We start from the raw sequence: 71,007 nt of genomic DNA, 5'->3' as shown, positions 1-71,007 counted from the left end.
TCGGTGACAAGATTGAAACTCTGTTAAAAAAAAAAAAAAAAAACTTGAGACTGAGTAGTTTTTAAAGGAAAGAGGTTTAATTGACTCACAGTTCAGGGAACTTACAATTATGGCAGAAGGCGAAGGGGAAGCGACACCTTCTTCACAAGGCAGCAGGAGGGAGTGAGTGGAGAACGAGGAAGTGCCACACTTTGAAACCATCAGCTCTCCTGAGGACTCCCTCACTCTCAGGGGAGCAGCATGGGGGAAACTGTCCCCCGATCCAATCCCCTCCCACCAGGTTCCTCCCTTGACACAGGAGGGATGAGTTTTGGGTGGGGACACAGATCCAAACCTGTCAGGGTCTCAGCCTGTCTTGCAGCTCCCTGGGGCTGAGGCTGAGTACAGATCTGCTGGGCCTGCTCTACAGCACCGGGGGCTCTGCCTGTGCACCCCCATCTGCTGCTTCCTGGGGTGGTGGCTGCTTCCTCAAGAAGAGGTTGGATCTGCTCTCCTACCCACCCCTCTCCAGGGCCTTGTGGTGCCCTGGCCACATCCTCCCAGGGTAAGGGCAGGAAACTGGGCTCCTTGCCCTTCTTGTTGCTTGGGTGACAATCCTGGGGTCATTCGTAGGCCCCATCACTGCTCCTCCTTCTAAATGGAGAGTATTTTGGCAAATCTTCCTGGTAGAGGCCGGGGGCTCATCCCTGTTATTTGTTCTAGCTTGGTAAAGCCAGGTGAAGACATCTGGGCAAGCAGAAAGTAGAGTGGCCCCCAGAAAGGGTAGGTGGAGGGTGCTGGCCTTTGGGCTTGCCTGGACCAGCGTGTGAGGGGGCAAGATTATCAGCAAGTAGGGTTGTCAGGGCTAACATCAGGAGGCAGTAACAATGCTGGTGGGGGGACGGCGGTGTGGCTGGCTTGGTGTGGGGCATGAGAGCCAAGATTTGTCAGCTCGCAGAGAGGCGCCTGACCCATGGACTGTGGAACCCAGTGGTTGCCCTTAGTTCCTGGATCCTGGGAGACTTCTGGAACCTAGTTCTGGGGCAGCCTAGGGGTGGAGGTGGTGGCTGATGGGGTAGGGGTCTCTGCTTCTCTCTTTCAGTAAGAGGGAGAACCAAGAAAGGCACTGAAGCATGGTCTGCAGAGAAGGCACTTGTGCAATCACCAGGAAAATGAGGGGCCTGAGTTGTCTTCATTTCTCCTAAAAACACACATTCCCTCCCAGGACACACTGGTGAGGGCATGAAGCACAGGGTATGTGTGTGCATGTGTGTGTGTGTGTGTGCGTGTGTGTGTGCATGTGTGTGTGTGCCTGTGTGTGTGTGTGTGCATGTGTGTGTGCATGTGTGTGTGTTGCAGGGCTTTACAGTGGAGAGGATGTGGGAAGGCAGCTGCAGTTCCAAGCTGCACGTCTTTCTGATAGAATGGTTAAGAGTCCCTGGACCACAGAAAGACTGTTTCATTTGCACCCATTTTTATTAGCATTTAAATCTGCATTATTTGTAGCAGGTAAACCTTATGTTGCTTAACTATTTTCAGAAACATTTACACCAGCGGTCCCCAAACTTTTTGGCACCAGAGACCAGGTTTCTTGAAGACAACTCTTCCATGGACCCGGGAGAAGGGGAAGCGATGATGCGGAGATGATTCAAGCCCATTACATTTATTGTGTGCTTTATTTCTATTATTATTTCACATATATTTCTATTATTATTTCATTCCGTCTCTCCACTATCTGTGGGCTAACAGGCTGTGTTAGTTTCCTAGGGCTGTTTTATAGGACCACAGACTGGGCACCCTCAACAACAGAATGTTACTGTCTCCCAATCCTGGAGGCCATGAGTCCACCATCAAGGTGTCAGCAGGGTGGGTCCCTCTGAGGCGGTGCAGGAAGGCTCTGTTCCAGGCCTGTCTCTTGCTGTGTGGGTGGCCGTCTTCTCCCTGTGACTCTTGGTTAAGGGTGACTCTGGTGAGGGCTCAGAAGAGGAGAGCCGGACAGAATGTCGGTAGCCTATGGAGGGGTTTGGGCCTGGTGTCTCATGCCTGGAATCTTAGCACTTTGGGAGGCCAAGACAGGAGGACCACTTGAGGATGAGACTTCACGACCAACCTGGCCAACGTAGGAAGACTCAGACTCTTAAAAAAATAAAAATATGGATGGGAAAAATCATTCAGATGAAGTCTCAGATGGCAATGAAGAACATGTTATTGGAAACTGGAGGAAAGGTGATGCTTGTCATAAAGTGACAAAGAACTTGGCTGCATTGTGCTCCTAGTGTTTTCTGGAAGGCTGAGCTTGAGAGTGATGAACCTGAAATTTGGCAGAAGAAATATCTAAGCAAGGTATTGAAGGAGCAGCTTCAATCTCTTGAATGTTTCTAGGAAAATGAAAGAAAAGAAGAATGATTTAGAGACAGAACTTATAATCAAAAGGGAAGCAGAACTTAAAAATTTGGGAAGGTTCTAGCCTTCTCAGCCTGTCCATATTCAACAGATAAGAAAGTGTATTTGGGAGAGAACACGAGGGTGTGGGTCAGGAGGCCTGCATGGATCAGGGCTGTGATCTTCACCAGGACAATGGAAGAGAGACCCTGAAGGCAGTTTGTAGATCGCTCAGGCTGCACTCTCATCACAGGCCCATGGTGCCAGGGCACTGACAGCAGTACGGTTTCCAAGGAAGGCCCTGAGGCACCCTGAGGACCTTGGGACTTGCTGCCGAGCACTCCCTGACGTCACTGGTCCCCACGTTCTGGTGTGGCACTCCTTGACTGCTCAAAGTGTTGCTTAATGGGCTCCTGTCCATGGGGAAGTGATGTCCCCCCTCCAGGGGACACAGGCAGAAAACCCTTCGGCAGCTTCCATGTGGTGCTAATTCTGCAGGTGTACAGATTTTGCTTTTCCCTTATAGAAATGGTGGAGTCAATGAAGAAAGTAGCAGGGATGGATGTGGAGCTGACAGCTGAAGAAAGAAACCTCCTCTCTGTTACATGTAAGAATGTGATTGGAGCTAGAAGAGCCTCCTGGAGAAGAATCAGCAGCCTTGAACAGAAAGAAGCAAACAAAGGAGGAGAAGACAAGCTAAAAATGATTCGGAAATACTGGCAAATGGTGAGACTGTTGTACAATAGTCCCCCCTTATCCGCAGTTTTAGTTACCAGTGATACAGTACAATAAGATATTTTGAGAGAAAAAGAGATTACGTTCATACAACTTCTATTAGTGTATGTTACAGTTGTTCTGGTATTAATCTTTTACTGTGCCTGGTTTATAAATTAAACTTTACCATGAGTAGGTATGTATAGAACAAAACAGTATATATCAGGTTTGGTATTATCCATGGTTTCAGCGTATCCACTCGGGGGTCTCAGAATGGATCCCTCTCAGATAAAAGGGAACTATTGTATTTTCAAGAAAAATGATGAGTGGTTTGGGTTAACTTTGTTCCATTCTTCTTTTTATTGAAAGACTCAGGTTTATTTTTAAATCCAATGTCGTAGTTTTTAATCCTTGGGTTTTATACAACAGAAATTATCTGGGGGAAGGAGGATGTTGTTACCTGAATATGTCCTCATTTTTGCCTTTTATTTTTATGGTTTTAGAAAATGTCTCTGAAAAGGGAGGCTTGTTTGTTTCGAGTGTCTGGCTTAGCTCTCAGGCTTACGTCTCTCAGTAATTTGGCCATAAGGATTGGCGTTTGAGGTCACCAGCCTAGTGCTCAGATGACTGTATATATAGTACACATTTTATATCTTGGCAGATTTTTGTCTTTTGCTCACATGGATTAGGCTACAGAATATTTCAGGGCAAAGGCGAATATCTTTTTCTCCTGGAAGCTGCAGTAGTGGGCAAAACAGTGAGATCCTGGCCGGGCGCGGTGGCTCAAGCCTGTAATCCCAGCACTTTGGGAGGCCGAGACGGGTGGATCACGAGGCCAGGAGATTGAGACCATCCTGGCTAACAGTGAAACCCCGTCTCTACTAAAAAAATACAAAAAACTAGCAGGGCGAGGTGGCGGGCGCCTGTAGTCCCAGCTACTCGGGAGGCTGAGGCAGGAGAATGACGTAAACCTGGGAGGCCAAGCTTGCAGTGAGCTGAGATCCGGCCACTGTACTCCAGCCCGGGCGACAGAGTGAGACTCTGTCTCAAAAAAAAAAAAAAAAAAAAAGTGAGATCCTGTCCCTAAAAATAAAGTTGTAAGCTGGTATTGATGTTACCACTACCATGAAATATGTTGGGTCAAATAATTTTGAGGACCAATAGACAAGTTTTGTGCCCCAGAGGAATGAGGAAGTGAGAAAGCTGAAAGAGGTGAAGAAAGAAGTCCATGAGCTACACTGTGGGACTTGGGCTAGCTACGAAAGGGAGCAGGAAGCAAAGAGGGCAACTGATACATTTGGAGAAGATGTGAAAAGTTCCAGTCTGGATGTCTTAGATGAGATACATGCAAAAGAAAGAAAGAAGGAAGGAAGGAAGGAAGGAAAGAAGGAAGGAAGGAAGGAAGGAAGGAAGGAAGGAAGGAAGGACAGAAAGAAGGAAGAAAGAAGGAGGGAAGGAAAGGAAGGAAGGAAGGAAGGGAAGGAAGGAAAGGAAGGAAGGAAGGATGGAAGGAAGGAAGGAAGGAAGGAAGGAAGGAAGGAATAGAAAGCAAGAGAGAAAGAGTGTAGATGTCTTGATGAGTCCCTAAATAGATATAAGAAGAGAAAAGTAACTAAAAGACGAAGCCTTGGGCCAAGAGTGGAGCATTACAATGTAGACTTCTAGTATGGAGCAGCACAGTTAGGGATATGGACAAGTGCAAGTCTTGGAGTAGAAAGCAAAGAACTCTGTTGACTGGAACGTGGCCACACCACACCTTGGTGTGATCTCAGGTATTGGATAGGTTGGCTGAATGAGGGAGAGGGGCCTAGAGATCTACTGATGACAGAAACTGAGAAATAGAATGTAGAATATCAGCTTGTAAGTAGGAAGGGTTTCGAGTAACAGGAGAGGAGTCACTGAGTATGTGAAGAGTTAGGAGAACATGGAAACCTTTTGTCTCCTACAGCAGTCTCTATTTGAAAAGCCATCAGGGAGATAGTTGATTCAGAAAATAGTTTTGCTTAGCTAAGATAAGGATGCAATTATGGAAGAAAGGGTGAGCAAATGTTTTACAGTGGAAAGGACGTTCCAGGAGCATGAGAGGAACCTAGAAAGGTCCAACAGTAGTGCCATGAGTTCATAGAAAATAGGAAGCAAGCGGCTGGGCACAGTGACTCACAGCTATAATCCCACCACTTTGGGAGGCCGAAGCTGGTGGATCACGGGGACAGGAGATTGAGACCATCCTGGCTAACATGGTGAAACCCTGTCTCTACTAAAAATAGAAAAAAAAAAATTAGCCAGGCATGGTGGTGGGTGCCTGTAGTCCCAGCTACTCAGGAGGCTGAGGCAGGAGAATGGCATGAACCCGGGAGGCAGAGCTTGCAGTGAGCTGAGTTCATACCACTGCACTCCAGCCTGAGGGACAAAGTGAGACTCAGTCTCAAAAAAAAAAAAAAAAAAGGGAAAAAAAAATACGAAGCTAGCTGGCTATATGCGTTTAGAGGTGCTGTACATTTTCAGCATTATAAATGAATAGAGATGAGTGGCAATAGTTTTTTTGGTCCATAGATTTTTGGTAGACTAGTTTTGGATCTCTTCCACTAAAGGGATTGCCTGTTGAACGTTGTTAGGAATGTAAGTACTGAAGGCAAACTGCCTGGGTTTGAATTTTATTCTGTCCCTTGCACCCTGCCTGAGTTCAAATCCTAGCTCTGCTTATTAAGTTCTTTTAAGGGGATGATCTTTGAGCAAATGTTGAGCTCCTGTTTTCCCAAGTCAATGGACACAATAGCTGCTACCTTGTGAAGGATTCATGTAATTGACCAGCATTTACCAAGTAGCATCAGTGTTTAGTTTTAGTCATTGGTGATTCTGCAGTTGGATTGTGAGGCGGTGCTGGGGTGGGAGGTGGTGTGTGCCTGTAGCACTTAATTGCAGGCAGAAAAGAAAAGATACTTTTGATAACCCAGAGGCAGCTTTTCTCTGCTTTTGTGTCAAAAGAGAAGAAGGGAGTTTGGAGAGGGATAGGAATTCTCTTGAATACTAAGCTCTCTTCCACAAAACCAGAGGTACATAGAATATGTAATAATTCACAGAATTTCTAGACTGAAACACTCTGATTTTTTACGATTTATTTTTATTTTTTCAGGTTGAGACAGCTAAAGTTAATCTGTGGTGACGTTTTGGATGCACTGGCCAAACACCTCATTCCAGCAGCAAGGTTTTCTATTGTGAAATGTAGGTTCTATAGTAGAAAGGAAAATGTAAGATTAAAAGTTGGCCTTTTTAGAATCATGACTTTCTTCTATGTAGGTTTCCAACTTTTATTTAAAAATAATTGTTTAATGTTAGAAGGATAGTTGATGTTGGAATAAAAAGATGGTCAGGCTATTATAAAACTGCATTAGCTTTTGCTTTACTTATATTCTTTTGCTTTCATGGGACCTATCTCATTCCCCTCCCCCAAACGGCCACACATTGCACAGTGCTGGCTGAATGTTTCATGTAGAAATTTTATTTTATGATTAATACTCTTGTGCCATTTCTTGGAACTACCTGCTTGTTTAATTATAGTCTATCAAGTGATAATTTTGTTGATATTTAGAGGCTCCCCACTTAATTTCGGTGCGATTTTTGGTTATATTTAAGAAGGAAAATATATGAAATGTCTCCGAAAAAAAAAGAAACAAAGTCAATTATTCCTGAGACTTTTTAAAATTATTGAAGTACACTTGTTAATTGTTAGTGTAGAACCTACATTTCATAATAGAAAACCTTGGACTTGCCAGTGGTAGCTGCTAGAATGAGGTGTCTGTTCAGTACATCCAGAACGTCGCCTCAGATTAACTTTACCTCAGTCTCAACCTGAAAAAATTAAAAATAAAATTTAAAAAATCAGATTGGTGAACTCTAGAAATTCTGTAAATTATTACACATTCTATATGCCTCTGATTTTGAGGAAGGGAGCTTAGTATTGAACAGAATTCCTTTCCCTCTCCCAACTCCCTTCTTCCCTTTTGACATAAAAACAGAGAAAAGCTGCCTCTCGGTTACCAAAAGTATTTTTCCTTTCCGCATGCAATTGTGTGCTAAACACACACACACACACCACCCCCCACCCCAACACCCCCTCACAGTCCAAATACAGAATCACCAATGACTAAAACTGAACACTGATGCTACTTGGTAAACGCTGGTCAATTACATGAATCCTTCCCAAGGTAGCAACTATTGTGTCCATTTACTTGGGAAAACAGGAGCTAAGACATTTGCTCAAAGATCATCACCTTAAAAGAACTTAATAAATAGAGCTAGGATTTGAAGCCAGGCAGGGTACAAGGGACAGAACAAAAGTCAAACCCAGGCAGTTTGCTTTCAGTGCTTACATTCCTAACAACGTTCAACAGGCAATCTCTTCAGTGGAAGAGATCCAAAACTAGTTAAGATACCACAAATCTATGGACCAAAGAAACTCTTGCCCTTCATCTCTATTCATTTATAATGCTGAAAACGTACACCACCTCTAACGGCACATACCCAGTTTGCTTCTTTTTTGTTTTTTTTTTTTTTGAGATGGAGTCTCACTCTGTTGCCCAGGCTGGAGTACAGTAGCAAGACCTCGGCTCACTACAACCTCCATCTCCCAGGTTCACACCATTCTCCTGCCTCAGCCTCCGGAGTAGCTGGGACTACAGGCACCTGCCTCCACGGCCGGCTAATTTTTTTTCTATTTTTAGTAGAGACGGGGTTTCACCGTGTTAGCCAGTATGGTCTCAATCTCCTGACCTCGTGAGCTGCCCATCTCGCCCTCCAAAAGTGTTGGGATTACAGGCATGAGCCACCGCGTCCTGCCTTTTTTTTTTTTTGGTATTTTTGGTTGATTGGTTGTTTTTGAGACGGAGTCTTGCTATTCTCCTGCCTTAGCCTCTCTAGTAGCTGGGACTACAGGCTCCCATCACTACGCCCGGCTAATTTTTTTTTTTTTTTTTTTATTTTTAGTGCAGACAGGGTTTCAATGTGTTAGCCAGATGGGTCTCAATCTCCTGACCTCGTGATCAGCCTCCATCGACTTCCCAAAGTGCTAGGATTGTAGGCGTGAGCCACCATGGTCGACCTACTCATTGTTTTTAAACAGAACAGAACCTATCAGAGTGGGACATGTGAGGGGAAGAATGATTTAATGAAGTTTTTCACATACCGTGTGTGTATATACATATAGAAAAGGGTTCTTATTGTAGATCTTGCTCCAAAAACTTTGGTAGCCATCATTCTAGTGCAGCGGTTCTCAATTAGAGGTGATTTTGTCCTTCAGAGGACATTTCACAATGTTGAGAGTTACTTTTGACTGTCACAGCTTGGAGGGTGCTACTGACATCGAGTGGGGTGGAGACTAGGACGCTGTGACCATTCTACTACGCACAGGACAGTCCCCACAACGAAGGATGATTCTGCCCAAACTGTCAATAGCGCTGCTGTTGAGAAGCTGATTCTAGTGGAAGAGCCAGGCATGTTATACGGAAAGAGAACACGGAAGGGAATTACAGGGCAGGTGGAAAGGGAGCTTGGTAGGGAGAGGGCAAGGTGGGGGAACCACAGTTACTGACCCACCAGCTCTACTGGGCACTGTCCTGAGTGGGAAACTATTTGTATTATGTGTATTTGTGTAAGGTATTATGTGAAATCTTTAAAATGGCACTGGAAGGGGTAGGTATTATCCCAACCTATGAATGCAGAAACCAGGGTTCTGAGTGTTTAAGTAACATACCTGAGGTCACATAGAAAGTTATGAGTTGGGGCCAGGCATGGTAGCTTATGGCTGTTATCCCAGCACTTAGGGAGATGGAGGCAGGAGATGCGTTGAGCCCAGTAGTGGGTAAAAATGTGAGACCCTATCTCTAGAAATAAAGTTGTAAGCTGGGATTGATGTTACCATTGGATGTTACCACCCAATCTGAAATAGGTTGGGTGAAAGAATTTTGATGACCAATAGATAAGTTTTGTGTCCCAGAGAATGAGGAAGTGAGAAAGTTGAAAGAGGTGAAGAAAGAAGTCCATGAGTTACACTGTGGGACTTGGGCTAGCCAGGAAAGGGAAGTAGGAAGCAAAGAGAGCAAATGATACACTGGGAGAAGATGTGAAAAGTTCAAGTCTGGATATTGTCCTGAGGATGAAATGGGAGAATGAGGAGACTCTTCTGCATTCCCCTGGCTTCCACTGGGTGGAGGCCAGAGAAGCTGCTAAACATCCTGCCAGGTGCAGGACAGCCCCCGTCACAAAGAACTGTCTGGCCTCTGATGTCAGTAATGCAGTGTTGAGGAGCCCTGGCATGGGGGAAAGAGAATAAACTCAGAAGCTTGGCAGATCTCAATTCAAACCCTGGTTGTACCATCTCCAGCAGGCCTTGCTTGGTCAGGGAATAGTATCTAGCTAAAATTCATTGACTTCATTTTGTTTTCATTGAATTTATGATTTGTTGGCTCTCCATTTGTGAGAGTGATAAAAGTTTCCTTTAAACACGAAATTGTAAATATAAACAGGTAGGCCATTCACAGAAATATATAAAATATGTCATAGGAAAGGTGGCACTCTCACATGGCAATAAATATGACAGAGGCCAGCAAATGACCTGAGTGACCCCAAGTGACCTGAGCACTGACTCCCAAACGCTGTCCGTAGGATGTCCTGCATCCCCCAGACCCTTTCCTGGGTCCTCCTGCACCCTAAAACCCCCTAGACCATCAGACCTCAGGCCACCCACCTCTCCGTTGCCAGAGCAGTCTCCATTCCTGAACATGCTGGTCACCACCAACAGCAGCTGCTCCTACTCCAGGCAGCTCAGCTTATACTTGTCCACGCAGAGAACCTGGATGGCGCTGAGGTGGACACAAGCCCTCAGCTCCCAGTAGACACTCTGGGCTTCCTCCCACACCTCCCCCCACCAGGGATCCTGTGCTCATCTGTCTCTCCCAGTGCCCAGCACAGGCGTGGCACAGCGGAAGTGAATGGACCGACTTGAACACATCATTCTCGATTCTCCTTCCCCGCTCAAACCCTGCAGCTAACCCGTCGGCGAGTCCTGGAGGCTCTGCCTCCAAAACACTGCCTATCCCATGTCCAAACGCCTCTCACCACGTCCACTGCTACTTGCAATTGTGTGTGTGTGGAAATATTTCCACAAAATTGGAATGAGCAGGTCTCAGCGGCGCCTGGAGGGAATGGCTGGGGAAATGTGCCCTCACCTTGTTATTCTATCCAGGCCCACCCAGCTGAGGATGGGGGACCTGCCACCACTCTCCTGGCAGTTCCGGACTCCTGGGAGCCAGCAGGTGAGGACCCAAGAGTGTTTTCAGCGACTCCCATCAGTCACTCCCACCTTGGCCTAGGCCTCTACGTGGCACATATCACACCTCATTCCGACCTGGCATTACACTGGCCTGTGCCCTGTCCTCAGGGTCACATTCGTCCCCCAGAAGCCGTGCAACCCTGGAAAACCCATGAACCTAACAGTCAGGTTCCTCCTCTGTGCATTAACAATGACATTGACGCCAGCTTTGCAGGGCGCTGGGAGGGTAGAGGGAGGTGTATGCTGGAGAGTTCCCCAAGGGCAAGGCCTGGCTCTGCGTCACTCACTCTCAGATCCTGAGAACCTGGGGCTGGCCCAGCACGTGGCCACCATTCCCTAAGAGTTGGATTTGATCCATCAGTGCTGAAGGCAGGGGATAGAGCTTAGACAGGGCCCCTGTGTCCTGTCTTCTTTATCTTCAGCTTACTCATCCTCTCCCCTTTCACATGCACCCTGCAGAGCAGGTGTTCACTGAGCTTCCACAAAATTCAACTAGAGCAGCTGATGGATACTGAGGCCTGGATTCACTGTCAAAGTGTTTCTCTAAGGGCGCTTTCCAGAACACCATGGAAAACTCATTTGCTGTATAAGTTTGAAAACCCCTGCCCACAGGTCTTCCCTTGTGTACGAGCAATCAGCTCTACCATTCAGCCCAGGTGTGTGTTTGCTGGACCATCTGCAGGAAGCTGAGGAGACATGAGCTGAAGCCAGAGGGTGAGTCCGAGGTGGGATCTTGGGACAGGTACGAGAAGTTGGGCAAAAATGGGATAATTCCAGCCTTAATAACCTTAGATAATAGTTTGCATTATTATTTAGTTTATTGGATCGTACCTACGTTAAATTTCTTAAGTTTTTTAAGAGAGAAAGCCTCACTCTGTCACCTAGGCTGGAGTGCAGTGGTGCAGTCATGGCTCACTGCTTCCTGGAACTCATGGGCTCCAGCAATCCTCATGCCTCAGCCTCCTGACTAGGTGGGACTATAGGCACACGCCACCATGCCTGGTTAATTTCTTCGACTTTTCACTAGAGACAGGGTCCACCTATGTTTCCGAGGCTGGTCTCAGACTTCTAGATGCAAGTGAAGTCTAGACCAGCCTGGGCTAAGTCGGCCTGTGCCATGCAAACGGAGTCTCATGTCCTGAGACAGGGCGTCCAGATGCCCCAGTGCAGGGCCCTCTTGATTGACACCTGCTCCCCTGTACTCATCAGCAACCTCACCCACCCTACTCTCAAGGCACACTTGGCCCTCGTATCCGGGAGCTCTGCATCTGTGGATTAAGCAACAGCAGATGGAAAATATTCAGAAAATAAATTGGATGGTTATGTCTCTACTGAACATGTGCAGACTTTGTTCTTGTCATCATTCCCTAAACAATATAGTTATCACAACGATTTATATAGCGTCTGCATTGTATTACATATCATGAATAATCTAGAGATGGTTTAATGTCTACGGGAGGATGTGCATAGCTTGTATGTAAATGCTAGGCCATGTTATGTCAGAGACTTGAGCATCCATGGATTTTGGCCTCCCCGGGACCCTAGAACTAATCCTCCATGGATACCAAGGGACGATTGTATAAACTCACTCAGGAAGGCTGCTCAGTGGAGGAAGGGCCCAGTTCAGGACACACAGGGATATCCTCCCTGGACTACTGTCCATCCATCCATTGATCCATTGTCCTCTACTCCCACGCCCATCTATGCTTGTCCCAATGACAGTCCTAGCAAGAGGAGACCAGAAAAAAAACCAGTTCACATTGTCCAGTTTTGAGGTCTTGGAAGAAGTTGTACCAGCATGAGAATAGGGGGTCAGTTTCCTCCGGGATCCAGAAAGCATATCAGGCCCCCTCGGGGTGAGGAAATGAGCATGGGCTCTCCAGTAGCCACACAGGCCTGCAGTAGGATGGGGCTGGGGCTGGCCACGTGGATCACTTGGGCCTCATGAGGGGACCAGAAAGACCAGGGAGCAGAGGAGCATGGGGGCAGCTGGTTACCTAAGGAGAAGGCACCTCAGGGAATGGGTCTGTATTGGTTTGTTTTCACACTGCTATAAAGAAAGACCTGAGATAGGGTAATTTATAAAGGAAACAGGCTTAATTGACTCGCAGTTCAGGGAACTTACAATCATGGCGGAAGGCGAAGGGGAAGCAGGCACCTTCATCACAAGGCGGCAGGAGGGAGTGAGTGGAGAACGAGGAAGTGCCACACTTTGAAACCATCAGCTCTCCTGAGGACTCCCTCACTCTCAGGGGAGCAGCACAGGGAAAACGGTCCCCAGATCCAATCCCCTCCCACCAGGTTCCTCCCTTGACACAGGAGGATTACAATTCTACATCAGTTTTGGGGTGGGGACTCAAAAGCCAAACCTGTAAGGGTCTCAGTCTATTTTGCGACTCCCCAGGGCTAAGGCTGAGTACAGACCTGCTGGCCATGCACTGCAGCACGCGAGGGCTCTGCCAGTGCACCCCCATCTGCTGCTTCCTGGGGATCGTGGCTACTTCTTCCAGAGAAGGGTGGATTTGCCCCCCTGCTGCCCCTGTAGGGCCTTGTGAAGCCCCGGCCAAGTCCTCCAAGGGTAAGAGCAGTAAACTGGGCTCCTTGCCCTTCTTGCTGCTTGAGTGACAACCCTGGGGTCATCCCTAGGCCCCGTCACTGCCCGTTTCTAAATGGAGAACATTTTGGCAAATCTTCCTGGCAGAGGCTGGGGGCTCATCCCTGTCATCTGTTCTAGCTTGGGAAAGCCAGGTGAAGACATCTGGGCAAGCAGACAGTAGAGTGGCCCCCAGGAAGGGTGGGTGGAGGGCGCTGGCCTTTGGACTTGCCTGGACCGGGGTGGGAAGGGGGAAGTTTACAAGGAAGTAGAGCTCTCAGGGCTGTGGTTAGGAGGAGATGGTAGTGCTGGTGGGGTGACGGGGCTGTGGCTGGTTTGGGGTGGAGGATAAGTGACAGCCAAGGTTTGTCAGCCTGCAGAGGGGTGACTGACATGGACTCGGGGCTGAGGAGTCCAGTGGTTGCCCTTAGTTCTTGGATCCTCGGAGACTTCTGGAGCCTGGATCTGGGCAGCCTAGGGGTGGAGGTGGTGAGAGGCAGGGGTAGGGGTGGGAGGGGAGGCCTTGCATGACAAGGTGCAGGGCAGGAAGCCAGCCAGGGACTGGTTTGCAGTGGCTGCTCCCATCCCCATTCCCACGCCAAAACCCACCCCTACCCCCACCCTGGTGCAGGGTCTGTCCTGGGCAGGTGTCCTCTGGCCTCAGCAGATCCCAAGCTGGAAGCTGGCAGCCACACAGGGATGTCACTTGTGCCAGCTTTGTCCTGCACTTTGCTTCCTGAAGGGTGAGGCGCCTGCCCAGGAGAGCACGGGCACACCCCACACCTCTCATTTTGAGGGTGCTGGGAGGTGGGGGACCAAGGTCGTACAGCCCTGTGCTTGTGCCGTGAAAATTAGCCTAGGAGTCCCATGTCCACCCATCCACGTGGATTCCCAGGAGCATGAACAGTGGCATGCAGCGAGATGAGGACGCAGAGAGAAGTGGAAAAGAAGGAGAGAGAAAGAAAGATAGGGAGAAGGGAGTGAGAGAGAGGAGGAGAGATGGCGAGAGAGACAGAGGAGGCTGAGAGGATAAGGAGCGAGAGAGATGGGGAGAGAGACACAAAATGCAAAGAGACAGAGAGAAACGTGCATGAGCAGGAGGTCGAGTTACTCTTGATGCCAGTTCCCAGTGAAAACTGTAGGTCACCGTCACCTAACCACACATGCAATAAATCTTCTGCCTGCTGCTTAGAGCCCTGAGAACCCCTTCTCGTGAAGCATAAAACCTTTGACTGCAGCCCTTCCTCACTGCAATTTTATTGTGTCTTCCGGTGAACCCTGATGTCTTGTCTATTGCCTTCCTGGGCTCAAGGATCCACCAAAAACTGATGCCTCTTTTGGGAGGAATTGCAGTGCCTTCAACTCACTAGGTTCCCCAGGATGCTTGCGCACTTGGCTTGGGCCCTAAGCAGCTGGGGACATGCTGGGGCTCTGCTTCTCTCTTTCAGTAAGGCGAACTAAGAAAGAGACTGAAGCATGGTCTGTGGAGAAGGCACTTGTGCAAACACCAGGCGAACGAGAGGCCTGAGTTGTCTTCCTTTCTCCTAAAAGCATGCATTCCTGGCTAGGAGCGGTGGCTCAGGCCTGTAATCCCAGCACTTTAGAAGGCCAAGTTGGGCAGATCACCTGAGATCGGGAGCTCAAGACCAGCCTGACCAACATGGAGAAACCCCATGTCTACTAAAAATAGAAAATTAGCTGGGTATGGTGGCGCATGCCTGTAATCCCAGCTACTTAGGTGGCTGAGGCAGGAGAATTGCTTGAACCCAGGAGGCGGAGGTTGCAGAGCTGAGATTGCGCCATTGAACTCCAGCCTGGGCGAGGAGTGGAACTCCATCTCAAAAAAAAACAAAAAAAAAACATGCATTCCCTCCCAGGCCACCCTAGTGAGGGCATGAAGCACAGCATGTGTGTGTGACTGTGTGTGCGTGCATGTGTGTGTGCAGGTATATGCACATCTATGTATGTGCATGTGTGCGCGTGTGTGTTTGTGTGTTGCAGGGGTTTACAGTGGACAGGATGTCAGAGGGCAGCTGCAGCTCCAAGCTGCAAGTCTCTGACAGAATGCTTAACATTCCTCGGACCACAACAAGACAGTGTTTTCATTTGCACCCAGTTTTATTATCATTTAAATCTGTATTTTTTTGTAGCATGTAAAACTTAAGTTGCTTAACTATTCCTTGAAGCATTTACACCAGTGGTTCCCAACCTCTTTGCTACCTGAGACTAGTTTTCTTGAAGACAACTATTCCACGGACCTGCAAGAAGGGGAAAGGATGATGCGGAGATGATTCAAGCCCATTACATTTATTGTGTGCTTCATTTCTATTATTATTTCACTGTAATATATAATGAAATAATTACACAATTCACCATAATACAGAATCAGTGGGAGCCCTGAGCTTGTTTTCCTGTAACTGCATGGTCCCATCTGGGGGTGATGGGAGACAGTCACAGATCATCAGGCATTAGGTTCTCATAAGGAGCACGCAGTCTAGATCCCTGGCTTGCACAGCTCACAGTAGGGTTCACGCTCCTATGAGAAACCGCTCATCTGACAGGAGAGGCAGAGCTCATGCGGTAATGCGCAGGATGGGAAGCGGCTGTTTCTACAGATGAGGTTTTGCTCGCTGGCTGGCTGCTCACCTCCTGCTGTGCAGCCTGGTTCCTAACAGGTGGGGACCCGATTTACCCAGCAAGATAAATACATTATTATGTCAATTGAAATTATTCACCCTGCATCACCCAAAATTACCTTGCATACCTACACCCACCCGAGGGTCCCGTAGTGCACTTTGGGAGCTGTAGACAGTAAGCCTGGAGCTCCGTTGCGCGTTCCATCCCTTCACCATCTGTGGACTAACAGGCTGGGTTAGTTTCCTAGGGCTGTTTTACAGGACCACAGACTGGGCACCCTCAACAACAGAATGTTACTGTCTCGCAGTCCTGGAGGCCATGAGTCCAAGATCAAGGTGTCAGCAGGGTGGGTCCCTCTGAGGCTGTGCAGGAAGGCTCTGTTCCAGGCCTGTCTCCTGATGCGTGGGTGGCCGTCTTCTTCCTGTGACTCTTCATTAAGGGTGATTCTGGTGAGGGCTCAGAAGAGGAGACTTGGACAGAATGTTGGTAGATAAATATGTCAGTGGAAACCAGAGGGTAAACAGGATACCATCCTTGCCCAGGGCTTTCTGGGGACACAGCTGTCTGAGCAGCAGCCATTTGCAACTGAGTTCTATTCCTGGAAAGCCAGGCAATAGCCGGGGCTGGGCCCTCTACGATTTGTTTAGTGACCTGATTATGTGGGAGGCCTGGAGCGGGTGGTTGGGGGCGGGGGTGGCAGCGCCCCACCTCATTACATCACTCACTTCCCAGGCCCTGCCCTCAATGCCTCCTGACCAGGCCCTAGCCTGGTTCTGTCACCTTGTCCCAGTGGGTGCTTCAGACCACTCACTGACCAAGTGAGGGACTGATTCGAGGTTACAGAGTGCTGTGTTTATGTGACCTGAGAATATGTGTGCACAGACTGTGCCCGCAGTGTCATTGCACAGTTGAGCATGTACATGTGCTGCCTGTGTGTAGGCAGCCTGTCCACACATGCCTAGGAGTGTGACTCCGTGTCCTGGTAGATGGGGAAGGAGAGAGGGAGTTGTGCCCAGGGTCCCCTGATTACTTCTGTGGGTGCATGTTTGTGCGTCTTGTTAGGGGTGCTTGGGGGTATGCAAGATTCTGCCCTGGGCAGATCACCTGTGTGTGTGTGCGCACGCGCGGGCGTGCATTGGGGGTGTACTGTGTTACAGCATCCTCAACCAACTCTGTATGTGTGCGTGTGTGTGTGTGAATGTGTGTGCATTAGGGGGTGTACTGTGTTACAACATCCTCAACCAACTCTGTATTGTGCATGTGTTTGTGTGTGTGTGTGTCCTACAGGTGTGAGCGAGTGGATGCTTCCACTACTTGCATTGTCCTTGCACACTTGCGTGTGTCCCTTGAGAACGGAGCCCAGCATGTGCTGGCACCTGCAGGAACGTGTGAGTGTGCATTCTGCGGTTCCCTGTCCTGCTGACTCCCTGCTTGTCCCGAGGGCGTGTGCGCCTTTAGGTCCCAGGCCTGCGTGCCCGCCAGTGTGAGTGCCAGTGAGTGTGGCCCCGCGCAGCTCTCTCCGCTCTGCGCTGCCTGCACACTCACCCTGCATAGTTGCTGCCGGGTGACTCGGGCGGGGCCGGCCACCTGCCTGCCCGCCCATGGCACTCACTGGCGCCGGCAGTCGCTGAGGCCCTGCCGCGCCCCGCAGGGCCTGTTGAGCCGCCCCCGGGCCGGGGTCGCTGCCGGCCAGGCCCCGCTCAGGCGGGGCGGCGCTGCCTGTATGAACCCCCGGCGGCCCAGGGAAAAGGCGACCATCTGCATCCAGGAGCACGTGGCCATCGACATGTGCCCCGGCTCCATCTGTCCGTCCAGCCGATTTCTGCCTACTTCCCTCACTTCCCGCGGAAGCTGCCCCATGACGCCCCCGCGCGCCGGGCCGCGGCCAGCGCCTGCCCCTGCCGCCCCTCCGACGGCTCCCGCGATGACTACAAGGATGGGGACCATCTCCTCGGAGTCTAAGGATTCAGTCCGGGTTCCAGCCCTGTGCAGCCTCCCGCCAAGCCGCCAGAGGACGAGCTGGACGTCAAAGGCTACCAGTGGACGACTGCAGTAAGTTTCCAATTCGCCGACTTCGCACCCCTCCACTGGCTCCGGCTTGGCAGTCCCCGCTTTCGGGGTGCCCTCTGTCCCTCCCCCTCGCGTGGTCGCGTTCCCCCTTGGTATTTCCGTAACCCCCCGCCTCGAGGCCACAGACCCCTAAGCGCTCCGTGCGGTCTCCGCGCCCTGCCCACCGGCCCCGACCCCGACCCCTACCGGACCGGAGAGGTGGGAAGTTTGGGGGCACCAGCTTGAGGTGTCCCATTTCCGGGGCTGGGCTCCGGGGAGCCGGTGTGGCGCCCGCTCCCTGCCCGCCAGCCCTTTGGGAGCTCAGGCGCGGACAGCCGCTTTTGTTCCCGGGAATGGCGGAGCTGCGTCCCGGGGAGACTCGCGTTGCAGCCGGCAGCGTGGTCGCCCCCCGCTGGCCGGCCGCTCCGGGAGGGCACCGCAGGGTAGGATCGGGGCTGGGACGGGCTGGGGAGGGGGCCCAGGGCTGGGGCCGGTTCGGCCTCCCAGGTGGCGAGCTGGCCGAGGAACTAGTAGGACTGCTGGGCCGCTTGTCATTTGGAAAAACCTTGGCGGTTCCTCCTCTGGTGCCCGTGGACCCCGCCGCGGCGTTCTCCAGGGCCGCGGACCTTCGCCCACCGGGTGCGCCCGCTGCCCCAGAGCAGCAAGGACCCCCCCTCCTCCCGGACCGAGCCCCGAGCCCCATGGAGCAGGCAGGCGCTCTGGCACCTTTTCCCGCCCCGAGGGTGCCTGTCAGGCCCGGCCAGCCGGGACTGGCTGGGAAACCGAGGCCGGAAGAGGTCGCAGTCCAGCGAGGAATCGGTTTGTGGGGTGGGGCTGGGATGGGAGACCTCTCCCCAATCCCACCAGCCCCAGCCCAGCTGTGGCCTCAGCCATGTCACCCAGAAAACCAGTGTCAAACCCTAGCCCTGCCAGGGATGTGGACCTTGCCTGGTGAGAGTCCTGCTCAGGATTCTCCAGGGCCCCTCCTCCGCGCAGCAGGGGTGTCTGCCCCTGGCCTGGGCACTCACCAGGGCCTGCAGGCTGCGGGCCTGGAGTTTCCCTAGCATCAAATGTGCCACCAGAAGCTGAAGGTAGGGATTATCAGTTCCCTCCGGAGTGCTTTCCAGAATGGGGGTCTGCTTAGGGTTCCACTTAGGGGTATATCCCTCAGGCATTGGAAGTGGGTTTGGAAGGCCCCGAGCCAAGGTGGCGCCCCCAGTCATCGGTTCTTTCTCTGTGTAAATCCAGCTTTGAAAGGAGGAGGATGTGGTGCATTTCCCGGAAGGGCTGGGGTCCTGGGGTGTGGGGAGCTGGGGTTGGGGTGTGGGGAAGGGCCCAGGGTTGGCGAGCTGAGCAGGACTGTCACAGGCCTCTGGACGTCCTAGGGTGCCCCCTTGCTTGTCCGCTCTTCTAAGGGCCAGTCTCAGTTTGCCCATCTGTAAATAGGGTTGATTGTCCCTGCCCCATGTGGCTGTTGTGAGCATTCAGTGAGCGCTGCCAGTCCTGGGAGACTCTTGGGGTTTTTTATTGTGCTAAAATACACAAATATAAATTTCTCATTTCAGCCATTTCTTTTTACTCCTTCACTCCTTCACTCCCCACCCACCCACCCACTCATTTTTAGCGTACAGTTCAGTCGTGCTCAGTACCTTCTACCCTCAAGGCAAGCCATCTCCAGAATCCTCTTCACCCTGCAAAATTGAAACTGAACCCATTAAACAACAGCTCCCCATTCCTCCTCCCCGGTCCCTGGCAACCGCCATTCTGCTTCCTTCTCTGTAGATGTGACTATTCTAGAAACCTCATATAAGTGCAATCATCGGTATCTGTCAAACTTTTGTGTCTACCTTCTTTCACTCAGCAGAATGTCTTCAGGCTTCATCCATACTGTAGCGCGTGTCAAAACTTCCTTTTTCAGGCTGAATGATACTTGAGAATCAAAATCTCTTCTCCCAAACACCGCCCCAGCAACAGTGTCTGAGAGGCCCAGGGAGGGGCAGGGCTAGGGTTTTGAGGAGAGGCTCTCCTCTCAAAGCCGGATCCCACATCTCTCCCCTCAGTGCCAGCACCAGCCAGGGCCTCCTCTCATGGCTTACTCCACCTGTCCCTCCCGTCGGAACCGCCCCTAAACCATGGGGTCAGTTTCTGTCTTTTGCCAACTCACCAGCTGGGGAGGGTCTACCCAGGAGACCCCCAACAGCTCCCTGACCTGGAATCAGCCTCCTGCCCGCCCCCTTCTGTGGACAGAGGTCACACTTGGTGGGAGGGCAGCCCCACAGAGGGCTGGCTGGAGGCACTGGTGGGAGCCCCAGCTCAGGGCCAGGGAAGCCACCTGTTTGGGCACAGAAGCTGGTGGCAGCACAGTGACAGGCCTCAGGAAGTGCCCACTGATCTTTTTGCTTCTGGCCAAATGTGTCACTGTTCAGGGTGCTCAGGGACCTGCTGGGTGAAGGAGTGGAGAGGCGGCAGCAGAGGGCCCATCACAGTCCAGGAGTCTGAAGGACACAGCAGGCATCACTCCCGTCCCAGTGTGGCAGCGCCCCCAGCCTAGCCCCCATGGGTATCTTGGGGTGCAGAGGTGGGACAACCAGAGCCACTGGACAGACATACCAAAACTTCTGGTGGCCCAGAGATATGCAAGTGAAATGTGTCAAGAAACAGGACCCAGTGAAAACATTTTGAGCTACAATAATATATGCATTGTAAGAATAAGACACAGTGGTCAGGCACCGCCTGCACAGGGTGGGCCACCAGATTCCCAGAACTCTGCACTCCAGGCACGTGGTGGGAAAGGCAAGAGGTCAGAGTGAGGGAGTTGGTTTTGGAAGAGCAGCCATGTCACCGTGGGCACACGTGGGGCCACTGAGCCAGGCCCTGTCCCAGAGGCAGCCACACAGTGCAGGGCACAGCTCAAGATATGTCCACCTGACCTCCTGACCCCAGCCACTTCTCTGGCATCTTGCAGGGGCCTGGCATGCAGGGAAGGGGAGGAAACGCTCTGCCTGCCAGGCTCTGTGTCCACATCGTCTCCCTCCCTCTCGCTCCAGCCCTGGGAAGATGGGACTATTACATCCTTGAGGTTGCTACTATCATGATTCCGGATAATACCCCCACATTTGCCCTAGCTGGTTTGCTGTGATGTTGGGCTAGAGGAGGAATATCTCAAAATTGGAAGGGATTATAAAATGTTGCATGAGAATAGCTATTTATGCAGGTGGGTGTGTGGGTGGAGGGGAAGAGAGAGAGTCAAAATATACTCTTTGGAGCTAGACAGGGCATGTTTGTTGCCTTGATCTCTTGATACAATTGGTAAAACAACAGCAGATGGGAACACTCCTGAAGCTCTCTGAACTAGACTGAAATCTGCAAAACTGGTCCCCTCAATGAGAGACCCAGAGCAAGTGGTTCAAGAGAACTAAGAGAGAACCAGTTTTTAGTGCAAGGCCCCAGCTTCTCAAATCTTGGTTTTTGAATTAAAAATCGCATACTCATGAAAATCAAAGCACAAAGAATGGAAAATGAAAAGCGGAGATCCTCATTTCTTAAAAATCATGGTTGCCAGGGAAATCACATTTAATAGACTGGGATATATCACATCAAATGTCCTTATGCTTATGTAAATATATATAACTTACTAAAGCAATATTATATATACAGTTATATAATAAATATGTGGTAATATAGAGATTGGTATAGAGATACACATATGGAATGTATTTTCTATATACATAGTTTTTGTTTTGTTTTGTTTTTTTTGAGACGGAGTCTTGCTCTGTCTCCCAGACTGGAGTGCAGTGGCGCGATCTCAGCTCACTGCAAGCTCTGCCTCCCAGATTCACGCCATTCTCCTGCCTCAGCCTCCCGAGTAGCTGGGACTACAGGCGCCCACCACCACGCCCGGCTAATTTTTTTTTGGTATTTTTGGTAGAGACAGGGTTTCACCGTGTTAGCCAGGATGGTCTCAATCTCCTGACCTTGTGATCTGCCTGCCTCAGCCTCCCAAAGTGCTGGGATTATAGGCATGAGCCACTGTGCCCGGCCAATACATAGTTTTACATTAATATCATAGCTACCTTTCCTTTCAGTATGTATATGTACTTTATTCTTTTCAGTAATTTCATGTTTATGATGTGGCTATACCATCATGGTTCAAACTATTCATATTTTAAAGCATTTATCTATATTGATTGTTTTACAAACAGAGCTGCAAACAACAGCTATGTGCCAACACTTTGTGTCTTTCTTTTTTTTGAGACAGAGTCTCACTCTGTCACCCAGGCTGGAGTGCAGTGGCGCGATCTCGGCTCACTGCAACCTCTGCCTCCCAGGCTCAAGCAATTCTCTTGCCTCAGCCTCCCAGGTAGCTGGGATTACAGGAGCCTGCCACCATGCCCGGCTAATTTTTGTATTTTAGTAGAGATGAGTTTTCACCGTGTTGGCCAGATTGGTCTCGAACTCCTGATCTCAAGCTATCCACCTGCCTTGGTCTCCCAATGTGCAAGGATTACAGGAGTGAGCCACCGTGCTTGGCCCTCCTTTGTTTCTTTAGATAGTGTATCTTAAAATAGATTCCTAGAAATAAGACAGATTGAAGAGTATGTAAATTTTAAATTTTTCTACAGACCGTGTCATTGCTCTTCAAAAATGCTGATTACCAAAATGTCACTTTTTGATACTAAAAAATAGATTGTTTTAAACACACAAAGTAAGTAGGGCTTACCAAAAGTTAATATATTTTGCATTTCTCACAAGTATGTTGAATTTCTCACCCTTGCATTTTACAGCAGGAATCCTGACTCAGTCTAACTTTCTTTTTTTTTTTTTTTTTTTTTTTGAGACGGAGTCTCGCTCTGTCGTCCAGGCTGGAGCGCAGTGGCCGGATCTCAGCTCACTGCAAGCTCCACCTCCCGGGTTTACGCCATTCTCCTGCCTCAGCCTCCCAAGTAGCTGGGACTACAGGCGCCTGCCACCTCGCCCAGCTAGTTTTTTGTATTTTTTAGTAGAGACGGGGTTTCACCGTGTTAGCCAGGATGGTCTCGATCTCCTGACCTCGCTATCCGCCCGTCTCGGCCTCCCAAAGTGCTGGGATTACAGGCTTGAGCCACCGCGCCCGGCCTAACTTTCTTATACTTAAAAAAGTATATACTAAAACATAGGCCAGGAGTTAGCAACGTTTTCTGTAAAAGACCAGATAGTAAATATTGTCTTTGTGGGCTATATAATCTGTGTTGCAACAACGTGACTCCACCTTTGTCTTTGAAAGCTGGGATAGATGATGTGTAAAAGGGCAGGAGTGGCTGTGTTTCAACAAAACTTTATTTACAAAACAGGTCATGCTAGATTTGTTCTGAAGACCATAGTTTCTTAACCTCGGTCTAGGCAATCCATCAAATAATTCTGCATTCACGATAGAAGTCTTGTTGTATATATTGGCTGACTGTCTTTCCTTTCTATAATGTTAACCACTGATTTTGTGGAGCATGAATTCTAGGAAATAATACCCAGGCAAGATGTCTATTACCATGTGCATCTTATTTTTAAAAGAGTGGTTAAATTCGTACTGAGGCCGGGTGCAGTGGCTTATGCCTGTAATCCCAGTACTTTGGGAGGTCGAGGCAGGCAGATCTCTCAAGTTCAGGAGTTCAAGCCCAGCCTGGCCAACATGGTAAAGCCCTGTCTCTACTAAAAATACAAAAATTAGCTGGGTATGGTGGCATGCACCTGTAATCACAGCTACTTGGGAGGCTGAGACAGGAAGATCACTTGAACCCAGGAAGCGGAGGCTGCAGTGAGCCGAGATGGCACCACAACATTCCAGCCAGGGCGATAGAGCAAAACTCCATCTTGAAACAAGCCAAAACAAAACAAACAAAAAACTGGGAGACTGAGGTGGGCAGATCACAAAGTCAGAAGTTTGAGACCAGCCTGGCCAATATGGTGAAAACCCGTCTCTACTAAAAATACAAAAATTAGCCGGGTGTGGTGGTAGGAGACTGTTGTCCCAGCTACTCGGGAGACTGAGGCGGGAGAATCGCTTGAACCCGGGAGGCGGAGGTTGCAGTGAGCTGAGATTGTGCCACTGCACTCCAGCCGGGGCGGCAGTCTCAAAAAAAAAAAAAATTCTTATTGACAAATTCAGTAGTTTCTTGTCTTTAGTTTGCATGTGTATCACTTGGCGGTTTGGTAAAAATCTAGATTCCCACATCCAAACCCAATTCTCTTGTGAGCATTTTAAACAGCCATCCCAGGAGGTTCTGGGCTGCTCATAGGTTTGCATATTAGTTACACTATTTATCCGCTGCGTGACCACGGACAAGTTGTTTGAACTCTCTGAGCCAACATTTCCTCTCCTATCAAATGGGAATATTAATAGAACTTAGCTCTTGGAGACATTGTTAGAATTTGAAGGACAGTGAATAATTTTTAAGAGAGCTTGACTTGTGAGAAAAATAAACAATGCATGAATATATATTTCAAGCATGAGTTTACCTAGTGCATATGCATTATATACTGGGTGCATAATATTTCATAAAATAATCATTGTTTTATAAAATAGTGTTTCATTATTTGGGGAGAGGCATTATTGTCATTTCCTTTCTGCTGACTTCCCCTCTTCAGAGTTTTCTACTCTTCCCCTCCCATCCCACCGCCTTGTTTTGTCACAAAACAAAGCCAATAGAATCACCAATAGTTTAAGACTGGTTTACTCAAAATGAATTCATTATTTTACATAGATGAACACTGAAATGATAAATAATGTTCTATAAATATTTGTTGGTTGACAGCTTTGAAACAATGTCCTCTAGAAAAAGCTAAACATAGCCACTCACCTTGTATGAGAGCCGCAAAGAATAGCCATGTGCCTGAATATGTGTCAGTGTGTGATTGGAGCGGCTGAGGAAGGGGTGTAGAGGGTGTTGTGGGATCCCTTCCGACAAGCAGTCAAGAATACATAGAAATACATTACAAAACTTTCATAATCTAGATAAGTTAAAATGCATGTTAAGAAGAGTCCCAGAGTGTGGTTGCTTGGGTAGGGGTAGGTTCAGGAATTGAAGGGACGTCCCTGGGTCCTAGGTCCCTGCTTCCTAATCTGGCACAGATGTAACAGTGTCTTGTTGCTTCCAGGTCACTCAGGGATTCGACTCTGAGGGCAGTGATGCACTTGGCACCAGAACTCAGTGGATGTGGCACAGACTTGCCAGCCTCAGCCACTTTCATTCTGGAAGCTGTTAAAAGAGACAGAGTTATAAAAATTGAGGGATCAGCAAGGGAATTCCTGGTCCCATGCTGCCTTCTCCTGTTTGCCTTGGCAAGTGTAGGGCCTGTCCGCTTGCTCAGGACTCTTTGTCCAACCTCAGCTCCCTAGACCTTTCCTCAGTGGCTCAGGGGGTCTCCTCAGGCAGCCTCCTCCCGCTGACACTTCCTGTCTTCCCTCTGCCGGGGGCAGCTCTTCCCTGGTTCCTTGCAGACCCCAGGTCAGGCCAGAAAACACCTCTGTGGCCCTTCCCTGTGTCCCGCCACCAGATAGGACCTCCAAGGCCTGGGGTCCCCAGAAGGGCCCTCATACCAGCTTGCAGGCTGCCCCTCTCCGAGTCCTGCCTCTCTCCAGAGATGGGCAGGAGCACCAGCCCTTACCTGGCACCAGCTGTGAGTCTCATAATTGCCATCTACCATTTTACTAGGGGTCTTCTGGGGGTCCTAGGAAAAGCAGCAGATGCGTGGGTGCCTGGGCACTTGGGCATTCTGAGGGAAGCAGCAACATGACCCTGGGTCATTTTTCACTGGGGACAAGTGAGCCAACTCCTTCTATTTTTTTTTTTTTTTTTTTTGAGATGGAGTCTTGCTCTGTCGCCCAGGCTGGAGTGCAGTGGCGTGATCTCCACTTACTGCAAGCTCCACTTCCCGGGTTCACGCCATTCTCCTGCCTCAGCCTCCCGAGTAGCTGGGACTACAGGCGCCCGCCACCGCACCCAGCTAATTTTTTTTGTATTTTTAGTAGAGACGGGGTTTCACCGTGTTAGCCAGGATGGTCTCGATCTCCTGACCTCGTGATCCGCCCGTCTCGGCCTCCCAAAGTGCTGGGATTACAGGCTTGAGCCACCGCGCCCGGCCGAGCCATCTCCTACCCAGTGATAAAATCAGAAGTAGATGGAGACAATACTATTCAGGGGATGATTTGGGGATGAGAAGAAGCACTAGCAGGAAGTTGGAGGTTTGGGGGTGAGAAGAACTAGCAGGAAGTTGGGGACTTGGGGGTGAGAAGAACCAGCAGGAAGTTGGGGAGTTCTTGTTTCCCCATTTTTCCGTTCCATTTCTGTTTGAGCCTTAGGTTTGGCCTCCATCTCCCTCTGTAGGAATTGCAATTAATTAAATAGTCTGCCTCTTATTCCAGCTCTACTGGGGGAACATAATACGGTCTAAGAGAGATTTTTTCCAGCAAGAGGCCATCTCTGCAGATCACCTGTGAGGCAGACCTGTGGCGATTTCATGACTCAGCTGGTCACCAGGAAGCGATTGTAGCTGGGTTCTGTCCCTGATTGAAACCTACTCAATGTTCTCCTTCCCTAAGTAGGACAAGACCGTACCCTGCCTTTAAGGTTTACAGAATAGAAAGTGAAAACTTTTGGGGGAAGAAAATCTTCCTGAACAGATAGCCCAGGGCATTTTGAAAATCCCTTAGGAAGTTTCCTGTTTCACTTGGGTACCTCTGTCCTTGGGCTTTGGTGATGTGGTTTGACCCCGGTCAGAGGTCAACAACAGCAAAGGCAGGAGGAAGACAGACTCGTGAGAGGAGACCTAGGAGCAGGGGGGCATTGTGAATGAGGAGGACGCGGGGGCCCAAGAGTGTGAGCAGAGGAGGACAGGGCTTGGGCGCTCAGTCGCCAGCTGCGGGGTCCGAGCTGTGTCCCCTTATCTTAAGAGGTGAGCCCTGAGTCATGGGAAGATGGAAACTGGGGCTGATGAGAGAGGATGTTTTTAAGCACCGTGGTGTCTTGTTGACTCGCACATGCAAGGGGTTCTTGGTAGCCACAGGGCTCAGGGTATTTGCAAGAATAGTTCAAGTGCTCAGTTGTCTCAGGGCTGTTGATGGGGAAGTGGTTTCCACAGCGAGAGGAGGTGAGATATTGGTGTCACCCAGGACCACTTAGCTAGTTCCTCCTCACTAAAGCTCTGTAGTCATAGTTTCCCCTGACAGAGCAGAAACTTCTACGTTATCCCACAGCTGTGCTAACGGTGTAGACTTGACTTATGCAGTGATGCCAGGAGTCCTGAGCAGCAGAGCCCAACTTAAACCACACGCAGGTGGACAGAGCTGTGTTAGCGAAGCCTGAGCTACTGAGCAATGAGAGTATAGCCAGGCTTCCAGACATCTGTTCATTCCAGGCTTCCAGACCTCTGTTCATTCCAGGCTTCCAGACATCTGTTCATTCCAGGCTTCCAGACCTCTGTTCATTCCAGGCTTTCAGACATCTGTTCATTTCAGGCTTTCAGACATCTGTTCATTCCAGGCTTCCAGACCTCTGTTCATTCAAGAGAGATACGCACTAAGCAAAGGACCTAAAGATATGTTTAATATGGGTGCTAATATGCATACGGAACCTTGAAATAAGTGTTCTTAGCCTTTGGCCAAGAGGGTCCATGTCTAGGAATCTATTCTCTATAGAAATAAATTCAAATATGGGAAAAAAGAACAATGCATAAGTGTATTTGGTCCCCAGCATATTTATAGCAACTTAAAATTGGACCCAATTTAAATTGCCTATGATATGGAAATGGCTAAGAAAATTATGGGATCTTCCCTTGATTGGCTATTAGGCAGCCTTTACAAACAATGCAATGACATGAGAAATGCTTATGTTGTGGTAAGTTTAAAAAACTCAAGATGCAAATCAGCTTATTTTAATTAGGACCCATCTAACATTTGGGATGTGGTCAATCCCACATAATGTATTTTTGTGGGTGCAGTTCCCAGGAAAGAGGAGGAATAAAAACTGCGAGTATGAAGTGTCTCCTTCGCTTGCAGTCCCCTTGTCTACCCCTTTGTCTACCTCCTGTGAAAAGACTCCCTTCTCTTCCTTAATATGGGCAATTTCTACTGAGGACTCATTGTTCTAAGACTCCTCTCATCTCCACCTGCATCCTCAGTGCCTGATGTTTGGCTTGTATGAAGGAAGGTGGGTAGTACTTGTGGCAGGGCCAGTTCTGTCTTCCTCAGTATGTTCTGGAGTGGGTATGTAGCCCCATTTTCTAGTGGTTACCTTGATATCATGAAGAGTTTATGTCTCTTTTGTCCTAGATTTGGGCAATAGTGATTTATTGGGCAACACGAAATACACAAGTCAGCATCTTGTTAAGAATAAAGTCATTCAGGAAAGTGGACGACTAATAGTTTCTAATCTAGATAGCACAGGAGAAGAAATGTTTATCACACACAAAGTATTAGTGCCTGTTATATCACCAAGACAAAACTAACAGGAAAAAGACAAACACATTATAGTGAAAACTTGTGTTTCCTGACCAGCATCTGTTCTGCATGTTTCCTGATGCCAGAAACTCACATTTCCTCAGGGGAAATCCCCCTTCCCCACAATTCTCAGGTTTTAAGTTTATGTAAAATTCTTTAAACCCAAAGATTCAAGTTATGTGCCTTGATTAACTTAAGCAAATCAATGAAACCCATCCCCACAGCCACAGCGATTGGTTAGGAACTGGGTTCTGAAGTCAGTCAAATCCGAAAGGGCCTAGTGATGCTTTTTCCAACGGGAACACAGACCCACTCTTCACGGCAGAAAATGAACAAGGATTCACGTAACACTGGCAGGTACTGGCAGCCACCCAGGGCCGCTCACGGGAAAGGGAGATCAGAAAGAGAAGCAAAGAGGACTCATGAGACACCACACGGCTGCTGCGTCCAGCCTTGCCTGGAGCTAGGGCCGCCTCGATGCCCTGGAGTCTTGGAGCCACAAGGTGCGTTTACTCCAAGCCTCTTAGAGTTTGGTTTGCTTGTTTGCTTTCTGCCTGGAAACTGCCAGCATCCTGAGAGATACAGAGATCTGTATCTGTGCAGAGACACAGGGTCTGTTAAAAGTCACAGGCCCTGACTGAAGTGTGGAACTGGCTGAAACGAGAAAGTAGGAGGTGACTTGGTGAGGACCTTGTGAAATGAAAGTGAGTTTTAAACCTTACATGCATCAGAATTACCTGCAGCCTTGTTAAAACACAGGTTGCTGGGCCCTGGTCCATTAAGAAAGGAAGTGGGGCTGAGAACGTGCATTGCTACCATGTTCCCAGGTGATACTTACCATGCTGTCCTGTCTGGACACTACCTTTTGCAATCCCCATTACAAAGTATTCACATGCTGGTTGAACTATGGTCTGGCTTATTTTGGTGCTGAAAGCCTGTGCCAAATACCAAGGTTGCAGCATTAAGGAATTTGATAGAAGAGATTCTGAATATAGGCCAGGTGTGGTGGCTCATGCCTGTAATCCCAGCACTTTGGGAGGCCAAGGCAGGCAGATCACGAGATCGGGAGATCGAGACCAGCCTGGCTAACACGGTGAAACCCGTCTCTACTAAAAATACAAAAAGTTAGTTGGGCACGGTGGCAGGCACCTGTAGTCCCAGCTACTTGGGAGGTTAAGGAAGGAGAATGGCGTGAACCCGGGAGGCGGAACTTTCAGTGAGCCAAGGTCATGCCACTACACTCCAGCCTGGGTGACAGAGCAAGACTCTGTCTCAAAAAAAAAAAAAAAAAAAAGATTCTGAATATTGGAATTTAGTAGCTATGTGTTACATCAGTAAGGTCCTTTAAGAAAGAGTTTTGGCTACTTTGAAATGGGCTCATCTAAAATTGAAAAAGGAAGAAATTTAACTTGCTTAAAAAGGCCCTTTCAACTTGTTGACTGAGAATCCAGTCATCTGGAGACTTGAAGGACTGTAAATGTGGAATTTTCTACTCTAAGATAAAGTTAACGAGCAGAGACAGGAAGATGAGAGACCTATCGAAGCCAAGGGTCAAATATTCATCACCTCCACATGGGCCAAGATGCAGGCAGAGGTCTCTCGCCAGGGGCTGGGAGGTCGGGGTGACAATGGTAGTGAGGTCTGAACTAGAAAGTCCACATCCCCGGCTGGGCGCAGTGGCTCACGCCTGTATTCCCGGCACTTTGGGAAGCCAAGGCAGGCGGATTGCGAGGTCAGGAGCTCAACACCAGACTGGCCAACACAGTGAAACCCCATCTCTACTGAAAATCCAAAAAAATTAGCCAGGTGTGGTGGTGGGCACCTGTAATCCCAGCTACTTGGGATACTGAGGCAGGAGAATTGCTTGAACCTGGGAGGCTGAGGTTGCAGTCAACCAAGATCACACCATTGCACTCCAGCCCAGGTGACGTGTGAGACTCCATCTCAAAAAAAAAAAAGAAAGAGAAAAGAAAGTGCACATTCCCAACCCCTGTTAAAATGCAAATGTGAACTATGTAACTGACAACTTCTCTGCTTCTGGCTACCTGGCCCATGGAATTGATCAGAAACAAATAGTAGCCTACGGACATTAGAATGGAGTCACATTGCCAAAGAAACCACGAGACTGGTTCCAAACAGCCCTTGATTAGACAATACCGAAGGCAACCTCACACAGATAGGAAGTCAGCAACCTCCAGAAAGCAAATCCTCCACATTGCACATCTCAGATTGTCCATGGAGGACATTCCCCCAAGGAGGAGAGCTAGGGACGGTCAGACTGGCTGAACTGCTTAAAAATGCAATTCCCATTCTCCCATTCCCTAACAGGGATCTTTGTTCAATTTACTCTGTTTGTTCATAACATTCGTATTTAGGGAATGTCAGGCATGATTAAACTTTGTTTAGCTTTGGGTTTCTGGGCCTCGAGAAACAATTCAGTGCAGGCAAGTGTTGTACGCACCTATATTCTCCTGAAAGCCCATAAAGAAGGAATGATGACACCTTCACTGCATCTATGGGGACAAAAGCTGCTCGTGTGTGTGTGTGTGTGTGTGTGTGTGTGTGTGTGTGAGAGAGAGAGAGAGAGAGAGAGAAACAGCCTTGTCAAAAGGACGTTTGTTGCTGTACCCTCATTACATGAAAGCCGTCATGGCATCAAAATGCTGTAAGCCAGGCTGAGCTCTATCCTCTCTGCATCAACTCAGAATCCTGACCAGAAAGTGGTTATGATGGATGGAATCTCACCCATCAAAGAATAGGGTCAGATGAGACAGAGAGGTAAGCTAGGCAAGCTAATCAGAAAATAACTCAAAGTTTTAAAAGTGCAGAATATAAAAAGGAAAAACCCTCATTCCTTAAAAAAAAAAAAAAAAGCCTCATTTCCTCAAAGGAACCACAGTAGTTAGCTATTTGGTGTGTATCTTTCCAAATATTTGCCAATGTAAATACATGTGTATATAGCTTTCAAAGTAAAAACAAAGTAATATCCTTTACAGATAGTTCTGTAGCATATGTAGAGAATATATATGCATATGCATATACTGAATGTAAATAGATATGCCTTTTACATATATTATGGACAGTTTCCACAGATACAGATGTGTGCTTTTTTTTTTTCACTGACTGCAGAATGTGCCATTGGACGTCTTAATGCTCTACTGATTAATCCCCTACTGATGACCGTTTGCATTTCTTTGCTCTTTACCAACCACACTGCAAAGAATATCCTCATGTCTACATATTCTTAGCTTTTGGCAGTGTTTCTATAAAGCAGATTCCTAGAAATGGGATCAGGTCAAATGGAATGTAGGTCACATAGTATGTGCATTTTAATATTTGCTAAGTAGTAGTGTTTAATTACACTTTAAAGAGTTTCAACCATACAATTCTAAACATGTTTGGACACAAAAATTAGATTATTTTAAACAAAATGAAATAAGCATAGCTCACAAAAATTAACACGTTTGGTTTTCACACAAATATTTTGAATTTCTCTTTCTTCTGCAAAAAGGACCCTAACTTAGTATGCACTTCTTGTACATATAATGCAAGCAATTCATCTAATAAATAACCTTTCACAGTAAACCTACAGACAGCATCCTGCTCCACACAGAAACTGGACGTCTTTTCTTTCTCTAACATTAGCTATTTATTTTGTAGAGTGTAGATTCTAGAGAAATAATGTATAATACACCTGTTGCCATATGTGGATACTTACCACATTTAGAAAACGGTGAATTCTATTGATAGTGGCTCTCAGTCTTTAATAGGCTATGGAATACCTCATGAGCTTGATTAAAATATCAGTTCCCAGGTCTACACTTAAAGCTCTTGATGCAAGTGGCTTAAACAATCACTCTCAAACACTCTATGTCAACTCAGAATCCTGACAGGAAGTGATTGCAATGGATGAAATATCATCTGTTAAAGAATAGGGTAAGATTTGAGTATAGGGGGATCATGTTTGGGGACATACATTTGTCAGTGGTTAACAGCATAGTCTGTAGTTCAGTAAAAGTCCAGGTTTGGAATGCAATTGACCTTTTACGTGCTGTGTAACCTCAGCCAAGTTGCCTAACCTTTCTGAGCCCTGGGTTACTTTTCTGTCAAATGAAGTATTCAGAGTACCTAAGCTGGCCGGGCACGGTGGCTCAAGCCTGTAATCCCAGCACTTTGGGAGGCCGAGATGGGCGGATCACAAGGTCAGGAGATCGAGACCATCCTGGCCAACACGGTGAAACCCTGTCTCTACTAAAAAATACAAAAAACTAGCCGAGTGAGGTGGCGGGCGCCTGTAGTCCCAGCTACTCTGGAGGCTGAGGCAGGAGAATGGCGTAAACTTGGGAGGCGGAGCTTGCAGTGAGCTGAGATCCGGCCACTGCACTCCAGCCTGGGCGACAGAGCGAGACTCCGTCTCAAAACAACAACAACAACAACAACAAAAAAAGAGTACTTAAGCTATACTATTGCATTGGTAAGATTAAATGAACAATGCATAATAAGCACTCAGTAGGAGTAAGCCTCAACAATGTAAGTAATTGCTATTAAAAGCTTGATTCATCATGAATATGCGCTACAGAATACTCTGATTAATGGTGTCCATTCAAGTAGCGAATTCTCCTAGAGCATGCATATTACGAATTGAGTTATAACATATTCGTAGTTTCAATGTTCCAGAACTGTGCCTCCGTTGTACAGTGGATAACTCTGTGGTAGCCCTCCCCATCTCTCCCAGTTTCCCTCCATTTCACCTCTTCCTAATCTTTGCCTATGATTCCTCTTAACCAGTGATTTTGATTTGCCAGAAAAACAAAACCAAACTCAATACTGGTTTACCTTTTAAAAGAGCATCTTTATTATTTCCCCAGGCCGATCACAGCCCTGAACAAAAGCATCCGATACACATTGGTCAGTCTGGTGGCTTTGGTACTATGACTGCCTACGGCAGGCAAATGACAGTCACTTGTCACCAAACACAGTGTGAGGGAAGGGGGAGGGGACAGGGAAACTCTCAGAGCAAACAATCACAAACACACTGTGAAATCGAAAATAAATTACACAAATTAAATAGTATAAATAAATAAAAATTTAAGTTAAAAAGAGTCCCACAGTGGCTGTTGGGCAACAACCAGTCCATAGAAGAGGTAGCTGTGGAGGTCACAGGGATGTTCCCAAGGCTCAGGCTCCCGCTCCCCACTGGGTCCACCGGGGTCACAGGGCCTCAAAGCTTCCGGACCCCTCAGGCACTCAGCTCCAGGTCGCTGACGTATTTCTGGACCCAGTCCTTACTGGGGTCAGCACAGACCTGCCGGCCTCTCTTGGTTAGGAAGCTGTGGAGAAGGGAGGAAGGTTAAGCACTGGGGAATCCAGCAGGGGAATCCGGGGCCCTCCATGGCCCCTCCATCCCGCTCTCTGTCCTGGGCAGCTCAGGGCCTGCTCCTCTCTCAGCGACCCCTGTCTGTCTCCATCTAGAGAGCTTCTCTCAGGGACTCCAGGCGGGGGGCTCTCAGAGGGTCCTGCTGACTCCTTCCTGTCCCTTTCCTCTGGGCTGGGGCAGCCCTTCCTGACTCTGTAACACCTGCCCCACTCCAGCCCCAAGTCAGGTCACACCTCAGAGCCCTGCGTCCTGTACCCCCGATAGGCTCCGGACGGCTGGGCCTTTCCAGGATGGCCTTCTGGCCTGTCTCTGCCCCCACCCGACCCTCCCTACCTCCCTAGAGGCGAGCAGGAAGACTGGCACTTACATGACACCGGGCTTGGAGCACTGGCTGCTGGTCTCAAAGTAGTCAGCTATGAAATTCTGTGGAATCTGCCGGGAGATGTAGCTGAAGCAGCAGGAGGTCGGCGTGTCAGCACCAACTGCAGAGAAAGGAAGAGAATGAGCCTGAGGCACATCTCAGAAGAAAAGGCCAGGCAGCTTCTGATCCCCAGTGGTTGAGGAAGGCAGGCTTGCTCAGACCAAGTGACCAGAAGGCATTTGGGCGTTTTTGCCGAGAAATGTCTCTTTGTTTCTGTCTATTTCCTTCTTTCCCTTGACTCTTCATAGTGGGTTCTCTGTTTCTCTGTGTGATCCAGATACCTGAACAGACTGTTCTCTTATCTCAGCTTTCTTCAGGGAATTTTGTCTGGTTCAAGAAGTCATACCCCAGCCCAAGAGAAGCCTTGGACATCTCTCATAAGACATCCAAGGGACAGGGCTCCTGGGAGACCTAGGGTGAGCTGGAGAGTGAACAGACCCCACTGGGAAGTAACCAGCCCTGGATTCTGCCTCTTGTAAACTGATTTGTTTCGAACCCTGTCTTTCTATCTGTACAAGGGGCTGTAACTCCCCTGCCCCTGCCTAGATTCTCATACCTGGAGACTAGGAGGGCTAAGACCCCTCTAGAGATAAAAATAAAAGTCGTGAAGAAAAAGACCAAGGTGTTTGGCAGCCCTTTAATAAATTCTCTTTTCTCTTGGGGCTCTAAGGCCACAAGAAAAGACTGATGTGGTCTAACCATGGCCAGAGAGTGGTGATACCCACAACGAAACTTGGACTCACATGTTGCTGAGATCCGGTTGCAGAGAACCACGGTGCAGAGGAGGACAGCAAGGGCAGCAGTGGAGACCTGCATGATTCTGAGCAGGTGATGGAATGTGGGCTCGAGTGTCAGCAGAACCAAGAAGGGACTGACCTCTCTCTGCTGCCTGTGTCCTCCTGAAGTCTGAAGCCATCTCTCCTTCTCTTTATAGGCAGCCCTGGCGGATGGGGAAATGGAATCTGGGGGTGAGGAGGGAAATTTTTAAGCATAGTGATGCTGTCATGCTGAGTGTTGCACAACCCAGGGTCCCCGGTGACCACAGGGGCTCAGGATATCCAAGAATAGCATCTCTGAGTGATTCTCTAACTCTCAACTCTCAACTCATGACTGGTTCTAGCTTCATGGGGAAATGGTTTCTCCTGTGAGTGTGAAGAGGAGTGTGTGTCAACCCAAAGCTATTCTTAGCTGGTCCTTTCTCATAAGAACTGGTCTATGCGGCCAGGCATGGTGGCTCATGCCTGTAATCCCAGCACTTTGGGAGGCCGAGGCAGCGGATCACCTGAGGTCAGGAGTTTGAGACCAACCTAACCACGTGGAGAAATCCTGTCTCTCCTAAAAATACAAAAGTAGTCAGGCATGGGGGCACATGCCTGTAATCCCAGCTACTCGGGAGGCTGAGGCAGGAGAATCACTTGAACCCAGGAGGCAGAGGTTGTGGTGAGCTGAGATCATGCCATTGGACTCCAGCCTGGGCAATAAAAGCGAAACTCTGTCTCACAAAAAAAAAAAAAAAAAAAAAAAAAAAAGAACTGGTCTACACGTGAACTCTCCGGCCCCATTCCTTCCCACAGAGCTGCAATTCTGCTTCCTCAGCTGCTATAACCACAGGGGTAGGGTTGATGGGGTGATGCTGTGGAGGGCGGCACCATCCCCCCTCCTCCCAGAGGCAAGGAACTGAATGGAAGCTGAGGAATAGAAAGCATGAGGTCACGTTTCAGTCATTTGTCTATTTATTAGTCACGGAGTGACTAGGGCACTGTGTTAAACGCTAGTTGTGGATCATAAAAATACTTCAGAGGTGGGTGTCAGTATGTCAGGTGCCTAGAAATATTTGTAGCCATTAACCTAGAAAAAACATTTCTAGGAAAGAGTTCTGTGGAAACAGCCCAAATATGGAGCCATCTTCAAACATAAAGACACCTGACCCAGCATCATTTATAACTCTAAATTCAGCAAAGCTAATTTCTCTCCATCAGGGGATGATAAATTATCCATTAGATCGTTTATTATTAAGTCTCTAAAATGAATGAAGTGGCATAAATATGCTTATAACATCAGTGGTTTAAAAAAGCAAGATATGACATTATACAAATCTATAAAATTTGAAGAATTATGTATATATATATATACATATATGTATATATATATATATATGCCATGCCAACCCTAGGCATGGAAAGAATAAAAGGGCTTGGAAATACATGCCTTGAAGAATGAACAGTGCTTAGGTCCATGGGTGGTTTATTTTCTTATTGTTTTCTTTTTCTGAAATTTTCTCGTTTTATTTAGTGAGACTTTATTACCTTCTTGGTCAGCCCACAAATTTATGAACTAATTCTGTTTTAAAACATTTCCAGCATCACTGGTTGAAAAGTGGTTTGTGGTCAGTTGTTTAATCTGAAATAAATTACTGATAAATACGCTAAAGTTTCTGTTCAATGGCCTTTGCCAAAATGAAGTCTTGATTTTCCATTTCTTTGAACCATTTTAAGGATCCTATACTGTACTTACATAAATCATGCCAAACTGAAGCAGGTTTTTCCTTATTCTTTTCAATACATAATTTCAGTGGTGTGGAAGGGTCTCTACCTTCTCAGCCAGATCTATATGCTTTTTAAAAATTTTCCATACTTTATTATTTCACAATCAATCAGCATACCTCATTTTATAGTGAGAAATAGGTTTAGTTGGTTTTAATGATCTTTTTTTCTGAGATGCCCCTGGTCTCATGGGGGCAGGTAGAGTATGTGAACAGGTAATTGTAGCACTTAGCAGAAAGTGCTAAGACTCCTCACAGAAAAAGAAATGAAAGCTCAGAACCCCACGAGGGGAAGAAGTGACCTTCCACCAGAGGGTTGGGGAAGGCTTCATGGAAGGGATGGAACTTTAGTTGTGTCTGGATAACTGCCCGGGATTTAGGCGTCTATAGATGGGTGGGCAGTGGAGGCCCAGCTGAGGCAGAGTCCTGGGTGTGACTTTGTGGGCTCAGAGGAAGGAGGGGGTGCTTCAGTGGAGCTGCAGAGCGGTGGGGGCAAATATGGACGATAAAGCTAAATTGGGACCAAACCAGGACAGGCCTTGAATTCCCCCCAAAGGGATTAGAGTTGATACATTTGATGCTGGAGAACAATGGAGGACAGAAGCCAAGTGGGACCACGCCTTTGGAATTCTGTCCTTTCTGTCTGTAGAGTTAGGTCTTTTAATTCACATGAGCTCTGTTTCCATCCCACCCCAATGATGGCTAGTGCCAGTCTTGAGGGAGGAGAAGCAGAGGCAAGATCAGGTGCCGTGGTAAGTTTCACCGGAGCTTTGGCATCCACGTATCTTCCCCTACTGCTACCAATTCCAAATAAAGGTATGTCTGCCACTTGTTTCATTAGAAACCTACATCACAGCAATGCCTCCTTCTCACCCTACCCTCTGCCTCCCAGCTCTCGGTTGATACCCCGAATTGCATTCCCTCACTCCCTTCTTAGGGGAACCCCCTTCATACTCGTGATTCTGTTGCTGAGAGCTGGCTTCTGTGAGTTGCAGAGGGCCAGAAAAGGAAATGGAAACTGCTGAATCAGTCAGTGTTCTGGTTAGGGGCATCCTCTGCCTCTGTGATTACTGCACAGTGTGTTATAATTAGTTATCTACGCAACTTTCTTTTCAAAAATCTAGACCATGTCCTGTTGATTTTATTTTAGTTTATTTTTCTCAAGAAATTTACAGTTTAATGAAGGCAATGTGGGAGTTTGGAAACAAACTTTTATTTCGTGCTAATGATAGATTAGCAACTACACAAATTTTAGTTCACAATAAGTAATATTTACTGAGAGACCACCATGCACCAGTTTCCACAATAGGGATTTACATATTTGAACTGTTACTCTTCAAAACAGCCCTATGATTTAGTTGCCATTATACTTTCTCAGTTGAACAGGTGAAGAAACCAAAGTAAATAGAGGGTAAGCAATTTTCCTAAGGCCATAAAGCTGATGACTAGCAGAGCAGGGATTTAAATCCAGGTAGTCTGACTCTAGGTACCACACGCTACACGTTCTGTACCACAACTTATTATATTTGATCCTCACAACAATTGTATAATGACAGATTTTTTACAGTGTCTTCTCAGATCATAAACCAACTTCAGATCATGTCTTGTTGGTTGATTTAAACCAAATCCTAGCACATGATGATTATAACATGATGAGCCTCCAGACCTAGTCTCTATCTCTTATTATTGTGGTCTTTATAATAAAGGTGATTTATTGAATATATAATTCTATTTCAGTGTTTATATATTTGTAAGACTTTATCAATCCCCAAACCAGGACATATATCCCTTTGCCATGTGTTTTTGCTTGGAGTGAAATATGGTTGCATACGTAGCATGTGCTTAATTTATATACCTTGAATGAATAATGTAAGGGAGATGTAAGACGGGGTTGAGTTGGGAGGGTCTTAGGCATTTCCTAGGTGGTAAATTGATGTTCCCACTTGAAATAATGTACTCAGGGTCATGCAAATGGAATTGGTCAGTTTTATATTCCACTGTCTGTGTTAGTTACCAGTGTATCTCTAGTGATAATCACGAACCTGACATATAGTAAAGCATAATAATCTATTTGATTAATAAATAAATCACTAATTTGACTAACAATATGTGTTATGCCTGAACTCTCACTATGGAGTTGAAATACTAATGGGAAGGGTAGGATAAGAAAGGCCATGGTGAGCGGGAGAGGGGAGAGGATCAGGAAAATAACTAATGGGTACTAGGCTTAATACCTGCGTGATGAAATCATTTGTACACCAAACCCCCATGACACAAGTTCACCTACGTAACAAACCTGCACATGCATCCCTGAACTTAAAATAAAAGACACACACACACACACACACACACACAAAATCAGGAGAGAGAGTCAGAAGTGTGACTGGTCTCCAGAGCTGAGGAAGAATCTTTAAATAAAATGAGAATGGAAGCCAGGCATGGTGGCTCCATGCCTGTAATCCCAGCACTTTGGGAGACTGAGGTGGGCGGATCATCTGAGGCCAGGAGTTTGAGACCAGGCTGGTCAACATGGTGAAACGCTGTCTCTACTAAAAATACAAAAAGTAGCCGAGCATGGTGGCACATGCCTGTAGTCTCAGCTACTCGGGAGATGGAGGCAAGAGAATCACCTGAACCCAGAAGGTTGCAGTGAGCCGAGATTGCACTCCGGCCTAGGCGACAGAGGGAGACTCTGTCTCAGAAACAAAAAAAAAGAATTGACGGTCACAATAAAGATATAATTTGAAAGAGAAATGTAAATTAAACTTATAGAAAGACATTTTCAGTAACTTGGATATAAAGGTTATGATTTGCTTTAAAGAGAAAGGAAAGAAGAAAGGAAGGAAGGAAGAAAGGAATGCAGGAAGGAAGGAAGGCAAGCAGAAAGGAAGGAAGGGAAGGAAGGAAGGAGAGAGAAAGAAAAAGAAAGAAAAGGAAAGAAAGGGGAGGGAGGGGGAGAGAGAGAAAGAAAGAAAAAAAAAAGGAAAGAAGAGGGAGGGAGAGAGAGAAAGAAAGAGAAAGGAGGGAGGGAGAAAGAGAAAGGAAGGAAGGAGAGAAAGAAAGAGAAAAGGAAACAAAGGAAGGAAAAGGTCATGGTGTCACAGTCTTGATCTTTGGGAAACTGACCACCCAAGATTCCTTAGGTGGTAGTGACAGAAAGTAGCCAGCAGTCAACACCGTGGACCCTTCAGCATGGAGGGATTTGATTTGTGTCCCAGCGTTCTGGCTCATTTCAGCCTATGTGAGGCTCCACCTCAGTCCAGCAGAGCGTCCCAGTTCAGAGTGCAGGGAATCCTGGCTGAGCAGTTTGTCCTCTGCGGCGTCTTTGCCTTGCACTGCTCGGCTTGCCCCCCTACTGTGTGCTGCTGCCCATGCTCTCTAGTGCAGGGCATTGCTTTCCTTCCAGATTCAGGCCCTGAGGCTCCACTTCCCCAAGTGTCCCCCTCCGCTCGCTCCTTTGGCAGCAGGCGCCCCAGGGATGGGTTCACTGATAATGACACCCCGTTCGGCCCAGCTTTGGCATTCTTTTCTCATATGTGGTCTGCGTGGTCAGGTTGCAGCAGGTGTGGGTCCTGCCTTTTAGGCAGAAGCAGCAGCCTGGAGTCCCCTGTCTTGCGTCTTAGACAGACAATGTCTCATTGACACAGCCCCCTCTTTCCACAGCCAGCCCCTTGTTTCCTGTCCCGAGTCCTTGTTATTTTCTCTGGCCATTTCTTGCATGTGTGCAGTAGGTCAGGGCATATGTCTTGGTACTGGATCTGATCCCTCTCCCAGCCCCTTGCCTCTTCTTCCATATTCTCTACCCAATAAAAAGTGCCTCTTCCTATCAATTTTCCAAGCTGGAAAGCTGAGAGTCACCCTTGTCACCTCTTTCTCTGTCACCTCCTACACCTGTTCAATCACCAACTCTAGTCTACATTCAATTTTACGTGCATCTGCCTCTCACCATTCCCACTGCCTCTGTCTTAGGTCAGGTTCTTATGGATTCTCACCATGACAACTAGAAGAGGGTCCTAGCAACTGTTTTTTCTTCAAGTTTTTTTTTTTTTTTTTTTTTAATTTATTTTTTTTGGAGACGGAGTCTCGCTCTGTCGCCCAGGCTGGAGTGCAGTGGCCGGATCTCAGCTCACTGCAAGCTCCGCCTCCCGGGTCTACGCCATTCTCCTGCCTCAGCCTCCCGAGTAGCTGGGACTACAGGCGCCCGCCACCTCGCCCGGCTAGTTTTTTGTATTTTTTAGTAGAGACGGGGTTTCACTGTCTTAGCCAGGATGGTCTCGATCTCCTGACCTCGTGATCCGCCCATCTCGGCCTCCCAAAGTGCTGGGATTACAGGCTTGAGCCACCGCGCCCGGCCTTTTCTTCAAGTTTTGTCTCTTATTTCTTTATTTATTTATTTTGAGACAAGGTCTTACTCTGTGGCCCAGGCTGGAGTGCAATGGCTCGATCTTGGCTCACTGTAACCTCTGCCTCCCAAGCTCACGCAATTCTGGTGCCTCAGCCTCCCAAGTAACTGGGATTACAGGCATGTGGCACCACACTCAGCTAATTTTTTGTATTTTTCGTGGAGATGGGGTTTCACCATGTTGGCCAGGCTGGTCTTGAAATCCTGGCCTCAAGTGATCTGATCTGCCTGCTTCGGCCTGCCAAAGTGCTGGGATTACAGGCGTGAGCCACCACGCCTGGCCTAGTTTTGTCTCTTTTTAATTTATCCCACCATGCAGCATCCAATATAATTTTGCTAAAGCTCAAAATCATTCTGTTTCTCTCCTTTTAAAAATCTTGCAAACATTCTGCATCGTTTCTGGCATGAAATGGAAGCTTCTCTGTAACCTGACCCCTGTCTACCTCTCTGGCCTCGTGGCTTGCCACACTGAGACTTCCTGAAAACCAAGACTCAGCCTTTTGGCTCTACCTGTGGTTCCTTAAATGTGCAATTCTCTTCGCTGCTTTTAATGAAAGAGGTGTTGACTTGGGTAAAGCACAATTTCCCCTTGTTGTAAACCACAGGGCAGAGTGTAATACTATGAATGTGGGCCCATCCCATGACAGCTGCAGGGATTCATATTTAGAACAATTAAGAAAAAACACTGTGTAATTTCCCAGTTTTTCTTTCCTTTTCTTTTCTTTTTTTCTTTTTTTTTGACGGAGTCTTGCTCTGTTGCCCAGGCTGGAGTGCAGTGGGGCCATCTCAGCTCACTGCAACCTCCGCCTCCCGCTCCCCCTCCCGCCGGGTTCAAGTGATTCTCCCGCCTCAGCCTCCCGAGTAGCTGTGATTACAGGCATGTGCCACCATGCCTGGCTAATTTTTGTATTTTTAGTAGAGACACGGTTTCACCATGTTGGCCAGGCTGGTCCTGAACTCCTGACCTCAAGTGATCCACCTGCCTTGGCCTCCCAACATGCTGGGATTATAGGTGTGAGCCACCAAGCCCAGCCTGTAATTTCCCAAATTTTCTAAGAAAGAGAGAAATCCATGGATCTTGCCATTCAAAGACATGCAAAATGCAAAACAGCAAAGACATTTTACATTAGAATAACAGAAATTTTGGCTGTTATGCTTTTAACATAAATTTATAATACAACACACTTCCCTTTTCTGATTTATTCATGCTCTAGAGCCAGACTTCTTGGCTTCAGCTTCAAATCTGTTGTATGTCAGCTGTGTGTTTTTCCATAGGTTACATACCTCTCTGTGCTTCAGTTTCCTCATGTGTGAAAGGGGATAGTTACAGCACCTACCTCAGAGGGCCACTGTGAGGATTAAATGCATTAATATCTATGAGACGCAGAGAACATTACCGGTTCATAGTAAGTGCTGTGTTAAGTGCTATCTACTATTATTACTATTACCATTTTATTATTACTGAAATATTTCAATACATCCTTTTTACACCAAAAACAAGTGCAGGTCTCTTGTTCTTTGCCCATATACCCCTATCTCTCTCTTTGCCTGGCTAATCTCAGTTCAATCTACAATAGAGAATAGTTAGAGCCATGTAAATGGACTGATGTGAATAGCAGAATGATTAAATACTTTTGGTATATCTATGCAATAAAATATCATGCATATACTTATGCCATTTTTGAGTAATATTTAAGTTTGTAATGACACAGAAGATTAAGTAACAATAAGATATACTAGTTCTTGAAAGAATATTAAGTACCAATAATAAAATATAAAACTAGGTACAGAATGATAGGCCAATTTTAATTTTCTTATTTATGCCTCCCTATATTTTCTCAATTTTGTACAATGACCATGTATATTTTCTATAAAAGAAAACTAAACTAATGTAATTTTTTTTTTTTTTTGAGACAGTGTCTCGCTCTGTCACCCAAGCTGGAGTGCAGTGACACGATCTCGACTCCCTGCAATCTCCACCTCCCAGATTCAAGAGATTTTCATGCCTCAGCCTCCTGAGTAGCTGGGACTACAGGCGTACGCCACCACACCAAACTAAGTTTTTGTGTTTTTAGTAAAGACGGGGTTTCACTATGTTGGCTAGGATGTTCTCAAACTCCTGACCCCATATGATCCACCCACCTCGGCCTCCCAAAGTGCTGGGGTTATAGGCATGAGCCACCATGCCTGGCCTATAAATATTTTTTCAGAAAAAAAATTCAGATCTCACATTTTTTGGAAGCCTTCCTTAACACTTTACTACCACCATCTAAAGTGCATACCCTCACCTTCGGACACAATGCCTGTCACACAGTAGGTACTCAATAAAGCTTTACTGAATTATGTTCATCTCTTGCTGGAGTATTCCCTATGACCTGCATGGAAAGAGGCCAGAAACAATTGGCAGGAAGATGCTTCACAAGGAATACTGGAAGTTTTCTTGATCTCATGACTGCTGGTGAGGCTTTACCCCTCTCTCAGGAATTTAACATCTCCTGAAGTTGCTGACCTCTACCTTTCACAACTAAGAGCAGGCTGTGGCAGGCGACCAAGGTCCATTTCCACGGTAAGAAGAGTGGGGCCGGCCAGCTCCGTAGTCAGAGTGTGGCAGTCACTGATGAGCTGCTCCAACCAGCTCATTGTCCTACGAATTTCATCCTGAAGAATTCTGCACTCGGGATAATTGTGTACTTGTTTCTTCAATTCACAGTTCAGCTTCTGCCCCCATTTCCTCCAAAGTGACTTGGACACCATATTGACAAAACCACAGGATTTGCCTCTTGGTTTATTTATCTTGGCAAATGACCCTATGTTCCAGCTCCCCTTGGCTTTCCAGTCTCCACATTTGCCCTCCAGGGCTTCTCTAGTTCTACCCATCCCACCTCCTAGAGGCTACCTCTTGACCCCAACACCCAGTGGTCTCAGCACTCTAGGAGGGGCCAGCATGTCCAGATTGACTGAGTCTGTTGTGATCAGAGATTGCCTCTACGTGTAATCTCAGAGGGTCATACCTGTAGAGCGACTCTGGTCATCTCTGAACTGGGAGTTGAAGACCCTGGGTCTTGACATGCATCCTGTGTGATCTTGATCAGGTCTTTCCACTTCTCTAGGTTTTGCTTTCCTAATCTATTCAGTGGCAAAACAGATTGGAATCAGGTAAAACTACAGGCCATGGATATGCTGAGGAAAATGAAAAAATACCAGGACATTTTCAAGGTCATCTTACTGCTATGGCTGCTGGGCCTGCCTGCAGACTGGGAAGTTGAGGATAACATGACAAGACAAATGTAAAAATGCCCAGAATGGAATTATGAATATAGCGGTGGTCGAGCATGTGGAGGTGGAAACCTCTAAATGACCACAAGTGAGGAGGAAAGAAGGGCTTCCCTGCTCAGGGGTGAGGGGGTGGCCCCCTGAATGGAGCTCCCTGGAACCATGGATGACCCTTGCTGTCACTTCTTGCAACCCTGAGCTACAAAGAATTGAGTCCAAGAATAGTATTCGTTATGATAAAACTGCTGGATGTGTGGGTTGAGCGTGGGGGAGAAGGGGAAGTACCACACTATCAGGGCTGAGGAATCACCTTTTGGGTGGAATGTCAGAACACCCAGTTCACTCATACTCGGTTTACTCACATCTTGAGTCCATATTACTCATCGCATCCCCTCCATGGAGATAAGCATAACACAGTTTCTGCATCAAGGAGCTCACTTTCCAGTTGGGGAGGCAACCACAAGAATAGATCAATATGTGATAGGTGGTAAGAAGGAAGTAGTTCAGGAGAATGTAGGAGCACAGGGAAGGACACAGGATTTACTTGGGAAAGAGGTCAGGGAAGTTTCTCTAGAGAACATGAGCATGTTTTTTGTCGTGTATTCGAGAGTCATTTGTTATCATCGTTTATTGGCTCCCTTGGCTTTCCAGTCTCCACATTTGTCCTCCAGGAGTTCCAAATGGCACCAGTGCCTAAATCTCGGGGTGGGGGGGTTAATCTTGGGGTGGCTAAACAAAATGATACAAGTCCTTTTTACTCTCAGTGTGGACTTCCACTGGGTGCAGACACAGTATTGTTGTTAGGATCTTCACGAAGACCCCTCAAAACCTTTTACCTCCATGAGCCAAAGATCGGATCAAGGCTAGGAAACAAAAGTCAACAGACAAACTCATTGTATGGCTCAATGATGACTAATCACCCATTTTATCAATCATTATTCTCCTGAAACCCAGAACAGGCATTCTCCTAACCCCTCCACCCTGCTCATTCAGACAGCTGCTCTGGTGGGGATTGAGACTTAACTTGGAGCTACTCATCTACAGCTGAGAGGCAGCCTTCTCCATCCTTCAGGCTTCCTGACACTTTGTTTCTTCCTCTGACATGACACTTAGCTTATTCCACCTCGTGGCATAGTTATTTCTGTCACTGTCAATGCCATCTCTAGATATGGAACTCTTCGAAGGCAGGGTTGGGGCTTCGTTCAGTTCTGTCTGCCCTGACAAACAGCAGATGGTTAGTACGCTGGGTTGAATAAAAATGTCATAGATAACGAAGTCTGTGTGAATCCAGAGAACATGAGACACATTCTGCTTCTCTTAATGTAAGGTCCTTGATGCATGAAGATGAAACTGCACCGACTAGGAAAGGTCAGGAGAGGTACCAACACATGTGCTATTAAAGTAAGGTCCTTGATACGTGTAGATGAAACTGCACCAACTAGGAAAGGCCAGGAGAGGTACCAACACATGTGCTACCAGGGAACACGGAACATTGCAGCTGGGGGAAAGGGTCTTGGAGAATATCAGAACATTTGAAGCAAGAGCTGTTCAAAGAAAAGGGGGAGAGAACAGAGAAGTGCAGCTTGTGTGTGCGGGTGGGGGAGTGAGGGAGAATGCTGAGGTAGGATGACCTTGTACTTTATGTAATGACCCTGAAGTACCCCAGGATGCTGCTCCAACCTCTCCTGTGGCTCCCAGATGCTGTAGGTCCCTTTTTTCCCTTAATTTGTATTTTAGGTTCAGGGGTGCATATGCAGGTTTGTTATATAGGTAAATTGTATGTTGTGGGGGTTTGGTGTACAGATTATTTTATCACCCAGGTAATAAGCATAGTACTCAATAGGTAGTTTTTTTTTTTTTAATCTTCACCCTCCTCCCACCCTTCACCCTTAAGTAGGTCCTGGTACCTGCTGTTCCCTTCTTTGTGTCCATGTGTACTCAATGTTCAGCATCCACTCATAAGTGAGAACATGCAGTATTTGGTTTTCTGTTCCTGTGTTAGTTCGCTTAGAATAATGGCCTCTAGCTCCGTCCATGTTGCTGCAAAGGGCATGATCTTGTTCTTTTTTTTTTTTTTTAATGACAGAAGTATTCCATGGCGCATATATATATATATATATATATATATATATATATATATATATATAAAATATTTTCTTTATCCAGTCTACCATCGATGGCCATTTAGGTTGATTCCATGTCTTTGGTATTGTGAATAGTGTTACAATTAACATACATGTGCACATGTCTTTATGGTAGAATGATTTATATTCCTTTGGGTATATACCCAATAATGGGATTGCTGGGTTGAATGGTAGTTCTGTTTTAAGTTCTTTGAGAAATCGCCAAACTACTTCCCATGGCTGAACTAATTAGTTCCCATGACTGAACTAATTAGTTCCCATGGCTAATTCCCATGGCTAATTAGTTCCCATGGCTGAACTAATTTACATTCCCACCAGCAGTGTATAACTGTTCCTTTTCTCCACAACCTCACCAACATCTGTTATTTTTTGACTTTTTAAAATAGCCATCCTGATTGGTTTGAGATGGTATCTTATTGTGGTTTCCATTTGCATTTCTCTAATGTTTAGTGGTGTTGAGCATTTTTTGTATGTTTCTTGGCCACATACTTATGTCTTCTTTTGAAATATGTCTGTTTATGTTCAATGCCCACTTTTTAATAGAGTTGTTTGTTTTTTGCTTGTACATTTGTTTAAATTCCCTATAGATTCTGTATATTATTTGTCAGATACATAGTTTGTAAATATTTTCTCCCATTATGTAGGTTATCTCTTTACTCTGCTGATAGTTTCTTTTGCTGTGCAGAAGCTCTTTAGTTTAATTAGATCCCATTTATTAGTTTTTGGTTTTGTTGGGATTTGCTTTTGGCATCTTCATCATGAAATCTCTGCCAGATCCTATGCTCAGAATGGTATTGTCTAGGTTATCTTACAGGTTGTCATATTTTTTTAGTTTTATAGTTTTAGGTTTTACATTTAAGTCTTTAATCCATTGTGAGCTGATTTTTATACATGGGGTAAGGAAGGGGTCCAGTTTCAATCTTTTTATATGGCTAGCAAGTTATCCCAGTACCATTTATTGAATGGGAAGCCCTCTCCCCATTGCTTGTTTTTGTTAACTTTGTCAAAGATTGGATGGTCACAGGTATGCAGCATTATTTCTGAGCTCTCTATTTTGTTCTGTTGCTCTATGTGTCTGTTTTTGTACCGGTGCCATGCTGTTTTGGTTACTGTAGCACTGTAGTGTAGTTTGAAGTCATGGCTCCCTCTTTTTACTCTTCTTCTTTCTTTCTCAGAAAAGAGCATGTAACAATGTGGGGTTAGGGATGAGCAGGCGGATTAGAGTAGTAGAGGTAAAGGCAGATAGAGATCTTGATCCAATTATCTTCATTTCCTTCATTTGTCCAACTTTGCACACTCCTGTATGCAGGGCCTTTGTAAGCTTCACCTTCTGTACAGGTGCCCAGCAACAGTCAAACTAGCCAGAGCTTAACATGAGCACAAGCATTCCCTATGGACTGGCTGGGACACACCTACATCCTTAGATTCCACATTTTGTCTGTAACACAGATAAATTCATTACTAGGTATACAATTCTGTTTTGTTTTGTTTTGCTTTGCTTTGTTTTGAGTCAGGGTCTCATTCTGTCATCCAAGCTGGAGTGCAGTGGGACAATCACCACTTACTGCAGCCTGGACTTTCCTGGGCTCAGGTAATCCTCCCACCTCAGCCTCTTGAGCAGCTGGGGCTACAGGTGTGCATCACCACTCCCAGCCAAATTTTTTCTTTTTTTGTAATGTAGAGACGGGGTTTCACCATGTTGCCCAGGCTGGTCTCGAACTTCTCGGCTTAAGCAATCTGCCTGCCTTGACCTCCCAAAGTGCTGGGATTACAGGTGTGAGGCCCTGCACCCAGCTCAATCCTGTTTTTATACTAGAAGAACATTTTCTATCTGGGTCTTCCAAACTTGATTATTACTGGTTTATTTGTCCTGTTCTTTTACTGGTCCAGGAAAATATCCTGAAATCTTTATTTCTCCTCCGTTCCCTCCTTGTTCTATCCTAGCTCTATCCCCTTCCTGAATTATCCCTTTGTCTAGCGCTATCCCTTTCCTGAATTAAGTCCGAATACAATCGGTCTTTGAGTGTGGAATAGCTCCTAGCAGTCTATCAGTCAACGGTTTCTCTTTGTGGTCACACTCTATGTTTATTCTGGAGACTATAGCATGTAAAGAAAATGGACTTGGGAGTCAGACGAATCTTGATTCAAATCTTGGTAGTGCCATTCATCAGCTGTGTGGCACTGAGCGCATCAGTGGACCACTCTCTAATCCTCAGTTGTCTTATCTGTAAAACGAGATGACACACCCCTGCCCAGGGTTATGGTAGGATTAGAAATAATATGTGTAAGACAGCTTTCCCGGTACCTGATACAAGGTAATTGTGCAATAAGAAGTTACAAATGTTCCTGAGTCACCCTTCTGGGTTCCTCTGCACATCCAATGCTGGACTCTTCATGCCCAAGGAAACATATGGGGCACAAAAGTCAGTGGCTCTCAGCTCAGCAGAAGAGGCACAGGAAGGGGATGGGGGGGTCCTGGCTCCCCCTTTGTCCTGGGGGCCAGGCTTGTGGCCAGCCTGGAAAGACTGACATGAACCCTCCAGCATCTGGGGGTGCCAACCACCAAGAGCAGCACAGTTCTTGTCTACAAGCCACTTGTAGCAGGTGTGAACATTTCATCTTTCCTCTGGGGGTTGCAGCTCTCTCCCCAGTCTCGGTCGCTGCCTTTGGTTGTACCACTTCCCTTTTCTTCTCGCCTGAACCTCCCTCATCTTTGCTCTACGGTGACATCGCCCTGGGGAAGAGAAGCTGAGAGGAACTCCTCACTCAGCTAGCTTCAGGAGCCATGACATCATCTGTACCATGGAAATTCCGCTCACTCTCCTGAGCCCCCACATTTGTCCCAGGCCTCAGAGTCTCTATAAAGAGAGATTCCCAACTCAGTATCAGCACAGGACACAGCTGGGTTCTGAAGCTTCTGCGTTCTGTAGCCTCACCTCTGAGAAAACCTGTCTTCCACCCACACCATGAAGCTGCGCGTGACGGTCCTGTCTCTCCTCGCGCTAGCAGCTGCCTTCTGCTCTCCAGCACTCTCAGCACCAAGTAAGTCCACTTTCGCAGCTGCTGTTTCCAGAGCCGAGGTGTAGGCAGAGTCCTTTTTTCTAGTTGTGGCTGCTCAAACAGTGGGATCTGGAGATAGGACAAAAGGCAGCTAGGAAGATGGTCATGAAATGTACTGCTAAATGTAGAGTCTAGTAGATATTCAATAACATTCAAGTTTCTATTTTCTTAAGAATGAGCAACCAGCAGAGGAAAAGGATGGGTGGGAAGTCAGACTGTTGAACTGGCTCTGCTTCTAATTACTTGTTCAAGCAAGCCCTGTCCCTCTCTGTGCCTTGGTTTCCCCATCTGTCACATGAAGGGGGTCCGATGTGTTCTGAGACTGAATCCAGTTCCACCCTTCTAGATTTCTTTCTTGTTCTTCTCTGAAGATTCACTATTCAGAATAAGACTCCTGCTCAGGTTAGGTGGGAATGGATACAAGGGACCTTCTTTGGGGTTCTGGTAGCTCCACAAAGATGCTCAATGAAGATGCAAAATTAGAAGCCAACATAAACAGCTCCCATGTGCAGAGTTGATCTTACCCTGGCCTTTCCTTTCAGTGGGCTCAGACCCTCCCACCTCCTGCTGCTTTTCTTACACCGTGAGGAAGCTTCCTCGCAACTTTGTGGTAGATTACTACGAGACCAGCAGCCTCTGCTCCCAGCCAGCTGTGGTGTGAGTATCAACCCCTGGGCTGCTCTGGGAGGCAAGGGCGAGGGCTGGATTTTAAAAAGGGGCCTGTTTTGGAGAGGGGGTGATTGAGCAGTGGGGAGGCAGCTCTCAGGGCTGAAGGCTTCCGTGAAAGCAGTGAGGACACAGGTCATGAACTCACTTTTCAAGTGCTGAAGGCGGCTGAGCGGGAGCCGAGAGAGAAGGGGTTTCTGGGGAGGAAGTTATCCCGAGGACAGGAAAGCAGGGGAAGTCGGACAGGTCACATGAGATATGGACGATTTCTCAAACCGTGCTAGAAAGACATGTGGAAGAGTCACTGCCAGGCTGGCAGGGAATGGGCAGATCTATTCATATTGATTGCAATGCCCATTTGTTCCTAATATGGGCAACCCTTGGGGCCCACAGCTAAATCCAGTGGGTGGAAGTTATAGGGAGTCTGGTTCCAGCACTGCCCCGGGAAAGATCCCATGCACCAGAGCTGCCCACATGGACCATGGTCAGGCAGAGGAAGATGCTGACCACAGGCAAGGGATAAAGCCAGATGACCTCACAGGTCTCATGGGATTCTCATCTGTCCACTCCTTGTTCTACAGATTCCAGACCAAAAGAGGCAAGCAAGTCTGCGCTGACCCCAGTGAGACCTGGGTCCAGGAGTACGTGTATGACCTGGAACTGAACTGAGCTGCTCAGAGACAGGAAGTCTTCAGGGAAGGTCACCTGAGCCTGGACGCTTCTCCATGAGACGCATCTTCTCCACACTCAGGACTCCTCTCCGCAGTTCCTGTCCCTTCTCTTAATTTAATCTTTTTTTTTATGTGCTGTATTATTGTATTAGGTGTTATTTCCATTATTTATATTTGTTTAGCCAAAGGATACGTGTCCCCTGTGGGGATGGTCCACAGTCACTGTTTCTCTGCTGCTGCAAATACATGGATAACACTGTTAATTCCATGTGTTTTCATAATAAAACTTCAAAATAAAATGCAGTTTCTTTGTGATTTTAATTTGATTTGGGGGTAAAAGGAATTGCCTGGTACTTTTGGGCGGGGGCAAACTACAGTTTCTAAGAGGAGTAAGATTGAGAAATTGCTGAGTTCTTAATATGAGCTCTGGGCTGAGCACTCTTCATACATGATCTCACTGCGTACTTTCAACAAGGGTTTTTACACCCTTATGAAGTAGGGACTGTTTGTCCCCAGTTTCACAGTTAAGGAAACAGAGGCACAGAGAGGTGAAGTGACTTGTTGAGGCTCGTAGGTCTGCTTGGGGAGTGTCATGAAAGAATGCCCCAAAAAAGGAGCTTATCATTTCAACATCTTGAAGGGAAAGTTGTAAACAGGGGAAGCAGCACAGCAAAGGGGGAAGAAGAGTGAGAAAACTGTCTTCATCGTCTTATTACCAGCATAACATTGGGAAAGTCATCTTGCCTTATTAGACCTCAGTGTTCACACCTGTGAAATGGGGATAATATTAACCACTTTGAAGGGCTGTTATAAGGTGATGTGTAAAGCACCCATCATGGGACCGGGCACCTGGAAGATTCTCTCCTTCCCTCTGAGCTTTAGCCTTTTCACTTAAAATGGACCCAGCAATTATCAGGGTCATCGTGAGGATTAGATTAGTTAGTTGACAGATCAGCACTCTAAAGCCCAAGCTACTGTGAAGTGTTGTCATGAGGACAGAAGGATGGAGGTCTGGTTTTTTTTTTTATTTTTGTTTTTTGAAACAGAGTCTTGCGCTGTTGCCCAGGCTGGAGTGCAGTGGCGCGATCTCGGCTCACTGAAAGTTCCGCCTCCTGGGTTCACGCCATTCTCCTGCCTCAGCCTCCTGAGTAGCTGGGACCACAGATGCCCACCACCACACCACGCCCAGCTCATTTTTGTATGTTTAATAGAGACAGGGTTTCACCGTGTTAGCCAGGATGGTCTCGATCTCCTGACCTCATGATCTGCCTTCCTAGGGCTCCCAAACTGCTGGGATTACAGGCGTGAGCCACCTCACCCAGCCAGAGGTCTGGTTTTGTTTGGAAGTGTTGCAGGAGTAACCTAAAGCCACTTCTACTTAATTATCCTTCAATCAGAACTGCCTATTCCATGGGTCAGAAACATCACGGCTCTAAAACAGAATTACATGCACAATAAAGCCTCAGGACATAGACTCGTAGTCTACTAAAGCTAAAAGGAAACTTTAGACCATCTGGTCCAACCCTCTCATTTTATGGAAACTGAGGGCCAAGACCTGGAAGTAACTTGCCACATGCCACTCAGCGAGTACATAGCAGAGCAGGACCCTGGCCAGTGCCAGCTCCCAGGCTCCGGCCCTTTCCTGCACACCTTCCCTAGTGACACCCTCTGTGGTCCTCAAAACGGAGACCGGTTGAGTAAGGACAAGGCCGAGAATACCTTGACAATCCTTTGAGTATTCTTAGTCCTGTGCAAAAGCAGAATTGGGGCCCTGTACTTCTCTGGGGAAAACAGACACAATTCCCTTTCTGCCCTGCCCTTAGTCACCTCCGTCATTCCAGAGTCCCAGTGGAAGCCTCCTTCACATTCTGCTGGGACTGAGAGAAGGAGGTTAGGGGGCAGAGCTCATCCAAAACAGGTGTGAGGAGAGGCTAACAGCAAAGAATGTGCCTGGCTGTAGTTTCTGCTTTCATTTGCCTAGATCTGAGCTGTCTAATACTTTAGCCACTGGCCAAAGCAGCTATTTACATTTTCATTGCATTTAATTAAAATGAAATAAAATTTAAAATTTAGTTCCTGAGTCACACTAGTCACATTTCAAGTGCTCAGCAGCCCTTGGCACCATGGTTAGTTCCCATGTTGGACAGCACGGATTTTGGACTTTCTGTCCATCATTGCAGAAAGTTCCGCTCGAGAGCACTCTCCTAGAATGTTCTCAGAGCCTACAGAAAGTGAAGGGAGGGACAATTGGGATGGCCTGTAAGATTAAGGTGTGGATTTGGAGAAAGATACACAATTCTATTATAGGGGACGGGATGGGAGAGAGAATGGATGACCCCAGGCCAGAGACAAGGTATAGATCACTATGGTAGCTGAATAATGGCCCCCAAGACATCCACATCCTATTCCCCAGAACCTGTGAATGTCACTTTACGTGGCAGAAGGGACTCTGGAGATATGATCAAGTTATGGATCTTGAGATGAGTGATTGCCGTGAATTACCTGATCAGGCCCTAAATGTAGTTGTAAGCGTCCTTATAAGAGGGAGGAAGAAAAAAATTTGGCAATAGAGGAGAAGGTAGCAATGTGACCAGAGAAGCAAGATGCTATGCTGCTGGCTTGGAAGATGGAGGAAGAGGCCAGGAACCAAGAGGTGTTAGGATGCAGCTCTAGAAAATGGAAAAAGCAAGGAAGTGGTTCCCCCACTAGAGTCTCCAGAGGGAGTGTGGCCCAGGGAAACTAGTTTCAGACTTTTCACCTCCAGAACTTTAAGAAAATAAATATGTGGTTATAAGACACTAAGTGTGTGGTAAGGTTTTTTTTGCAGCAGTAGGAAACAAATACAACCACCAACTGACGCATCACCGATAGTGAGCCCCAACAGCTCAGTGTGGCAGGAAAGGGAACATTCTAGAGGGTGAGCCAAACCTCCCTGCAGGAGGGATCCAGGGTGAAAGGGACACACCTCAAGATGAACTATAATGAGGAGAGGCATCCCAAGGGGAGATCTGCTTCAGCAACTGAGTTCTGGGGCTGAGGCTTGACCCAGGGTCCAAGACCCTTAGGAAGCATGCCTCTTCTAGAGACACCTAGGGCGCTCTGAGGGGTCCTGGATTCCTATCTGGGAGAGTTTATCCTCTCATCTGTCAGATGCAGCCCAGAGCAGAGCCATGACCTGTCTCTGGTTCATTGTTAGTGAGCAGGCAGGGCTAGGGCCAGAATCAAGCTCTCCTCCCTCACGATGGAGTCCCTTTCCCACTCAGCAAATGGGAAGGGAGGAGCTCAGCTCCACAGAGGCAGGACCACCAGGGAAGGCTGCAGGAGCCTGGGCAGCCTCGTGAAGAAATGCTTCACCAGGAGTTACAAACGGCAGCATGGAAACCTCGAAGTTGGGCAATGTGGGACTTCGCCTGTTGCACAATATGAGACTGTTTTTCCCTGTCTCCTCTTTTCATACAACTTCCTTTTCTCACCCTGGGCCCAGAGAGCTGGAATCTGCTTACTTGACATTCCAGTTGAGGTTTCTCCAGGTTTCTGGGTGGGGGCAAAAGCCAGAACAGGCAAAGCAGGACACTCGAAAGGAACTATGGATTATGGAGCAATCTCCAGACATCCGGCCTGTCTTCCTGCTCCTTGCAGTGCCCACCTCCCCCAGCTCACTCTCCAGATGGGAGTCCATTTCCTTACGTACATGTTCCTTTAGGACACGTTCATGCAAACATGTCCTTATCCCCCATCCCACCTCAACCTGGAACCCTCCATCATGCTCCCATTGACACAGGCATTTTCCTCCAAGGAGGCCAGAAGCCAAGCAAGCCGAGGCAGGGATCAAGGAAGCAAGATGAGCTGAGGATGGTGACAAAGCCACAGCTCTTCCTGGAGGCTGAGACCAGCGACCAGGTGGCAGTCCGGTGCTGCAGTCTGCATTCACCCTTTACAGACTTGAGGGCCTTAATGCCTTCTTTTTCCAATTATCTCTACCTGTTCTCCCTCCTAAAGTCCTTCTCTCTTGGGTTCCCACTGAGTCTAGCAGACAGGAAAATGGAAGAAAAGAATTGAGAGACAAAATCATGGTGCATTTTTCTACCTTTTAAATAGTTTCATTTTTAGATACAGTCAACACTTCATATATGTGGGTTCCACAACTGTGGATTCAACTAATGATGGATGGAAAATATTTGAGGAAAAAACCCCACAATGGGTCAAGTGTGGTGGCTCACACCTGTAATCCCAGCACTTTGGGAGGCCAAGGTGGGAGGAATATTTGAACTTAGGAATTCGAGACCAACCTGGGCAACATAACAAGACCCCGTCTACAAAAAAGTACCAAAATTAGCTGGGTGAGGTGGCACATGTCTGTAGTCCCAGCTACTTGGGAGGCTGAGGCAGGAGGATTGCTTGAGCCCAGGAGGCAGAAGTTACAAACAGCTCAGATGACGTGACTGCACTCCAGCCTGGGCGCTAGAGCAATATCCTGTCTCAAAAACTAAAAAATTCAAAAATGAAAAATAAAAAACAATGCAGTATAACAACCATCTACATTTATATGTATTAATAGCATTTACATTGTTTAGATATTCTAAGTAATCTAGAGATTAAAGTATAAGGGAGGATGTGCATAGGTTATGGGCAAATACTATACTATGTGATGTCAGAGACTCGAGCATATGTAGATTTTGGAAGCCATGAGAATTCCTAGAACTAATCCCCTGTGGATACCAAGGGATGGCTCTATATGATAAGTGTGTAAAATATATATATATAGGAGGAATGAGAAAATCAAAATTAATTTTTTTCAGGGAAGATGGGCTTGATGGGACTTGATGGAGGATGGTCTGGGAGACTCTCCCCTTCTATGGAAACATTCCCCACTGGGAGACCAGCACAGCTGCAGGGAAATCATTTCTTCAGGCTGTGTTAGTTGCTTCTAAATCTGAGGACCCTATGTCCCTGGGCTCCTCAAGGAGACGTTTGTTATTTACAGTGACTCCTGATACATTCCCTTAGGGGGTCCTCTTGTCTTTCTGCTAGGGACTTGGAAAAGGAAAAATGGGCCTAGCCTCCCAGCCTACATCTTTCTCCTCTGTTGAATATTTCCTTGTGATTGTGTAAGTTAACACTTAATAAATCCCACATATATGTATATATATACATATATATGGGATATATATATATATGGGATTTATATATATGTGGGATTTATATACTATATGTGGGATTTATTTATTTTTATTTATATCATATTTTTTATATATATCCTATTTTTTATATATATATATATATCTCCTATTAGTTCTGTCCCTCTAAGAGAACCCTGACTAACACAGATTTTGGTACTGGGGTGGTTCTAGAGAAACAGAATATTAAGGATGGAGTTATTTCGATGGTTTTGGGGTTTCTAGAGTTGGCTGCTTAATATGGTTAGACCCCAAAATGCTAAGGACTCTACATCTCATAGTATGGAGAACACTGATAGTCCTTGGTGTGAACTGTTTAGAGAGTTAAGCAAGGTAAATGCATTTAACATGCTTGATTCACTTCTTGTGAGTGGCAGGGAGTTTAATGACTCTATACATAATACCTTTGACCAAATGTGGAGAACCAAGGAACACAATGAAGCTGGTTGGTTGCTCCTGAGTTCAATAGACAAAGTGATGAAAGAAAATGATGAACTCAGGGATTCTGTCTCCTGGCTTCAGAAGCGGATACTGAGCCTCAAATCTGCTAAGATTGCCCTGAGTGAGACCCTTATCTCCCGTACAGAAAGAGCTGAGATTGTGAAAAAACAGGCACAAACTCTTATCGTGCAACTGGCTGACCTGCAACAAAAGGTGCATGTATAGCCTCACCAGGTGTCTACTGTTTTTTTTTTTTTTTTTTTTTTTTTTTTTTTTTTTTTTTTTGAGACGGAGTCTTGCTCTGTTGCCCAGGCTGGGGTGCAGTGGCCGGATCTCAGCTCACTGCAAGCTCCACCTCCCGGGTTTACGCCATTCTCCTGCCTCAGCCTCCTGAGTAGCTGGGACTACAGGCGCCCGCCACCTCGCCCGGCTAGTTTTTTGTATTTTTTAGTAGAGATGGGGTTTCACCATGTTAGCCAGGATGGTCTCGATCTCCTGACCTTGTGATCCACCCGTCTCGGCCTCCCAAAGTGCTGGGATTACAGGCTTGAGCCACCGCGCCTGGCCTCAGGTGTCTACTGTTAAAGTGAGGGCATTGATTGGAAAATAATAGGACCCTGCAACTTGGAATGGGGAAATGTGGGAGGACCCAGATGAAGCTGGGGGGGGTCACTCAGTTTGTAAACTCTGATGAACCTCTTTTGCCAGAAGGAACAGCTTCCCCATCTCCAGTAGTGGCAACATCCCCTCCTCAACCCATGCTGCCATCAGCCTTTCCTCCTTTGTCTGAGGAGATAAACCCTGTGCTGCCTAAGGCAACAGGGATGGCCTCCCCTGAGGCAGTTGCCAGGCAAAATAATGTTGATTCTCCTCAGGAGCCACCCCAACACCCCTGTTTCCTGGTCCACTACATTGATGACAGTCTAGACCTATAACTAGACTAAAGTCTGGTCCGTTACATTGATGACAGTGCAGACCTGTAGCTAAAGTACCGGTGGGCCCCTGGAGGTAAGGTTGAGAGTGTGACCCATGAGGAGGTGCACGGCACTTCAAAAGAACTATTTGAGTTCTCTAATTTATAAAAACAGCAATCTGGAGAACAGGCATGGGAATTGATGTTACAGGTATGGGATAATGATGGAAGGAACATAGAGTTGGATCAGGCCGAATTTATTGATGTGGGCCCACTAAGTAGGGACTCTGCATTTAATGTTGCAGCTTGGGGAGTTACAAAAGATTCTGATAGTTTATTTGCTTGGTTAGCTGAAATATGGATTAAAAGATGGCCCACTGTGAGCGAGCTGGAAATGCCTGATCTCCCTTGGTTTAATGTACAGGAAGCGATCCAATGGCTTAAGGAGATTGGGATGGTGGAGTGGATTAGTCACTTTAGACCTACTCATCCCAATGGGGAGGGTCCAGAAGATATACCCTTGACCAATGCCTTGAGAAATAGATTTGTGAGTGCAGCACCAGCATCTTTGAAGAGCCCTGTGATTGCTCTTCTCTGTATGTCATATTTAGTGGTAGGAACTGCAGTCACTCAACTACAAAATTTAAATACAATGGAAATAATTGGATCCCAAGGTAGCAGGGTCTAAGTGGCAGCAGTCAACCATCAAAGGCAAGGAGGGCAAAGCTACTGTAATGGACAGCAGAGGCAAAGTGGCAATCAGAATAATCTGGAATAATCTGACTCGTGTAGAGCTCTGGCATTGGCTAATTAATCACAGTGTTCCTAGAAGTGAAGTTGATAGGAAGCCTACTGCATTCCTACTGAAATTATACAGAGAACTTCCAGATCGAATGGACAAAAGACTAATTTGAATCGTAAAAACAGAGAATCACGACCCCTCAATTTCCAGGATTGAGCCTGTTTAGAGACCCAGAACCCCTTGAATGAAGGGGAGGCCAGGTCCCCTTGAGGAAGGACCCCACTACATTATTGACAATTTAGGCAGTGAATCTTTCTCCCACCCTTCCCCAAGGAGACCTCCAGCCTTTTACTAGGGTAACCATGCATTGGGGAAGGAGAAATGATCATAAATTTCAAGGACTTCTGGACACTGGCTCTGATTTGGCGTTGATTCCAGGGGACCCAAAATGTCACTGTGGCCCTCCAGTTAAAGTAGGGGCTTATGGAGGTCAGGTAATTAATGGAGTTTTAGCTCAGGTCCAACTTACAGTGGGCCCAGTGGGTCTCTGGACTTATGCTGTGGTCTTTTTCCCAGTGACAGAATGCATAATTGGCATAGACATACTCAGCACCTGGCAGAACCTCTACATTGGCTCCCTGACTGGTAGGGTGAGGGCTAATATGGTGGGAAAAGCCAAATGGAAGCCATTAAAGCTGTCTCTACCTTGAAAAACAGTAAATCAAAACCAATATCACATCCCTGGAGGAATTGCAATTAGTGCCACCATCAAGGACTTGAAGGATGCAGGGATGGTGATTCCCACCACATCTCCATTTAAGCCTCCCATTTGGCCTGTGCAGATGACGGATCTTGGAGAATGACAGTGGATTATCGTAAGCTTAACCAAGTGGTGACTCCAATTGTAGCTGGTTTCCAATGAAACCAGATGTGATTTCATTGCTTGAGCAAATTAACATGTCTCCTGGTGCCTGGTGTGCAGCTATTGACTTAGCAAATGCGTTTCTCTCCATTCCTGTCCACAAGGCCCACCAGAAGCAATTTGCCTTCAGCTGGCAAGGCCAGCAATATACCTTTACTGTCCCACCTCAGGGGTATATCAACTCTCTGGCTTTGTGTCATAATATTATTCAGAAAGACCTTGATCACTTTTGGCTTCTGAAAGATATCACACTGGTCCATTACAATGATGACATTATGATGATTGGATCCAGTGAGCAGAAGTAGCAAACACACTGGACTTATTGGTGAGACATTCGCATGCCAGAGGATGGGAAATAAATCTGACTAAAATTCAGGGTCATTCTACCTCAGAAAAATTTCTAGGGGTTCAGTGGTGTGGGGCCTGTCAAGATATTCTTTCTAAGGCAAAGGATAAGTTGCTGCATTTGGCTCCTCCTACAACCAAGAAAGAGGTACAATGCCTAGTGGGCCTATTTGGATTTTGGAGACAACACATTCCTCATTTCGGTGTGTTACTCTGGCCCATTTATTGAGTGACCGGAAAGGCTGCCAGTTCTGAGTGGGATCCAGAACAGGAGAAGGCTCTGCAACAGGTACAGACTGCTGTGCAAGCTGCTATGCCACTTTGGCCATATGACACAGCAGATCCAATGGTGTCTGAGGTGTCAGTGGCAAATAGGGATGCTGTTTGGAGCCTTTAGCAGGCTTCCATAGGTGAATCACCGCAGAGGCCTCTAGGATTTTGGAGCAAGGCCCTGCCATCTTCTTCACATAACTACTCTCCTTTTGAGAGGCAGCTCTTGGCCTGTTACTGGGCTTTGATGGAAACTGAACGTTTGACTATGGGTCATCAAGTCACCATGCGACCTGAAGTGCCTATCATGAGCTGGGTATTTTCTGACCCATCTAGCCATAAAGTTGGCCACGCACAGCAGCATTCCATCCTCAAATGGAAGTGGTATATATGTGATTGGACTTGAGCAGGTCCTGAAGGCCAAGTAAGTTACTCAAATGCCCATGGTCTCCACTCCTGCCACCCTGCCTTCTCTCCCCCAGCCTGCACCAATGGCCTCATGGGGAGTACCCTATAATCAATTGACAGAGGAAGAGAAGACTAAGGCCAGGTTCACAGATGGTTCTCCATGATACACAGGCACCACCCAAAAGCGGACAGCTGCAGCACTACAGCCTCTTTCTAGGACATCCCTGAAGGACAGCAGTGAAGGGAAATGTTCCCAGTGAGCAGAATTTCGAGCAGTGCACCTGGTTGTGCACTTTGCATGAAAAGAGAAATGCACAAATGTGCAATTATATACTGATTCCTGGGTTGTAGCCAATGGCTTGGCTGGATGGTCAGGGACTTGGAAGAAGCATGATTGGGAAATTGGTGACAAATAAATTTGGGGAAGAAGTATGTAGATGAACCTTTTTGAGTGGTCAAAAACTGTGAAGATATTTGTATCCCATGTGAGTGCTCACCAACGGGTGACCTCAATGGAGGAGGAGTTTAATAATCAAGTGAGTAGGATGAGCCGTAATGTGGACACCCTCAGCCTCTTTCCCCAGCCTCCCCTGTCACTGCCCAATGGACCCATGAACAAAGTGGCCATGGTGGCAGGGATGGAGGTTATGCATGGGTTCAGCAAGATGGACTTCCACTCACCAAGACTGACCTGGCTATGGCCACTGCTGAGTGTCCAACTTGCCAGCAACAGAGACCAACACTGAGCCCTCGATATGGCACCATTCCTCGGGGTGATCAGCCAGCCACCTGGTGGCAGGTTGATTATATTGGACCTCTTCCATCATGGAAAGGGCAGAGGTTTGTCCTCACTGGAATAGACACTTACTCCTGATACAGGTTTGCCTATCCTGTATGCAATGCTTCTGCCAAGACTACCATCCATGGACTCATGGAACTGCCTTATCCACCAGCATGGCATTCTACACAGCATTGCCTCTGACCAGGGCACTCACTTTACAGCTAACAAAGTGTGGCAGTGGGCTCATGCTCATGGAATTCACTGGTCTTACCTTGTACCCCATCATCCTGAAGCAGCTGGACTGATAGAATGGTGGAATGGCATTTCGGAGTCACAATGCCAATGCCAACTAGTTCACAATACTTTGCAGGGTTGGGGCAAAGTTCTCCAGAAGGCCGTGTATGCTCTGAATCAGCCTCCAATATATGGTACTGTTTCTCCTATAGCCAGGATGCAAGGGTCCAGGAATCAAGGGGTGGAAGTGGAAGTGGCACCACTCACCATCAACCCTACTGATCCACTAGCAAAATTTTTGCTTCCTATTCCCACAACGTTGTGTTCTGCTCGCCTAGAGGTCTTAGTTCCAGAGGGAGGAACGCTGCCGCCATGAGACACAATGACGATTCCATTAAACTGGAAGTTAAGATTGCCACAGGGACACTTTGGGCTCCTCCTACCTTTCAGTCAACAGGCTAAGAATGGAGTTACAGTGTTGGCTGGGGTGATTGACCCAGACTATCATAATGAAATCAGACTACTACTCCACAACAGAGGTAAGAAGGAGTATTCATGGAATACAGGAGATCCATTAGGGAGTCTCTTAGTATTACCATGCCCTGTGATTAACGTCAATGGGAAACTACAACAGCCCAATCCAGGCAGGACTGCAAATGACCCAGACCCTTCAGGAATGAAGGTTTGGGTCACTCCACCAGGAAAACAAACAAACAAACAAAACAACAACAGCAAAAACAAGACTTACTGAGGTGCTTGCTGAAAGCAAAGGGAATACAGAGTGGGGAGTAGAAGGCAGTCATCAATACCAGCTACGACCACATGACTAGCTGCAGAAACGAGGACTGTAACTGTCATGAGTATTTTCTCCTTCTTTTGTTAAAAACATGTTTGTGCATGTCTAGACTTGTACTAAGAAAATATCTTCATTTTCTTTTCTTTTTCTTTTCCTTTATTATGTGACATGAGATTTATTGGCTTCACATCAGCATTTAAGTATTGTTCACTTTATGTAATAGTATTTGGGTTGGGGATTGGTGTGTTTCTGGTTGTGCAAAGGATAATTGTTTATGTTACACGTAATTATGACCTCATTATTGTCTCTATTTGAAGATTATCTATGATCTTACGAGATGTGTATGGGTTCAAGTTGACAAGGGGTGGACTTGTGATGGTTAATACCGAGTGTCAAATTGATTGGATTGAGGGATACAAAGTATTAATCCTGGGTGTGTCTGTGGGTATTGCCAAAAGAAATTAACATTTGGGTCAGCAGGCTGGGGAAGGCAGATCCACCCTTAATCTGGTGGGTACAATCTAATCAGCTTCCAGTGAATATAAAGCAGCCTGAAAAACGTGAAAAGGAGAGATGGGCCTAGCCTCCCAGCCTACATCTTTCTCCAGTGCTGGATGCTTCCTGCCTTCGAACATCAGACTCCAAGTTCTTCAGTTTGGGAACTCGGACTGGCCCTCCTTGCTCCTCAGCTTGCAGATGGCCTATTGTGGGACCCTGTGATCATGTAAGTTAATACTTAATAAATCCCCTTTACATCTGTCTATCTATGTATCTGTCTGTCTGTCTGTCTGTCTATCTGTCAATCATCTATCTATCCAATTAGTTCTGTCCCTCTAAGAGAACCCTGACTAATACAGTGGCCATGGAATAATGTCTGCACTACTTGACACTCACTTTTGGTTTTGTATATTGACTTCACAGCACTAAACAGGGAAAGACTCCATTTGTATGGGGACCAACTTTGTTGTATCATATCCAGTTCCCTTTCCTAGACGCAATGAATAATTGCTACTACTCTTTTATGAATGCATCTGGAGATTCCCCAGCCTTTTAGAAGTGTCAGAGAAGGGAACAGCAAATGCGATAATGGGGACTGCCCAAATGATCAGGGCCTTAGGCTTCCAGCCTTTATCCTGAAAGTACTTTAGTCCTCTCCTCCTACAGGCCTAGATTTACAAAGCTTTTGACAGCTGTGCTCTGGGACAAATTGAATTCTGACATAAAACACTTTCTTGAGATTTGAAAATGCTACCTTTTCTCCCCTTTATTCTGTTCCCTAAATAAGGGGTTGCTGGAAACATCCTTGATAAGTTTCGTAAAACTGCCTGCTTCATATGATGCTTATAAATTTCACAGTCAATGACTTTCTTGTGGAAAAAAAAAAAAAGTAACTATTTTCCTCCATAATTAAATTTAGCTTTTCAATCTCAATTTCTTTTGGTGGCAGAAATTTAATCTGACCAACAAGGTAAACAAAGTTTCTTGCTGGTTTTTTTTTCCAATTGAGAATCTTCCATCTCCCATCCTTCTTCCTCTTCTCTCCTCCAGTTCTTCCCAGGGCCCCTCTGCATTCTGGAGGGCTGGAGTGTGATTGAGCTGTCAGAGGATGCAGGACTCTCACTCATGATTGACCCTGACCCCTGATAGCCACTGATGAGGTGCATTTCAACCTTTCTGGTCACTGCCGGGTCACTTGTCCTGCCATGTCCTCCTGGGTCAGGGCTGTGACTCTGTCCTGTTTGTCCCACCCTAAGCTTCTCTGAGCTTACCAGGCCATGTCCTCCTGGGTCAGGGCTGTGACTCTGTCCCCTTTGTCTCACCCTAAGCTTCTCTGAGCCTACCAGGCCAGGGGCTTCTTGGAAAAACTGGTGGTGTTCGCGGGCACATCTCCCTCCTGCTCCCCTGCACCTACAGTCCTCCCTCTTCCTAGGCAGGATGGACGCCCTATTGGGGTCATTCTCAGATGTCCATCTTTCTGGCTCACATTTTTCACTTCGTTCTCTCACGAATGTCTATCTGATTTTCTCTCAATACACGGGAAACTAGCTTTTAAAAATTATCATTAATTTAAAAATGCATATATTACTAATGGTATCATCCCTATCCCCATTGTCTTTGGAGGTTTGACCTTAGGAGCACCTTCTCCCTCCCACACTCAAATCCTTTTCTCTCACAAAGTCCAGATCCTGAAATGCACTTTCAGAACTATTTTGTCTGAGTTAAAAAAAAAAAAAAAAAGTACTGAGGAACTCAACTGACTTGTTTGTTTAAACTCTATCCACCCATCCCCCCACCCCCGTCGGCGATGATGATGATGATGATGATGATTGCTGGCAAAACAGGGGAGTGGGAGTGAAGGTTAGAAAGTCAGGGACAGGGGACACTTGTGCTGCCGGGGTGTTGTCTGGGCAATGATGCTGCCTGTGGTGAATTCACATTCACCTCTAGAATGGGTTTCTGTCTTTGCTGGAGAAAGGCTTTTATTGGGTGTCATTAGTAATAACGTCAAAGGTGGCTGGGAGGCGGGGGAACCTTCCCTTGTTAGGGAAGGTTTCATGATTTATGGCGTCTCCTTTCTGATCTTTCAAATCAAGAAACCCTCTCTGGAGAATAATAAGAGCTATGTTCTTTCTAATGTGATATGAAAGCCCTGAATATTTGCTATTGCTTTTACAGAAATGATTAATTTTCAATCTATGTCAGGGAGATTCTCAGTCCTGATTTTGAGATGATGGCATTGGGAAATAGGCATCACTGCATGAAGTTGCCACCCCTTATGCAGGCCTCCTTGGTGGCCTGTGTCATGGTCATGGGTTTCAACTATTTCAACTACTAGATTTCGACCAGCTCCCCCCCCGCCCGCCCCCTGCCAGGTGTGGATCAGGAGCCAGAAAGCAGGGTCCGCAGGGTGGCCATGGACAGGGGCTCTGTGCAGCTGAAAAAGAATGAGCTTCAGGGAGGGCTGGAAAAGCAACGAGATCAGCTCAGCCAAATCCAGTCCAGCCACAGCTTTTAGCTGGAGAGCACTGACAAGCTGTCCCAGGATGAAAAGGGGGTTTTAGTGAAGAGCATCACTTGGGTGAGAGGCTCATAGGAGTCCTGCAAGACCAGCTAAAGGATACACAGGAATTACAGCAAGCTGCAGCAGGATGGCCTCCAGTTTCAGAAGGGCCGGACCAACTTGGAGAGCAATGCATCTGACCCAGTGCGTTGACTGAACGAAGGAGGCGAAGGAGCCATGTGAGGAGCCCACAGAAGAGGTCACCAAAAAGGGAAATGAAGCTGTAGCTTCCAGACACCTGAGTGGAAAAAAAGACCAGAGTCAGCAGCTCCAAGCCCTCAGCGAGCCTCAGCCTGGATGGCAGGATGCCACCTGAGGTGCCACCGGGGAAGGGAAACAGGCCCAGCAATAGTGAGTCCCAGACACCAGCCCCCATTTCTGAGGTGGCTTTAGATTTGAAGGGACAAAGTGAGAAAGAGGACACCAATGAGATTCAGGTGGTCACTGAGGAGGAGCCTTGGAGGGGCAGCCTGGCCAGGAGCAGGTGATGGAAAACACACCGGTGGTGGGAGAGGCTTTGGGGAAGCTGCCGCACTGGGCCACACCCCACAGGTGCCGGCTGCCCTGCTGGTAAGCCAGGAAGCTCAGGAGACTGGAGGCGCTGAGCAGGACCAGCCTGTCCTCCCTCAATGGCAGGAGGAGGAAGCTGCTGGGGAAGGGAGAAAGCTGCAACCACTGGGAGGAGATGCTGCCTACAGCATGGATGGAAATGAGGCAGAATCGGAAGCAGAGGATCAGGCAGCCCTTACAGAGGATGATGAACACTTGCAGTTGTTAATGCCAGAGATCAGCAAAGAGACACCAAAAATCATGACCAGCTTTTCATGATCAGCCTTTCACACGGAATCACACACTCTGAATCTAAATAGAGTCACGTATTTCACATCAGGACTGAACACAGATCACTAGCAAATATTCAAGAGGGACTGAATACGCAAAACCAGGGATGGTACTAGGTAACATGTATGTACAGTGGAGTTGTAGTCTGTACTTTATTAGAAAAAATGGAACTGTCTTTAAGACAGTTTGTGGGGGGTGCTTTTGAAATGTCTAATAAGATGTCAAAATTGGTCAAAGTCTTTTGGCCAATCGGTATTTTGTGAGAAGATCAACACCAAAACTAGAACCCAAGCTCTCTTTCAAGTAAGGTGACAGTGGTGCTTGTTTATCCTGGAGTATAATAATTTTATGTGGAAAAACACAGCCTGTAGGAAGAGTCCCTCTTCCACTGTGAAGGAGAGGCTGGTTGCAGGTAGACAATGCTGTCTGGGTTCCCTCTGGACTTCTCCTCTTCTCCACACATGGGGCAGAGCGCTGTTCCCAGCCTGTTATTCCTGTTCTCACTGAATGACTGGCATGTGCACTGTGCACTCCCGACTCTGACAACCAATGGCCTAGAGCAGCAGTCCCCAGCCCCCGGGCCACAGACTGGTACTGGTTCGTGACCGGTTAGGAACAGAGCCACACAGCAGGAGGTGAATGGCGGGCCAGCGAGAAGCTTCATCTGTGTTTACAGCCTCTCCCCATCGCTGACATTACTGCCTGAGCTCCGCCTCCTGTCAGGTCAGCCGCAGCATTAGATTCCCATACAAGTGCAAACCCTATTGTGAACTGGGCATGTGAAGGATCTAAGTTGTGTGCTTCTTAAGAGAATCTAATGCCTGATGATCTGTGACTGTCTCCCATCACCCACAGATGGGACCATGTAGTTGCAGGAAAACAAGCTCAAGGCTCCCACTGATTCTACATTATGGTGAGTTGTGTGATTATTTCATTATATATTACAGTGTAACAATAATAGAAATAAAGTGCCCAATAAATTTAATGCACTTGAATCATCCTGACCTGATCCTCCACCCCTTAGTCTGTAGACAAATTGTCTTCCATGAACCCAGTCCCTAGTGCCAAAACGGTTGGGACCACTGGCCTAGAGCACTGACTGTTTTTTTATTTTTATTTCAATAGCTTTTGGGATACCAGTGGTTTTCTGTTACATGGATGAATCACAGAGTGGCGAAATCTGAGATTTTAGTGCACCTGTCACCTGAGTAGTGTATCTTTTACCTGATGTGTAGCATTTTATCCCTAGCCCCCCTCTCAGCCTCGCTCTTCTGAATTTCTAAAGTCCATTATATCACTCTGTTTGCCTTTGCATACTCATAGCTTAGCTCCCACTTACAAGTGAGAACATACGGTTTTTGGCTTTCCTCTCCTGTGTTACTTCATTTAGAATAATGGCCTTCAGCTACACCCAACTTGCTACAAAAGACATTGTCTTGTTCTTTTTTATGGCTGAGTAGTATTCCATGGTGTATATATACCACATTTTGTTTACTCACTCATTAGTCAGCGGGCACTTAGGTTGGTTCTACATGTTAGCAATTGTGAATTACAGAGCACTGTTAACACAGACATTATTAGCAACAGTTTTAAATAAGTCTAAATACAAAGCTGTTTGTGCAGAACTTTTTTAAAAGGCTACTTATATAATAACCCTTGTCATTTTTAGTGTACAAAACACTTAAGTGATTTGTAATTTGAACATTTCTGGTCTATACGTACTTTGCTTCCTATGTGGGTGCAAAGCAAAATCTTCTCTATTAAGTACATATTGCCAAGAGAAGCCATGAGTGGATTAGGCTTTTGACAAAAATGGGCCAAAAATGGGCACACCTGCCACAGAGCACAGTGAGGGAGGCACAGCATCCTGAAATGGATTTGTTGTGGAGCAATCTGTGCCTACTTTACTAATAGAGTAAAAGAAGGAAAGTTAATTGATGCTGATGATTTATACGGTATTACAAATCAGGAATATTTAGAAAGGCAAGAGCTATACAATAATTGTTTTTGTCATGGTTTACACATTTAGCTTGTGGTAAATGACTCAAAAAACTGATTTAAAAGTCAAAGGTTGATGTTAAAGCATGGGCCAAGACTTCCTGACTAAAACACCAGAAGCAATTGCAACAGAAGCCAAAATTAACAAATGGGATCTAATTAAACTAATGAGCTTCTGAACAGCAAAAGAAACTATCATCAGAGTGAACAAGCAACATGCAGAATGGGCGAAAGTTTTTGCAATCTATCTATCTGACAGTGGTCTAATATTCAGAATCTACAAAGAACTTAAACAAATTTACAAGAAAAAAAAAACAATCCCATCAAAATGTGGGCAAATATATGAACAGACACTTCTCAAAAGAAGACATTTATGTGGCCAACAAACATGAAAAAATGCTCATCATCACTGGTCATTACAGAAATGCAAATCAAAACCACAATGAGATACTATCTCATGCCAGTTAGAATGGCGATCATTAAAAAGTCAGGAAACAACAGATGCTGCCTCGGCTGTGGAGAAATAGGAATGCTTTTACACTGTTGGTGGGAGTGTCAATTAGTTCAACCGTTTGTGGAAAACAGTGTGGCAATTCCTCAAGAATCTGGTACCAGAAATACCATTTGACCCAGCAAGCCCATTACTGGGTATATACCCAAAGGATTATAAATCATTCTACTATAAAGACACATGCACATGTATGTTTATTGCAGCATTATTTACAATAACAAAGACTTGGAACCAACCCAAATGTCCATCAATGATAGACTGGATAAAGAAAATGTGGCACATATGCACCATGGAATACTACACAGTCCTGAAAAAGGATGAGTTCATGTCCTTTGCAGGGACATGGATGAAGCTGGAAATCATCATCCGCAGTAAACTAACACAGGAACAGAAAACCAAACACCGCATGTTCTCACTCATATGTGGGAGTTGAACAATGAGAACACATGGACACAGGGAGGGGAGTGTCACACACCGGGGCTTGTCAGAGGGTGGGAGGCAAGGGGAGGGAGAGCATTAGGACAAATACCTAATGCATGAAGGGCTTAAAACCTAGATGAGAGGTTGATAGGTGTAGCAAACCACCATGGAGCGTGTATACCTGTGTAACAAACCTGCACATGTATCCCAGAACTTAAAGTAAAATTAAAAAAAAAAAAAGAAAATGACTATTTAATCATAGTTTCCAATGATAACAATGGCATTCGGTTTGACTTAGTTGGTTCATAAGATTTGCAGTAAACAGGCTCTTACTTGTGAGTGACTGGCGAGGTTGCAGTAATGACGTTCTTCCAGTGAGGCTCTCTACAGGAAAAGTGGAAGGATCCACACAGTTCGAGATGCAGGGGCCTCTCTGGGCTTCAGAGAGGAAATGAAGCCCAGAGAAGTTATGGAGCATCCAGCTGGTGAGCCGCGGCACCGGGACTCACAGCAGGCTGTGCCACCTTCCTGTGCCCTGCGACCACTGAGGGCAGGCCCTGTTTGCATGCATGCCAATTTCAGTGTTCTCTGTGTGTGATATCTTTTTACCCAGTCACTAAGATTTAATGTTTCCACTCAGGAAAGGCAACTGAAGAAGAGTGTATTAGTCAGGATTCTCTAGAGAGACAGAACTAATGGAATGGCTATATATATAAAGGGTAGTTTATTAAATATTAACTCACACGATCACGTGGTCCCACAATAGGCCATCTGCAGATTGAGGAGCAAGGAGAGCCAGTCTGAGTTCTGAAACTGAAGAACCTGGAGTCTGATGTTCGAGGGCAGGAAGCATCCAGCATGGGAGAAAGATGTAGGCTGGGAGGCTAGGCCAGTCTCTTTTTTCACATTTTCTGCCTGCTTATATTCTAGCCATGCTGGCAGCTGATTAGATTGCACCCAGGTTAAGGGTGGGTCTGCCTTTCCCAGCCCACTGACTCAAATCTTAATCTCCTTTGGCAACACCCTCCCAGACACACCCAGGATCAATACTTTGTATCCTTCAATCCAATCAAGTTGACACTCAGTATTAACCATCACAAAGAGTGTGAATGCAGCTCTATAAAGTTTTCTCTAAATCCTTTTCCAGCCTCCTTTTGTGTCCCAGTCGTGGGGATGACATGAATTCTGTCTTGCTTTCCAATTAATAATGTTTCTATTCATCTCATATTTAATTAGTGTACATGGAGTTACTGAGAAATAAAATACGCTGTTAATTCAACTTTAGAAAAAAAGGAAAGTGGGAGAGTAAGAGAAGGACCTTGTAGAAGCCTCAAAATATTACCTGGCACATGCTTTAAGTAACACAGAAATGCAAACAGCCCCTCTTGTGTTGAGGAGACTTCCTTGGACAGATCTTTGCCATCTGACTTTTTAAATGTCACTGTCTCTGACCCATCTAAGTCTCATGCTGGGTGACACTACATCTTGGTGCTCATCCTCAGTTTCTCATGAAACAGGACAAAGATGTAATCTGATCAAGGTCTGGGGCTGGTGCGCGGTTAGGCGTTGGAAGGATTTGACAGGAATAGGAAGTGATTCTCTGCAACATAAAATTCCAGGAAAAATAGAATTCCAGCATATTCAGGAGTCTAAACACAGAAGCCATTTCATGCCTAAGGTCTCACAAGCCAGCCTGAGAAAAAGGAATAAAACTTTGATGGCTCCAGATATGAAGGACGAGGTGTGTGGACTGAGGACATCCAGGGATTCCCAACGTCCGCTCAGTCTTCTCTTAATTTTTATACCTGTGAGATGGCTGCTGTGGATACCTAGTCCATACAAATGATAATCTGTTACGAGACCTTGCCAAATGCCCAAATTTGTGACTGTCACCAGAGCTCTAGAAATCTTTTAATGGGAACATTGTTTTGTTTTTCACAAAGAAATAGAGCTTTTATGAAGTCGATAGAGCGTCTGCTCATTCCCACATGCATGCACAGCATCTGGGAGCTTTACTCGAACCCCACCCTTGGAGATTCCACATCAGTGGGTCTGAGGTGGGCTTGAAGCATTTGCAAGCTGTGGACTTCCTTTGACCTTCACTTTCCTCATTTGTGACATGGGGATTGCAACAGAAAGGACCCCACAGGCTGGCGGGGCTTCAGGGAGATGATGGGTATAAAGGGCAAGCTGGGGACCTGACCTACAAGCACATGCCTAACAAACATCAACTGTTGTCCTTATCATTCCCTCCTCAGCAATCCTGCAGCTGAGGGATTGAAATGCGCGCATCAGCAAAACTACTACTAAAAAAGCCTGGCCAACATAGTGAAACTCTGTCTCCACTAAAAATGGAAAAAAAAAAAATTTAGCCAGGCGTGGTGGTACACACCTGTAATCCCAGCTACCCAGGAGGCTGAGGCAGGAGTATTGCTTGAACCTG

At 46.7% G+C, this 71,007-nt stretch overlaps 2 protein-coding genes across 2 annotated transcripts; one reads left to right on the top strand and one right to left on the bottom strand.

Annotated features, from left to right (window-relative positions):
* The first annotated feature begins 17,495 nt into the window (after positions 1-17,495).
* On the top strand, positions 17,496-51,004 carry LOC135967642 (C-C motif chemokine 4-like). The gene is made up of 5 exons (XM_074019027.1): positions 17,496-18,124; positions 42,167-42,297; positions 42,805-49,350; positions 49,911-50,025; positions 50,616-51,004. The coding sequence occupies exons 3-5, from the start codon at positions 49,275-49,277 to the stop codon at positions 50,701-50,703; spliced, it is 279 nt and encodes a 92-aa protein (XP_073875128.1). The 5' UTR covers positions 17,496-18,124; positions 42,167-42,297; positions 42,805-49,274; the 3' UTR covers positions 50,704-51,004.
* Positions 32,981-34,910, bottom strand: LOC102119743 (C-C motif chemokine 3-like). The gene is made up of 3 exons (XM_005595252.4): positions 34,691-34,910; positions 33,894-34,008; positions 32,981-33,479 (listed from the first exon to the last, which is right to left on the bottom strand). Exons 1-3 carry the CDS (start codon positions 34,761-34,763, stop codon positions 33,389-33,391), a joined length of 279 nt encoding a protein of 92 aa, XP_005595309.3. The 5' UTR covers positions 34,764-34,910; the 3' UTR covers positions 32,981-33,388.
* Positions 51,005-71,007: the final 20,003 nt, after the last annotated feature.

The sequence above is a fragment of the Macaca fascicularis genome, chromosome 16 (assembly GCF_037993035.2).
Source record: "Macaca fascicularis isolate 582-1 chromosome 16, T2T-MFA8v1.1".
NCBI classification, from domain to species: domain Eukaryota; kingdom Metazoa; phylum Chordata; class Mammalia; order Primates; family Cercopithecidae; genus Macaca; species Macaca fascicularis.
Note: the sequence above shows the minus strand (reverse complement) of the source record. Positions and strands in the feature narration are given on the sequence as shown.

What these genes read in the sequence shown, in the direction of transcription:
- LOC135967642 (XM_074019027.1), top strand. Translation starts at nt 49,275, where the DNA reads ATGAAGCTGCGCGTGACGGTCCTGTCTCTCCTCGCGCTAGCAGCTGCC. An exon ending in TCCAGCACTCTCAGCACCAA is followed by an intron (nt 49,351 to 49,910) that starts GTAAGTCCACTT and finishes CTTTCCTTTCAG; the next exon opens with TGGGCTCAGACCCTCCCACC. An exon ending in TGCTCCCAGCCAGCTGTGGT is followed by an intron (nt 50,026 to 50,615) that starts GTGAGTATCAAC and finishes CTTGTTCTACAG; the next exon opens with ATTCCAGACCAAAAGAGGCA.
- LOC102119743 (XM_005595252.4), bottom strand. Translation starts at nt 34,763, where the DNA reads ATGCAGGTCTCCACTGCTGCCCTTGCTGTCCTCCTCTGCACCGTGGTT. An exon ending in CAACCGGATCTCAGCAACAT is followed by an intron (nt 34,009 to 34,690) that starts GTGAGTCCAAGT and finishes CTTTCTCTGCAG; the next exon opens with TTGGTGCTGACACGCCGACC. An exon ending in TGCTCCAAGCCCGGTGTCAT is followed by an intron (nt 33,480 to 33,893) that starts GTAAGTGCCAGT and finishes CCTTCTCCACAG; the next exon opens with CTTCCTAACCAAGAGAGGCC.